Here is a 54,163-nt window from a genome sequence, read left to right as displayed (position 1 = left end):
AGGTTATCTTCAGAGAGTCAGTTGCTATGGTTACTTACATAACCCGAAAGTTACCTCCGTTTTTGGAACCGAAAGCAGAGGTTATCCGCTTACTTACTCCTAAACTTACCCGGGTAAGCCACATAACCAGCTTTCTGGAATACACCCCTGGTGTGTTCATTGTGTTCAAATATTGCTGACTGTGGCAAGCATTTTGCATCACATGAGCTTTCATTTGAGAATATGAGGAGAGTTCTTTTGCAACTTGTGTTTTAGCAAAGAAAAGCGTGTTAAGATTTATGAGAACGGAGGATTGTGTTTTGTGAATTGTGTCTTCATGTGAAATGTGTTTATGATATTGGAAAATGATGGCTAGATTTAGTAAATGTGTTTAGACAACTGGTCATTTGGTTTAGAGGATTGGCTTTTGTGTTTTAGCATTTGAGAAAAACTGTATTCATCTGACATTGAATTCATTTTTGAATCTTAAAAACAAAATATATCATAATTGTATTATTCTAAATACAACAGAGGTCAAAGTGATTCATCAAAAATCTTTAGGCAAAATGTGGCATTCTCCAGCTTTAAAAATACTTAGAAATAATTAGCCTATAAAAATGCACAAATCATGTTTACAACATTTTGATGTATCAAGTTATAATATGAACTGGTTTTTCAACATGCAGCTCAACAAAAGGATATGATCAAAAAGTGTCATTCCATCATCTTGTATGCCTGTGTCTGTAGTGAGTGTACCTCAGAGTTGTGTTGTTTTCACATTAAAAACTGTCACAGGGTAAAGCTCTAGTTTGTGTATTTATTGATGGCTTCAGGCAGATTTGCAGAGAAACATAGACACTATCATATACATATGACTGCAAAAAACATATTGCCTGAACAAATATGTAGATCTACATATTAACCAATTAAAACCCTGTAAAATAATGAAAATAATACAATAAATAAAATATATTATTGAACTTGCAATTTCTTGAATATATATCATTTTCCAGTGGCTGCATCACCCGAAGGCCAAATATGATTGAGCCATCATATTGCTGGATATTTTAAAATAGACATCAATTACCTTAGTTAAATTAAAGTGTGTATTTTGCAAATTGTTTGCTAGTTTAATCTATGGTCCTGAAGTCATTGCTGTTTTTAAATGGGATTTTGGTTAAACGTAAACGTAGGACCTTAACACAAGCACAAAATATTTTCACGTTTTATTCTGACAGAGTAATACTACACTATTGAAATTTTTTTACATGTCTTAAAATGGGCGGTTAGCATGTCTGCTAAAATAATCTGGAGATCTTTACATCTGCTGTTTAAAAACATCTGACAAGCATCAGAAAAATTAATTGCTGCATTTCCACTTTCGTTATCGTTCTTTTACAATCGACTTTGAGAAGAACCAGGGGGGCATGTTCAAGCAACCGATGCCGTTTTGCTACGGTTTCCGGGTTAAACGACATGTTTCCTGGAAACGGTGTGCAACGGAATGCAACAGGTTTTAAACATAGATATGTATATAAAGGCTAGATGGCTCGTCCGCGCTGATGGCCAATTGAGTGGAACGTCCGCATTTTGGCGGCCATCTTAGGACAGGGCGCTCGCTCACTCGTAGCATTGAGTTTTAATGATGCAGGTACTTTTAAATGACCATAACTTGCTTAATTTTTACCGATTTTCAAACGGATTGGTTTGTTATAAACGTCAAAGATGTACCTATGACACTGAATACGTATACTAAAAATAAATAAAAAATTCATGAAACATGTTAAAGCATCCAGAAGTATAGCCACGTTAATAACGTTTGTAAAAAACCAAACCGTTTGTAAATCCGTCAAGAATTCAGCAAGTTACGAGCATTTTAGTTGGCGTATGTCACTCACCTTCCGTCCACAGCAGCAGGGAGCAGCACTATGGCAGCACTGACCTAAGATGGCCGCCAAGTGACGACACAGCTGACTCCGCCTTGAGCCATCTAGCCTTTATATACATATCTATGGTTTTAAAAGCGTTTTCTCTTGTTTGGTGGGTGTGTCAGAAATGTCAGCCCAATCAGCGGCAAGATGTATAAAACCACGCGGTAGTAAAGAGACAGCTCGCTCAATGGGTTCAAGTTGGAATGTTGTCTTTCATTCTGGACGGCAAGGTCAGTGACTGTAACATCGAGGGTATTTTACAGTATTAAACACACATTTATAACGATTTCATCAGGCTTTAGAAACAATTAAAAAAGAACACAAAGAATGGCCTCTCAGCTACCGTAGTTGCAACTCTTGCGTCATCACAACAGGGTGTTCAATGCATCACCGTTTCTGTTTAATAAACGTTGTGTAACGTTTTGTCGGGGCTGAACGCAGCCCTGGTAACAGGTTTAGAGAGAGATACGTTTTCTTTTGTTTGGTGGGTGTGTAAAAATGCCAGCCCAGCAACATTGTTTTTAAATATACATTTTTGTAACAAATTGAAACAAAACAAAACAAAACAAAAAAGAAACAAAACTGTAACTACAGTAAAATACCGCTAGATGGAGGTGTTCACACTAAACACTGTCATCACGGTGTGCACACCGGATTCGCTTGACAGCTGTTTCATGTTTTGAGTTTCACACCCTGAAATCTAACAGACAACACATCATTGTCAACTCAGTTACATCCTTAAATCCACTTCACAGTAATTACTATGAGATTAGGGGTGGCTTTAGTATTTGTTTGTTCTGATTGGATCGATTACCAGATTACCAGAAATGTCAAAGAATGTGAGAGAAGTGGAAGAAGAATCCAAAGAGACGCCATCACGAGACTTTAAAACAAACGTTGGATTTAAAATTCCGGTTTATTGTGTGGTAAGTTCTGAACTTCGTCATGATGTACTGTAAAAGTATAATAAGGAATTGCTGTCATTTGTGTGTCTGAACTTCTTTATATCAAACCAGTTTTACTCATTTATTTAAAAACAAAAGTCATTATTTATGTTTACTGAAACTATTAATTACATTTTACAAAGTGAAAGTCATCATAGAGAGTATAATCAGGGTATCTTCCGTCCATTCCATATCCGTTTTAAAATCAAAAACGGAAAACGAAATAAACAAATCGTATTTACATTTATCGTTTCCTTTAATAAAATGAAAAATATTGAAAGATGCTTTAAAAAGAATGATTTGATACATTTTTCTATATTTAGTTTTTCAGTCTTACTTTTTAAAACTAAATTGTAAAAAAATGAAATAAAGAAAATATTAAAATGCTTTATTTTCCAATTTTCAACTAAAGAGCTACCTTTTGTCCCCAGCATTTACAAACGTTACCGCTGGGGGGGCAAATACACGGAAATTGCACCTTTAGCAGGGCACGCAGATGTAATCATTAAGATTTTTAATGATCATATGACTTATAATTGTTTGCACACCTTTTAATGGGCGTACAAAAATGCTCTGTAATGAATGTTTGCAGGTTTTGCAGAGCATGAAAAGTCACTGCCACATAGATTATGACATGCAATCTGCCAGTGGCTTGGAATTCATGATCACTATAAAAGAACCCACCTCATCACCCCCCAATATCCAGCCATGGACACAATCATCATCATCAGTAATAACAATTTGCTTTTGCCGGTTGAATGTGTTTTATGTAATGTACTGCACTCATAAGAAATCTCCCCTTACATAACATGAACAAACAATAATGAGCTTAAAAATAGTCCACAAACTTATCTAATTTATAGATATCTATGATTGGAGTGGCAGTAACTTTACACGTTTCAACTTTTCACAAAATCTGCAAAACATTGCAGAGCATTTTTGTATGCCCATGTTGGAAAGGTGTGCAGAAAAAAACATTCCCAGTTGGTCCCAAATTGCTTAGTGGTAAAGCTGAGGTCATGAACACAGGGAACACAAATATTGATAAAATGCCTTATAATGCACTCTGAAGCCTCTACTAAATGCATAATTGTAAAAGTTTATTAGTCATAGGATAATTAATCATGTTAATGATTAAATCTGCGTGCCCTGCTAAATGTTATTAGAAGTCTTCGCTTTCCTCGTCTCAATAAAGAACCATTCACATTATAGCTATAATATATTGTTTTAAAAATCTTTTATATTAAAGAGAATAGCAAAGTTACCACAACTATAACGATAAATTTACAATGAACGGTATCGTTTGGATCAATTTCTGAGCGATTTTCCCAACTGATAAACCATAAACCATTGACAGCCAATTAAATCTATTTGAACTTCAAGTGCACGCGCATTTGAATGACAGATGCCACTAAGAAGCTGAGGTCCATTACATGAAATTATATCAGGTATCCAGCACTGATGGAGTTACTGCATGTGAAATTGACTACGTAATGCTTTTTACTTTACATTAACAACGCCAAAAATGTAAGATATTAGATTAAACAAACTACTAGATTCACTGTTTAGAGTTACGTAAAACGCAGCGTGTTGAGGACATCTGCTCGCTGTGTAAATGCAACAAGAACAATATATTTACACATTCTATAAACAACTGCAAAAGTTTTTATTACAGAAAATATGCAATATCATGCCTATGAAGGTTAATGATTTGCATAAAGTTGCAGTTATCGTCCGGTGATGTGGACGCTAATATATTTATTGTTATAATTAACGTCTGTTACAATGTAAATATGATTAACGTTATAGTTAATGTGAACGGCCCTTAAGAATTTTTCAGTAGACTAAGAAGCTAACTAGAAAAATGTATCAATATTTCGTTTTCTTTTTTTCATTTTGTAAATGGAAACGATAAATGAAAAATCGATTTGTTTTTTCATTTTCCATTTTTTATTTTAAAACGGATATGGAATGGACGGAAGATACCCTGATTGAGGGTCCGTGTACCTTTTGATAGTTTGTTTTTCAACTTCAAATGAAGTAAGCAGAAACGAGAAAACGGCTCCTTTGTTCGTTTTTTTCGTTTTTTTACCGAAAGACGAAAAACGAGATTTCGGGTTGATTGTTCGTTTTTTTTTGTTTTTTGGTAAAAAACGAATAAACCACTCTAAAATTCGTTGTGACGTGTGGGCGGTCGCTAGACGCACCTCTCCGCCAATTGGTCAACCAAAATGTGAATATGTGACATCATCCGTTGTTCCTCAAGTCTGTTCAACAAAATAAAAGTCCTCCGCTGATGTAGCAATAGGCTAATCTTTAAACTTTACAAGTCAGGTCTTAAATTGTGCTTTCTTCTCTGTAACTTAACGGGTTTCGGACCATTTTTTTTTTCATAAATATTAATCTGCACCTGCATGGTTTTATTTTATTATTTTATTTTTTTATATTTGGTGAAGCCGCGCTACCCTTTATAAACAGCGCAGATAGGATAGGGTTTCCCAAAAGCATAGATCGTAAAAACCCTTACGAAAATTAAGCATGGTTTTATTGTGGTAAAACTGTAGTAACCATGTTTTTGGTGAATGGATTACTATCAGCAAAACTATGGTTTTACTACACTAACCATGGTTTAACTATGGTTTTTAAAAACCATAGTTGTCAAAACCATGCTATTTTGTGGTTACCATGGTTTTACTACAGTAACCATGGTTTTTTTAGTTTTAACTGTAGTAAAACCATGGAGTATTTTCGTAAGGGAACGATCGTACGAATCATCTTAGAATTTCCCAAAAGCTTCGTAACAAGCACTTGAAAATCATCGAAGATCTACGAGTGGTCTGGAGTAATCGTTAATTCTTAAGTGCATCGTAAGACAACAGTTACAAGGACACCTGCAGGACAACCAGCAAATTGCACTCCTGCAATGACGATAATGTAATGTTTTAAATAGGCTATATTTATTTATTGGGTTCTTATTTGTTTATTTTATATTAAATATTTAATATATTTTATATTAAATATATAATATAATCTTATAAAAATTAAAAATTAAAATGAGAAATCAAATTTAAACGACAAAACATAAATTAATAAAGAAGTAAAACGTATTTGGTACAAGTTGGTAAAAGTTTTTTTTTTTTTGTATTTTGGAAAAGTTGGTATTTTATATTAAATATTTATTATATTTAATATATTAAATAAAGATGCGAGCGATCGTTACGTGCATCTTTGGGAAACGCAAATGAACCACAAATGTTCGTTAAGTAGCTCGTAGAAAGGGCTCTTAGGTGCAATGTTCAACCAAGTGTAAAAACGTACCTTTCTTCAGTTTTGGACAAGAGATAAAGTTTGATTTATATGACAGATATGAAAAGTTATTAAAAATACAATGTCATGTGGTAATTTTGTTGAAGTGATGATTTCGGTTTGTCTTCGGTTGATTTCTGTGTGCGCGCTTTTGTTTTTTAATAATGAACCACAAATCGCGTTCTTGTGAAGAGGAAATTATCTTATTTTTAATCTGTTTATTACAACTAAAATAATATTTTTTTGTTAAATTTTTACTTCATGAATGTAAAAGCAAGTAATTTGGTGGATGCTTCAACACAGTGCAACAGAAAGCTTTGGCACATTTTTGCCGGATTTATTTGTTTTATGAAGAATTGATGTTGAATCAAATCAATATTGGATTGATTCAATCTCTTACAGTACACGTGATTTAATAAACACACGATGATATTTGCTGTGTGGTGAATAACAAGATCTAACAGTAAATAATAATCAATATCTAAAAAATAGAGAAACTCAAAATAAGAGGACAGAATACGACAAGCAAGTTCTGCATAATGCATAAATGCTGATTGAGCTTCATGTTTCTTTATTGAGATAACGCGCATTGGCTTGGCTTATAATGATCGAGCTAAGCTCATTGCTGGTAAGAATGATGATAATTATTAAGACATTATTAATTAAATAGATTTGTAATAATTGTTCATTTATATTTATATTAATATTGAATGTTAGACCTATATATAAAAAATATATATAATAATAATTAATTATTAATAAATAAATATAATAATTTTAGATATATTTATTTTTATGTCTCTAATTTTAGTGTTAGCACCAACAAAAAAAAACATGAATGAAAGATACATTTGCAAATTACATGGTACATTAACCCTAAGAGCCCTAAGGTCATTTTTACAATGTATTGTCCGTCTGGTTTTATTTTCTTAAAAAGCTTGTAAAACATCAACCCTGTAGTGCACAGACAATCTACAAACATCTTTTTTTTCAGGACAAGTTGGACTGTCAGAATATGTGTGTTGTATTGATGTCACATGAATGTAAAATAAGTTATGGGACCATAAAGACAAATAAAAAAATAAAACAGAAATTGAATCAATTATATATTTATTGTAATCACACACAAAATAATAAAAGCTAAGCATTTTTCCTCTGTAAAACAGTTGTCTCATGTCTTTGGAGTCCTTGAGCACAGAAATGAACATTATAAATTATACAGATCAAAAATTATTTAAATTTTTACAAAAAAAGTCCAGGCGCTTTCATTACATTTATTGATGCAAAGCCTCAAGCCACATGCGTGATGACGCACACATGCGTCATGACGCACACATGCGTGATGACGTACACAAACAAAAAGCATCAGTGGACATTGTAGCATTTAGCTAGCGGTAAACCCGATAGAAAAATCGATAAATTATGGACATCAAGTGGATACATCTAGGATGTAAGAGTTTGGATGCATTGCTGAACAACTCCGAAAAGAGGGACAAGTTTCAGGCTGGATAAAAAACTTTCTGTAAAAGCTAGAAAGACACCAAATATATCCCCGTGATGGCTAACTCCTCAGCTATTAGCAGAAAAAAACGGTAAGAAGCTACGTTTTACGGTTATTAAGTTATTTAAATATGAATCAGAGGTGCCGTTTTCAATCGTCGACGATTGATTAGGTTTCTGAGGGTTAACAAGCGGAATTCACGCGGTACAATATTTGCCATGGCTATACTCATGAGTACTTTTTAAATGGCTTCTTTTTAGTCAAAGATTTGTATTTAGTACAGTCACACTGCATGTTTGGGAAGTTTGACAGTACTTTTCAGTCGTTAGATTTTTTTAGTATTCCCACTCATGCAAATATGACTATTGCACAAGTAGCCTATCTTTTTATATTTCTCCATAAACCTTCGAATACTAACAAACAAATCTGCTATGATTTTCATAGTTTTGCAATACCAATACATAAAATTACATCCTAACCCAAACCCCAAATCTAACCCCAACACCAAGCAATAATTTAAAAATAAAATAAACAGGAAAAACAATACTCAAAATAACATTAAAAATAAAGTCGTGCGAGCCGGGCGGGACACGAAAAACTATTTATAGAAATAAATGTGGTCACACGAAAAAAGCAGAAAAGCGTGTCCATGAATACGAATAAATATAAAATATTTCGTAATTATACCACATAATGCCTTGAGGTAGGGTTGCAACACCAACTGATAAGGAATATAATGAATAGTTTGACATTACTTATAAAATGTATTACAATAAATCTTTATAATCTTTTCTCGGGAAATTATGTTTTGAATGTTTTAGGTAGCCTAATTGGCTTCGTTTATTGACTATTTATTTATATATTTATTAAGGCATTCTAACATCTCTGAGTATATTCATGGCAAGAACCGGTTAATCTATACACAAGTTACAAGGTGATCTACACACAGTCGAGAACAATTTTGCAAAAATGGTTCTTATTTAGGCCTGTGTTTTATTGCTCTGAGTTTGGGAAATAGAATTTGTGGAATTATATGAAAAATATTAAAATATATTTCAATAATAAATATATAATATAGCTGCAAGCAGCGATACGGGGTCAAGCACCTTCAGCGCAATGAGCACCCAAAGCACAGCAAAAACCACACGACGCAGCAAATGCGCAAAGCGCAGAAAGCGCGCAATACAGAGCCCGAACCCGAAGCAAAGCAAATGCAGAGCAGAACCACTGCAGTGCGGAGCAACAACAGTAAAGATGGCAAAAATATAACACGTGTGGAAAACCAGACAGGTTGAGAAGAACGTGTTAAAGGGAACACAAAAGGAAATCTCAATAAGTGAAAGTAAGAGCTGGGATTCAAACCCATGACCTCAGGTTCCCAAAGCAAGGCACTAACCGCATGCGCCACTGAGTAAACGATTAAACCACTGAGTTGGTGTGTCCAAGCTATAGAATAGAGATTTAGAGCTGTAAACATTGATATCAAGCAATTACCAAACGTGCAGAAATGACAACAGAGAGCACAAATAACTGAAATACAATGTATTGTATGAAAATCACAAAACTTAAGTGAGAAAAAAAGTTAAGACAAAAAACACTGCACATGGGATTCGAACCCATGAACTCAGGTTCCCAAAACACAGCAGTTACCGCATGCGCCACTGAGTAAACGATTAAACCACTGAGTTGGTGTGTCCAAGCTATAGAATAGAGATTTAGAGTTGTAAACATTGATATCCAGCAATTACCAAACGTGCAGAAATGACAACAGAGAGCACAAATAACTGAAATACAATGTATAGTATGAAAATCATAAAACTTAACTGAGAAAAAAGTTAAGGCAAAATATCACAGCCCATGGGATTCAAACCCATGACCTCAGAATCTCATGGCATGTGGTTAACCAGAAGCGCAACTCAGTTAACACAGCTCAAAGGGCAGCAAAAAACAGCTTAGGTGCTGCAAGGATTGACATATGCCAATCAACACAGATGCAGAACTGACAGTGCAGCGCAGAACTAACAGAAATACAATATATATGAGAATCAAAAAGCTCAAGTGAGATTGAAGACAAGAAGATCATTCTGTATAGTAATAGTAATATACAGTCACATTAATTTACTATGACAAATAGACAACGTCACAGGCACGGTCAACTTTGGAGTGGTATTTCTAAGAAAGAGAACAGAATATCAAAAATCTGTTCAGTCATTTCTGTGCGGATTGCTCCAAACATTATACGAGCAGTACCTGGCATAAAATAAACAAAATTTGTAAAAAGAGTAGCGAAAAAATCATCTACCATATGCTTTACAATAACACATGAACAGAATGTTGGAAAATGACAAACGAGGTATCGTTGCAATCGGCATAAACCAGTGAATACAATTTCACAAAGAAATTAATATCAGACAAAGTATTCAGAAGTTATAAGCAGTTCCATAAGAACTGTTATAGTTTATAACCCCTAGGTGGCGCTATACTCTGACTTCCAAGGTACCTTCAAGACATCATGCTGAATCTCCCAACTGATTTTTGCACGGATATGTCCAATAGTTCAAAAGATATAACAATTTATGACAAATTTCAAAATGTCGGACAGATGTGTGTGGTCAAACCCGGCATAATACACATCGACAGATGCGGCATGAGGTAAGCAATCCATAGACATCAAGATCATAATTTTCTGACAAACAGTTCAGAAGTTATGGGCAAAAATAGCCTATTTTATTATCTCATGACCCATAGGTGGCGCTGTCACCAAATTTGGCATGGACCCCAAGTTCATGGTCCACATGAAGTGTACCAAATTTCATTTCAATTGATCAAAGAATGACTGAGCTACAGCTTCAGAACCATTTTTGCGTCAACCTCGTTAAGTTTGCGCATTTATTACTTTTGAACAAAGATAAATATCAAAATTCTGTTCAGTCATTTCTATGCGGCTTACTCCAAAGATCATCTGTGCCAAATCTCATAAGAATTGAACAACATTTGAAGGAGGAGTAGCGAAAAAATGGAATACTGTACATTTCAAAATGGCCGCTACTGTAATGGGTGGAGTTTTACTGTAAGGTATTAAAAGCAACAAGCATGAGGAGAGCAATCACGTGTACTAAGTAGAATTTTCATAGATCAAGCGGATCAGAAGTTATAACCCTTTGAACATTGAATTTTTGCACTGCTGGTGGCGCTATAGAGTTAGTACTAGAGACCCCATTTTTGGTCACATGACTTTTTAAGACCACCACTACAACTGTGCCAAATTTCATCATTTTCCTATGTACGGTTCATAGGGCTGCCATAGACACCTATGGCTAAGAAGAAGAAGAAGCAGAATAATAATAATAATACTAACAAATATAGCTGCAAGCAGCGATTCGGGGCCAAGCACCTTTAGCGCAATGAGCACCCAAAGCACAGCAAGCAACATAGAAGGTATCAATAACCCAATGCTCACTGACCACCCAAGGTGCATCAAGAACACAAAGCGCAGCAAGTACCCAAAGCGTTGCAATGACAGAGCAGAACCACCGCAGTGCAGAGCAGCAACAGAAAACATGGCAAAAATAGAACATATGTGAACTACAGACAGGTCAAGAAGAATAGGTGGGAAAGAACAAAACTTTAATAGAAGAAATTAACACCTGCCTCAGGTGGGATTCGAACCCATGAACTCAGGATCTCTATGCATACGACTTAGTGGATGCGCCACTCAGCAGACACAGCTCAAGGGGCAGCAGGAAAGAGATTACAGAAATGCAAGCATTGACATATGCCAATCACCAAAGATGTAGAAATGACACCGCAGAGCAGAAATCACAGAAATACAATGTATATGAGAATCAAAAAGCTCAAGTGAGATTGAAGACAAGAAGAACATTCCGTAGAGTAACGCTATAAAATGTAATATAAAGTAATTAACTATGACAAATAGACAACATCACAGGGACGATCAACTTTACAGAGGTTTTTCTCAAAAAAATTCCTAGGTGCAAGAAAAATCTGTTCAGTCATTTCTGTGCGGATTGCTCCAAACATTATACGAGCAGAACCTGGCATAAAATAAACAAAATTTGTAAAAGGAGTAGCGAAAAAATCATTTACCATATGCCTTACAATAACACATGAACAGAATGATGGAAAATGACAAACGAGGTATCGTTGCAATCGGCATAAACCAGTGAATACAATTTCACAAAGAAAATTAATATCCGACAAAGTATTCAGAAGTTATGAGCAGTTCTATAAGAACTGTTATAGTTTATAACCCCTAGGTGGCGCTGTATTCTGACTTCCCAGATACAATCAGGACATCATGCCGAAGCTTCCTACCGATTTTTGCGCCAATATATCCAATACTTCAAAAGTTATAACAATTTATGACAAATTTCAAAATGGCGGACAGGCGGTTCGGTCAAACCCGGCATAATACACATCGACAGATGCGGCATGAGGTAAGGAATCCGTAGACACCAAGATCATAATTTTTTGACAAACGATTCAGAAGTTATGCGCAAAAATAGCCTTTTTTCCTATCTCATGACCCATAGGTGGCGCTGTCACCAAATTTGGCATGGACCCCCAGTTCATGGTCGACATGAAGCGTACCAAATTTCATCTCGATTGATCAAAGAATGACCGAGATACAGCTTCAGAACCAATTTTGCGTCAATCTCGTTAAGTTCACGCATGAATTACTTTTAAATAAAGAAAAATATCAAAATTCTGTTCAGTCATTTCTATGCGGCTCACTCCAAAGATCACATGTGCCAAATCTCATAAGAATTGAACCAAATTTGAAGGAGGAGTAGCGAAAAAACGAAATACTGTACATTTCAAAATGGCCGCTACTGTAATGGGTGGAGTCTTACTGTAAGGTATTTAAAACAATAAGCATGAGGAGAGCAATCACGTGTACTAAGTAGAATTTTCATAGAGCAAATGGATCATGAGTTATAACCATTTGAACATTGAATTTTTGCACTGCTGGTGGCGCTATAGAGTTAATGCTAGAGACCCCATTTTTGGTCACTTGACTTTTCAGGACCACGTCTATAACTGTGCCAAATTTCATCATTTTCCTATGTACGGTTCATAGGGCTGCCATAGGCACCAATGGCTAAGAAGAAGAAAAAAGTACAATTCCAATAGGTGTCTCAGCACCTTCGGTGCTTGACCCCTAATAATACTAACAATTCCAATAGGTGTCTCAGCACCTTCGGTGCTTGACCCCTAAATATAGCTGCAAGCAGCGATTTGGGGCCAAGCAGCTTTAGCGAAATGAGCACCCAAAGCATAGCAAACAACATAGAAGGTATCAATCACCCAATGTGCATTGAGCACCCAATCAAAAACACAAGGCGCAGCAAGTACCCAAAACGTAGCAATCACAGATCAGAACCACTGCAGTGCAGATCAGCAACAGAAAACATGACGAAAATAGAACATATGTGAACTACAGACAGATCAGGAAGAATAGGTGGGAAAGAACAAAACTTTAATAGAAGAAATTAACACCTGCCGCAGGCTGGATTCGAACCCATGAACTCAGGATCTCTATGCATACGACTTAACAGATGCGCCACTCAGCAGACACAGCTCAAGAGGCAGCAGGAAAGAGATTACAGAAATGCAAGCATTGACATATGCCAATCACCAAAGATGTAGAAATGACACCGCAGAGCAGAAATCACAGAAATACAATGTATATGAGAATCAAAAAGCTCAAGTGAGATTGAAGACAAGAAGAACATTCCGTAGAGTAACGCTATAAAATGTAAAATAAAGTAATTAACTATGACAAATAGACAACATCACAGGGACGATCAACTTTACAGAGGTTTTTCTCAAAAAAATTCCTGGGTGCAAGAAAAATCTGTTCAGTCATTTCTGTGCGGATAGCTCCAAACATTATACGAGAAGAACCTGGCATAAAATAAACAAAATTTGTAAAAGGAGTAGCGAAAAAATCATTTACCATATGCCTTACAATAACACATGAACAGAATGATGGAAAATGACAAACGAGGTATCGTTGCAATCGGCATAAACCAGTGAATACAATTTCACAAAGAAAATTAATATCGGACAAAGTATTCAGAAGTTATGAGCAGTTCTATAAGAACTGTTATAGTTTATAACCCCTAGGTGGCGCTGTATTCTGACTTCCCAGATACAATCAGGACATCATGCCGAAGCTTCCCACCGATTTTTGCGCCAATATATCCAATACTTCAAAAGTTATAACAATTTATGACAAATTTCAAAATGGCGGACAGGCGGTTCGGTCAAACCCGGCATAATACACATCGACAGATGCGGCATGAGGTAAGGAATCCGTAGACACCAAGATCATAATTTTCTGACAAACGATTCAGAAGTTATGCGCAAAAATAGCCTTTTTTCCTATCTCATGACCCATAGGTGGCGCTGTCACCAAATTTGGCATGGACCCCCATTTCATGGTCGACATGAAGCGTACCAAATTTCATCTCGATTGATCAAAGAATGACCGAGATACAGCTTCAGAACCAATTTTGCGTCAATCTCGTTAAGTTCACGCATTAATTACTTTTAAATAAAGAAAAATATCAAAATTCTGTTCAGTCATTTCTATGCGGCTCACTCCAAAGATCACATGTGCCAAATCTCATAAGAATTGAACCAAATTTGAAGGAGGAGTAGGGAAAAAACGAAATACTGTACATTTCAAAATGGCCGCTACTGTAATGGGTGGAGTCTTACTGTAAGGTATTAAAAACAATAAGCATGAGGAGAGCAATCACGTGTACTAAGTAGAATTTTCATAGAGCAAATGGATCATGAGTTATAACCATTTGAACATTGAATTTTTGAGATGATGGTGGCGCTATAGAGTTACTGCTAGAGACCCCATTTTTGGCCAAATGACTATTTATGACCACCACTACAAACAGTGCCAAATTTCATCATTTTCCTATATACGGTTCATAGGGCTGCCATAGACTCCCATTGGGGAAGAAGAAAAATTTACTAACAGAAACAATGACCAATATAGCTGCAAGCAGCAATTGCGGGGTCAAGCACCTTCAGCGCAATGAGCACCCAAAGCACAGCAAAAACCACACGACGCAGCAAATGCGCAAAGCGCAGAAAGCGCGCAATACAGAGCCCGAACCCGAAGCAAAGCAAATGCAGAGCAGAACCACTGCAGTGCGGAGCAACAACAGTAAAGATGGCAAAAATATAACACGTGTGGAAAACCAGACAGGTCGAGAAGAACGTGTTAAAGGGAACACAAAAGGAAATCTCAATAAGTGAAAGTAAGAGCTGGGATTCGAACCCATGACCTCAGGTTCCCAAAGCAACGCACTAACCGCATGCGCCACTGAGTAAACGATTAAACCACTGAGTTGGTGTGTCCAAGCTATAGAATAGAGATTTAGAGCTGTAAACATTGATATCCAGCAATTACCAAACGTGCAGAAATGACAACAGAGAGCACAAATAACTGAAATACAATGTATTGTATAAAAATCACAAAACTTAAGTGAGAAAAAAGTTAAGACAAAAACCACTGCACATGGGATTCAAACCCATGAACTCAGGTTCCCAAAGCACAACAGTTACCCCATGCGCCACTGAGTAAACGATTAAACCACTGAGTTGGTGTGTCCAAGCTATAGAATAGAGATTTAGAGCTGTAAACATTGATATCCAGCAATTACCAAACGTGCAGAAATGACAACAGAGAGCACAAATAACTGAAATACAATGTATTGTATAAAAATCACAAAACTTAAGTGAGAAAAAAGTTAAGACAAAATATCACTGCACATGGGATTTGAACCCATGACCTCAGAATCTCATGGCATGTGGTTAACCAGATGCGCAACTCAGCTAACACAGCTCAAAGGGCAGCAAAAAACAGCTTAGGTGCTTCAAGGATTGACATGTGCCAATCAACACAGATGCAGAACTGACAGTGCAGAGCAGAACTATCAGAAATACAATGTATATGGGAATCAAAAAGCTCAAATGAGATTGAAGACAAGAACATCATTCTGTATAGTAATGCTATACAATGTAATATACAGTCACATTAATTTACTATGACAAATAGACAACGTCACAGGCACGGTCAACTTTGGAGTGGTATTTCTAAGAAAGAGAACAGAATATCAAAAATCTGTTCAGTCATTTCTGTGCGGATTGCTCCAAACATTATACGAGCAGTACCTGGCATAAAATAAACAACATTTGTAAAAGGAGTAGCGAAAAAATAATCTACCATATGTTTACAATAACACATGAACAGAATGTTGGAAAATGACAAACGAGGCATCGTTGCAATCGGCATAAACCAGTGAATACAAATTCACAAAGAAATTAATATCAGACAAAGTATTCAGAAGTTATAAGCAGTTCCATGAGAACTGTTATAGTTTATAACCCCTAGGTGGCGCTGTACTCTGACTTCCCAGGTACCTTCAGGACATCATGTCGAAGCTCCTTACTAATTTTTGCGCGGATATGTCCAATAGTTAAAAAAATATTACAAATTATGTGAAATTTCAAAATGGCGGACAGGCGGTTCGGTCAAACCCGGCATAATACACATCGACAGATGCGGCATGAGGTAAGCAATCCATAGACATCAAGATCATAATTTTCTGACAAACAGTTCAGAAGTTATGGGCAAAAATAGCCTATTTTATTATCTCATGACCCATAGGTGGCGCTGTCACCAAATTTGGCATGGACCCCAAGTTCATGGTCCACATGAAGTGTACCAAATTTCATTTCAATTGATCAAAGAATGACTGAGCTACAGCTTCAGAACCATTTTTGCGTCAACCTCGTTAAGTTTGCGCATTTATTACTTTTGAACAAAGATAAATATCAAAATTCTGTTCAGTCATTTCTATGCGGCTTACTCCAAAGATCATCTGTGCCAAATCTCATAAGAATTGAACAACATTTGAAGGAGGAGTAGCGAAAAAATGGAATACTGTACATTTCAAAATGGCCGCTACTGTAATGGGTGGAGTTTTACTGTAAGGTATTAAAATCAACAAGCATGAGGAGAGCAATCACGTGCACTAAGTAGAATTTTCATAGATCAAGCGGATCAAAAGTTATAACCCTTTGAACATTGAATTTTTGAACTGCTGGTGGCGCTATAGAGTTAGTACTAGAGACCCCATTTTTGGTCACATGACTTTTTAAGACCACCACTACAACTGTGCCAAATTTCATCATTTTCCTATGTACGGTTCATAGGGCTGCCATAGACGCCTATGGCTAAGAAGAAGAAGAAGAAGCAGAATAATAATAATAATAATAATAATAATACTAACAAATATAGCTGCAAGCAGCAACACGGGGTCAAGCACCTTCGGCGCAATGCACACACAGCACAGCAAGCACACAAAGCACAGCAAATTCACAATGCACAGCAAGCACACAAAGCACAGCAATTACACAAATCACAGCAGGCACACAAAGCACAGCAAGCTCACAAAGCACAGCAAGCACAAAAAGCACAGCAAGCACACAAAGCACAGAAAGCACACAAAGCACAGCAAGCTCACAATGCACAGCAAGCACACAAAGCACAGCAAGCTCACAATGCACAGCAAGCACACAAAGCACAGCAATTACACAAAGCACAGCAAGCACACAAAGCACAGCAAGCACACAAAGCACAGCAAGCACGCAAAGCACAGCAAGCACACAAAGCACAGTAATCTCACAAAGCACAGCAAACTCACAAAGCACAGCAAGCACACAAAGCACAGCAAGCTCACAAAGCACAGCAAGCTCACAAAGCACAGCAAACTCACAAAGCGCAGCAAGCACACAAAGCACAGCAAGCTCACAAAGCACAGCAAGCTCACAAAGCACAGCAAGCTCACAAAGCACAGCAAACTCACAAAGCACAGCAAGCTCACAAAGCACAGCAAGCACACAAAGCACAGTAAGCACACAAAGCACAGCAAGCACACAAAGCATAGCAACAAAAAAAGCACTGCAAGCACACAAAGCACAGCAAGCACAGCAAGCTCACAAAGCACAGCAAGCTCACAAAGCACAACCAGCACACAAAGCACAGCAAACTCCCAAAGCACAGCAAGCACACAAAGCACACAAAGCACAGAAAGCACAGCAAGAACCACCACAATGCAGAGCAACAACAGCAAACATGGAAAAATAGAACACATTTGAACTACAGACAGGTTGAGAAGAACTGATGAGGAAGAACAAAATACCTGACTCAGGTGGGATTCAAACCCAGGAACTCAGAATCTCAATACATATGATTAACTTGATGCGCCACTCAGATGACACAGCTCATGAGGCAGCAGAAAAGAGATTAGAAAGCTACAAGGATTAACATATGTCAAATTAGTTTATAAACCCTAGGTGGCGCTGTACTCTGACTTCTCAGGTACCTTCAGGATATCATGTCAAAGCTCCTTATCAATTTTTGCACAGATATGTCCAATAGTTCAAAAAATATAACAATTTATGTCAAATTTCAAAATGGCGGACAGGCGGTTCAGTCAAACCTGGCATAATTCACATCGACAGATGCGGCATGAGGTAAGCAATCCATAGACATCAAGATCATAATTTTCTGACAAACAGTTCAGAAGTTATGGGCAAAAATAGCCTATTTTATTATCTCATAACCCATAGGTGGCGCTGTCACCAAATTTGGCATGGACCCCAAGTTCATGGTCGACATGAAGTGTACCAAATTTCATTTCAATTGATCAAAGAATGACCGAGCTACAGCTTCAGAACCATTTTTGCGTCAACCTTGTTAAGTTTGCGCATTTATTACTTTTGAACAAAGATAAATATCAAAATTCTGTTCGGTCATTTCTATGCGGCTCACTCCAAAGATCATCTGTGCCAAATCTCATAAGAATTGAACCGCATTTGAAGGAGGAGTAGCGAAAAAACGAAATACTGTACATTTCAAAATGGCTGCTACTGTAATGGGTGGAGTCTTACTGTAAAGTATCAAATTCAATAAGCGGGATGAGAGCAATCACGTGTACTAAGTAGAATTTTCATAGATCAAATGGTTCACCAGTTATAACAGTTTGAACATTGAATTTTTGGACTACTGGTGGCGCTATAGAGTTACTGCTAAAGACCCCATTTTTGGTCACATGACTATTTATGACCACCTCTACAACTGTGCCAAATTTCATCATTTTCCTATGTACGGTTCATAGGGCTGCCATAGACTCCCATTGGGGAATAATAATAATAATAATAATAATAATACTAACAAATATAGCTGCAAGCAGCGATACCGGGGTCAAGCCAAACATGGCAAAAAATGATTCATACGTGATGACTGCCATGATTTAACATCTAAGTTTGCATTAGTTTTATGAAAAAAAGCAATTTATTCGTATCTTGAGACCACTAGGTGGCACTGTGCCGAAAGAATAGATGGTGCCTCAGGTCATGACTGTGATGACACATACCAAATTTAGTGTAAATACAATAAAGCGATACGGGGATATAGCCTTAAATGACTTGACCACTAGGGGGCACTGACCAAAAAATAAATTGTGACTCAAGTCTTGATTGTGATGACACCCACCAAATTTAGTGTGAATACGATAAAGAGATGCAGAGATATAGCCTTAAATGACTTGACCACTAGGGGGCACTGACCAAAAAATAAATTGTGACTCAGGTCTTGATTGTGATGACACCCACCAAATTTGGTGTAAATACGATAAAGAGATGCAGAGATATAGCTTCAAATCTCTTGACCACTAGGGGGCACCGAAAAGTTTACAAGTCCTCCCAGAACATGTTGCTGATGAACCACACCAAGTTTCATAACAATACGCAATTGCATTTCTGAAATACTTGAACTTAAAGAAAAATTCAAAATGGCCGACACACAAAATGGCCGACCAAAAACCATTTGGTATCGTTTGACTCGGCATGCCTCATGAAATCTAACAAGACCAGTCTCATAATTTTAAATTCAAATTTGCAGTAGTTATAAGCAAAAATAGACATTTTTTATATCTCGTGACCAGTAGGGGGCAGTGTGACGAAATGGTGCATGCACCCTCAGGTCATCACTGTTATGACATATACCAAGTCTCATATTAATACGCAAAAGTTTTGCGAAGATACAGGCTCAAACACATTTTGGCGTGCTACCTCTCGCATTCTTTGATGCGTTATACAACAACGGATAGGTCTACCGAAAATCTTTTGATAACTTTTTGTCTAGAGTGTCTCTAGATGATGCATACCAAAAATCAAGCCAATCACACGAGCGCTCTAGGAGGAGTTCGAAAAAGTAGCTGTTCAATATAATTCAAAATGGTCGACAGGTAGTAGGTTTGACTCAGACATATTTGGTACAGTCGGACTCAGCATGAGCCAAGGAATCAATAGAGTGAAGTCTTATGTCATAGTGGCAATTTAATCAAATGATATAAAGATTTTAAAAAAAATTTTTACATATCCTGACCACTAGGTGGCGCCGTTCTAAAGATTTATAGGTGTGCTCAGAACATGTCACTGATGAACCATGCCAAATTTCGTAGCGATACGTCACTCTGTTTGTGAAATACTGAACTTAATGAGAAAATTCAAAATGGCCGACACCCAAAATGGCCGACCGAAAACCATTTGGTATCGTTTGACTCGGCATGCCTCAAGGAATCTAACAAGACCAACTTCATGATTTTAGACTCAAGTTTGAAGTAGTTATAAGCGAAAATAGGCATTTTTCGAATCTCGTGACCACTAGGTGGCGCTGTGACGAACTGTTGCAGGCACCCTCAGGTCATGACTGTTATGACATATACCAAGTTTCGTGTCGATACAATAAAGTTTTGTGAAGATAAGGCCTCACGTCCGTTTTGGCATGCTCGCCGCCATATATGTTGTCAATTTATATGAGAACGCATTGGTCTATCAAAAAGCTTTTGATAACTTTTTGTCTTGGGCGTCTCTAGATGCTACATACCAAAGGACATGCAAATCGGACAAACGGTCTAGGAGGAGTTCGAAAAAGTAGGTTTTACGAAAAATTCAAAATGGCGGAAAGATGTGCATGACACAAATTACATCAATGTGTGCATTTGAATCATCATGAGCCAGGGATTTAGAGGAAACAAGAATTTAGTTTCTAGGACTCATGGGTCAGAAGTTATGAGCATGAACATAAGTGGATTTTTGGACTGTTGGTGGCGCTAGAGGGTTTGAGTCAGACACACCAATGTTGCTATAGTAACTTCTGAGACTGTCCTCTACATGTGTGCCAAAATTCATAACTTTCCTATGTACGGTTCTATGGGCTGCCATTGACTTTCGGCGGAAGAACGAGGAAGAAAAATAATAATAATAATAATAAGAAAACTAACAATAACAATAGGGTTCTACGCCCCTTCGGGGCTTGACCCCTAATTACAATAGGTGTCTCAGCACCTTCGGTGCTTGACCCCTAATAATACTAACAATTACAATAGGTGTCTCAGCACCTTCGGTGCTTGACCCCTAATAATAATAATAATAAGAAAACCATCAATTGCAATAGTGGCCTGCCGCCCTGCGGGCTTGGCCCCTAAATATAGCTGCAAGCAGCGATTCGGGGCCAAGCACCTTTAGCGCAATGAGCACCCAAAGCACAGCAAGCAACATAGAAGGTATCAATCACCCAATGCTCACTGACCACCCAAGGTGCATCAAGAACACAAAGCGCAGCAAGTACCCAAAGCGTTGCAATGACAGAGCAGAACCACCGCAGTGCAGAGCAGCAACAGAAAACATGGCAAAAATAGAACATATGTGAACTACAGACAGGTCAAGAAGAATAGGTGGGAAAGAACAAAACTTTAATAGAAGAAATTAACACCTGCCTCAGGTGGGATTCGAACCCATGAACTCAGGATCTCTATGCATACGACTTAGTGGATGCGCCACTCAGCAGACACAGCTCAAGGGGCAGCAGGAAAGAGATTACAGAAATTCAAGCATTGACATATGCCAATCACCAAAGATGTAGAAATGACACCGCAGAGCAGAAATCACAGAAATACAATGTATATGAGAATCAAAAAGCTCAAGTGAGATTGAAGACAAGAAGAACATTCCGTAGAGTAACGCTATAAAATGTAATATAAAGTAATTAACTATGACAAATAGACAACATCACAGGGACGATCAACTTTACAGAGGTTTTTCTCAAAAAAATTCCTAGGTGCAAGAAAAATCTGTTCAGTCATTTCTGTGCGGATTGCTCCAAACATTATACGAGCAGAACCTGGCATAAAATAAACAAAATTTGTAAAAGGAGTAGCGAAAAAATCATTTACCATATGCCTTACAATAACACATGAACAGAATGATGGAAAATGACAAATGAGGTATCGTTGCAATCGGCATAAACCAGTGAATACAATTTCACAAAGAAAATTAATATCCGACAAAGTATTCAGAAGTTATGAGCAGTTCTATAAGTACTGTTATAGTTTATAACCCCTAGGTGGCGCTGTATTCTGACTTCCCAGATACAATCAGGACATCATTCCAAAGCTTCCTACCGATTTTTGCGCCAATATATCCAATACTTCAAAAGTTATAACAATTTATGACAAATTTCAAAATAGCGGACAGGCGGTTCGGTCAAACCCGGCGTAATACACATCGACAGATGCGGCATGAGGTAAGGAATCCGTAGACACCAATATCATAATTTTCTGACAAACGATTCAGAAGTTATGCGCAAAAATAGCCTTTTTTACTATCTCATGACCCATAGGTGGCGCTGTCACCAAATTTGGCATGGACCCCCAGTTCATGGTCGACATGAAGCGTACTAAATTTCATCTCGATTGATCAAAGAATGACCGAGATACAGCTTCAGAACCAATTTTGCGTCAATCTCGTTAAGTTCACGCATTAATTACTTTTAAATAAAGAAAAATATCAAAATTCTGTTCAGTCATTTCTATGCGGCTCACTCCAAAGATCACATGTGCCAAATCTCATAAGAATTGAACCAAATTTGAAGGAGGAGTAGCGAAAAAACGAAATACTGTACATTTCAAAATGGCCGCTACTGTAATGGGTGGAGTCTTACTGTAAGGTATTAAAAACAATAAGCATGAGGAGAGCAATCACGTGTACTAAGTAAAATTTTCCTAGAGCAAATGGATCATGAGTTATAACCATTTGAACATTGAATTTTTGAGATGATGGTGGCGCTATAGAGTTACTGCTAGAGACCCCATTTTTGGCCACATGACTATTTATGACCACCACTACAACTGTGCCAAATTTCATCATTTTCCTACATACGGTTCATAGGGCTGCCATAGACACCAATGGCTAAGAAGAAGAAAAAAGTACAATTCCAAAAGGTGTCTCAGCACCTTCGGTGCTTGACCCCTAATTACAATAGGTGTCTCAGCACCTTCGGTGCTTGACCCCTAATAATAATACTAACAATTCCAATAAGTGTCTCAGCACCTTCGGTGCTTGACCCCTAATAATAATACTAACAATTCCAATAGGTGTCTCAGCACCTTCGGTGCTTGACCCCTAAATAGCTGCAAGCAGCGATTCGGGGCCAAGCACCTTTAGCGCAATGAGCACCCAAAGCACAGCAAGCAACATAGAAGGTATCAATAACCCAATGCTCACTGACCACCCAAGGTGCATCAAGAACACAAAGCGCAGCAAGTACCCCAAGCGTTGCAATGACAGAGCAGAACCACCGCAGTGCAGAGCAGCAACAGAAAACATGGCAAAAATAGAACATATGTGAACTACAGACAGGTCAAGAAGAATAGGTGGGAAAGAACAAAACTTTAATAGAAGAAACTAACACCTGCCTCAGGCTGGATTCAAACCCATGAACTCAGAATCTCTATGCATACAACTTAGACAGATGTGCCACTCAGTAGACACAGCTCAATGAGCAGCAGAAAAGAGCTTACATGCCATACAAAGAATTCAGAAGTTATAAGCAATTCTAAAAGAACTGTTATAGTTTATAACCCCTAGGTGGCGCTATTCTCTGATTTCCTCAGGACATCATGCTGAAGCTCCCTACCGATTTTTGCCCCGATATATCTGATACTTCAAAAGTTATAGCAAATTATCACAAATTTCAAAATGGCAGACAGGCGATTCGGTCAAAGCCGGCATAATACATATCGACAGATGCGGCATGAGCCAAGGAATCCGTAGACACCACGATCATAATTTTCTGACAAACGATTCAGTAGATATGGGCAAAAATAGCCTTTTTTCATATCTCATGACCCATAGGTGGCGCTGTCACCAAATTTGGCATGGACCCACAGTTCATGGTCGACATGAAGTGTACCAAATTTCATCTCGACTGATCAAAGAATGACCGAGCTACAGCTTCAGAACCATTTTTCCGTCAATCTCGTTATGTTCACGCATTAATAACTTTTGAATAAAAAATAAAATCAAAATTCTGTTCAGTCATTTCTATGCGGCTGACTCCAAAGATCACCTGTGCCAAATCTCATAAGAATTGAACCACATTTGAAGGAGGAGTAGCGAAAAAACGAAATACTGTACATTTCAAAATGGCCGCTACTGTAATGGGTGGAGTCTTAATGTAAAGTATCAAATTCAATAAGCGGGATGAGAGCAATCACATGCACTAAGTAGAATTTTCATAGATCTAATGGATCATGAGTTATAACCATTTGAATATTGAATTTTTGAGATAATGGTGGCGCTATAGAGTTACTGCTAGAGACCCCATTTTTGGCCACATGACTATTTATGACCACCACTACAACTATGCCAAATTTCATCATTTTCCTACATACGCTTCATAGGGCTGCCATAGACTCCCATTGGGGAAGAAGAAAAATTTACTAACAGAAACAATGACCAATATAGCTGCAAGCAGCGATTCGGGGCCAAGCACCTTTAGCGCAATGAGCACCCAAAGCACAGCAAGCAACATAGAAGGTATCAATCACCCAATGCTCACTGACCACCCAAGGTGCATCAAGAACACAAAGCGCAGCAAGTACCCAAAGCGTTGCAATGACAGAGCAGAACCACCGCAGTGCAGAGCAGCAACAGAAAACATGGCAAAAATAGAACATATGTGAACTACAGACAGGTCAAGAAGAATAGGTGGGAAAGAACAAAACTTTAATAGAAGAAATTAACACCTGCCTCAGGTGGGATTCGAACCCATGAGGTCAGGATCTCTATGCATACGACTTAATGGATGCGCCACTCAGCAGACACAGCTCAAGGGGCAGCAGGAAAGAGATTACAGAAATGCAAGCATTGACATATGCCAATCACCAAAGATGTAGAAATGACACCGCAGAGCAGAAATCACAGAAATACAATGTATATGAGAATCAAAAAGCTCAAGTGAGATTGAAGACAAGAAGAACATTCCGTAGAGTAACGCTATAAAATGTAATATAAAGTAATTAACTATGACAAATAGACAACATCACAGGGACGATCAACTTTACAGAGGTTTTTCTCAAAAAATTCCTAGGTGCAAGAAAAATCTGTTCAGTCATTTCTGTGCGGATTGCTCCAAACATTATACGAGCAGAACCTGGCATAAAATAAACAAAATTTGTAAAAGGAGTAGCGAAAAAATCATTTACCATATGCCTTACAATAACACATGAACAGAATGATGGAAAATGACAAACGAGGTATCGTTGCAATCGGCATAAACCAGTGAATACAATTTCACAAAGAAAATTAATATCCGACAAAGTATTCAGAAGTTATGAGCAGTTCTATAAGAACTGTTATAGTTTATAACCCCTAGGTGGCGCTGTATTCTGACTTCCCAGATACAATCAGGACATCATGCCAAAGCTTACTACCGATTTTTGCGCCAATATATCCAATACTTCAAAAGTTATAACAATTTATGACAAATTTCAAAATGGCGGACAGGCGGTTCGGTCAAACCCGGCATAATACACATCGACAGATGCGGCATGAGGTAAGGAATCCGTAGACACCAAGATCATAATTTTCTGACAAACGATTCAGAAGTTATGCGCAAAAATAGCCTTTTTTACTATCTCATGACCCATAGGTGGCGCTGTCACCAAATTTGGCATGGACCCCCATTTCATGGTCGACATGAAGCGTACCAAATTTCATCTCGATTGATCAAAGAATGACCGAGATACAGCTTCAGAACCAATTTTGCGTCAATCTCGTTAAGTTCACGCATGAATTACTTTTAAATAAAGAAAAATATCAAAATTCTGTTCAGTCATTTCTATGCGGCTCACTCCAAAGATCACATGTGCCAAATCTCATAAGAATTGAACCAAATTTGAAGGAGGAGTAGCGAAAAAACGAAATACTGTACATTTCAAAATGGCCGCTACTGTAATGGGTGGAGTCTTACTGTAAAGTATCAAATTCAATAAGTGGGATGAGAGCAATCACGTGTACTAAGTAGAATTTTCATAGATCAAATGGTTCACCAATTATAACAGTTTGAACATTGAATTTTTGCACTGCTGGTGGCGCTATAGAGTTACTGCTAGAGACCCCATTTTTGGTCACATGACTTTTTAGGACCACCACTACAACTGTGCCAAATTTCATCACTCTACTACTTACGGTTCATAGGGCTGCCATAGACTCCCATTGGACAAGAGTAAGAATAATAATAATAATACTAACAATTGCAATAGGTGTCTCAGCACCTTCGGTGCTTGACCCCTAAATATAGCTGCAAGCAGCGATTCGGGGCCAAGCACCTTTAGCGCAATGAGCACCCAAAGCACAGCAAGCAACATAGAAGGTATCAATCACCCAATGCTCACTGACCACCCAAGGTGCATCAAGAACACAAAGCGCAGCAAGTACCCAAAGCGTTGCAATGACAGAGCAGAACCACCGCAGTGCAGAGCAGCAACAGAAAACATGGCAAAAATAGAACATATGTGAACTACAGACAGGTCAAGAAGAATAGGTGGGAAAGAACAAAACTTTAATAGAAGAAATTAACACCTGCCTCAGGTGGGATTCGAACCCATGAACTCAGGATCTCTATGCATACGACTTAATGGATGCGCCACTCAGCAGACACAGCTCAAGGGGCAGCAGGAAAGAGATTACAGAAATGCAAGCATTGACATATGCCAATCACCAAAGATGTAGAAATGACACCGCAGAGCAGAAATCACAGAAATACAATGTATATGAGAATCAAAAAGCTCAAGTGAGATTGAAGACAAGAAGAACATTCCGTAGAGTAACGCTATAAAATGTAATATAAAGTAATTAACTATGACAAATAGACAACATCACAGGGACGATCAACTTTACAGAGGTTTTTCTCAAAAAATTCCTAGGTGCAAGAAAAATCTGTTCAGTCATTTCTGTGCGGATTGCTCCAAACATTATACGAGCAGAACCTGGCATAAAATAAACAAAATTTGTAAAAGGAGTAGCGAAAAAATCATTTACCATATGCCTTACAATAACACATGAACAGAATGATGGAAAATGACAAACGAGGTATCGTTGCAATCGGCATAAACCAGTGAATACAATTTCACAAAGAAAATTAATATCCGACAAAGTATTCAGAAGTTATGAGCAGTTCTATAAGAACTGTTATAGTTTATAACCCCTAGGTGGCGCTGTATTCTGACTTCCCAGATACAATCAGGACATCATGCCAAAGCTTACTACCGATTTTTGCGCCAATATATCCAATACTTCAAAAGTTATAACAATTTATGACAAATTTCAAAATGGCGGACAGGCGGTTCGGTCAAACCCGGCATAATACACATCGACAGATGCGGCATGAGGTAAGGAATCCGTAGACACCAAGATCATAATTTTCTGACAAACGATTCAGAAGTTATGCGCAAAAATAGCCTTTTTTACTATCTCATGACCCATAGGTGGCGCTGTCACCAAATTTGGCATGGACCCCCATTTCATGGTCGACATGAAGCGTACCAAATTTCATCTCGATTGATCAAAGAATGACCGAGATACAGCTTCAGAACCAATTTTGCGTCAATCTCGTTAAGTTCACGCATGAATTACTTTTAAATAAAGAAAAATATCAAAATTCTGTTCAGTCATTTCTATGCGGCTCACTCCAAAGATCACATGTGCCAAATCTCATAAGAATTGAACCAAATTTGAAGGAGGAGTAGCGAAAAAACGAAATACTGTACATTTCAAAATGGCCGCTACTGTAATGGGTGGAGTCTTACTGTAAAGTATCAAATTCAATAAGTGGGATGAGAGCAATCACGTGTACTAAGTAGAATTTTCATAGATCAAATGGTTCACCAATTATAACAGTTTGAACATTGAATTTTTGCACTGCTGGTGGCGCTATAGAGTTACTGCTAGAGACCCCATTTTTGGTCACATGACTTTTTAGGACCACCACTACAACTGTGCCAAATTTCATCACTCTACTACTTACGGTTCATAGGGCTGCCATAGACTCCCATTGGACAAGAGTAAGAATAATAATAATAATACTAACAATTGCAATAGGTGTCTCAGCACCTTCGGTGCTTGACCCCTAAATATAGCTGCAAGCAGCAATTGCGGGGTCAAGCACCTTCAGCGCAATGAGCACCCAAAGCACAGCAAAAACCACACGACGCAGCAAATGCGCAAAGCGCAGAAAGCGCGCAATACAGAGCCCGAACCCGAAGCAAAGCAAATGCAGAGCAGAACCACTGCAGTGCGGAGCAACAACAGTAAAGATGGCAAAAATATAACACGTGTGGAAAACCAGACAGGTCGAGAAGAACGTGTTAAAGGGAACACAAAAGGAAATCTCAATAAGTGAAAGTAAGAGCTGGGATTCGAACCCATGACCTCAGGTTCCCAAAGCAACGCACTAACCGCATGCGCCACTGAGTAAACGATTAAACCACTGAGTTGGTGTGTCCAAGCTATAGAATAGAGATTTAGAGCTGTAAACATTGATATCCAGCAATTACCAAACGTGCAGAAATAACAACAGAGAGCACAAATAACTGAAATACAATGTATTGTATGAAAATCACAAAACTTAAGTGAGAAAAAAGTTAAGACAAAATATCACTGCACATGGGGTTTGAACCCATGACCTCAGAATCTCATGGCATGTGGTTAACCAGATGCGCAACTCAGCTAACACAGCTCAAAGGGCAGCAAAAAACAGCTTAGGTGCTTCAAGGATTGACGTGTGCCAATCAACACAGATGCAGAACTGACAGTGCAGAGCACAACTATCAGAAATACAATGTATATGGGAATCAAAAAGCTCAAATGAGATTGAAGACAAGAACATCATTCTGTATAGTAATGCTATACAATGTAATATACAGTCACATTAATTTACTATGACAAATAGACAACGTCACAGGCACGGTCAACTTTGGAGTGGTATTTCTAAGAAAGAGAACAGAATATCAAAAATCTGTTCGGTCATTTCTGTGCGGATTGCTCCAAACATTATACGAGCAGTACCTGGCATAAAATAAACAACATTTGTAAAAGGAGTAGCGAAAAAATAATCTACCATATGCTTTACAATAACACATGAACAGAATGTTGGAAAATGACAAACGAGGCATCGTTGCAATCGGCATAAACCAGTGAATACAATTTCACAAAGAAATTAATATCAGACAAAGTATTCAGAAGTTATAAGCAGTTCCATGAGAACTGTTATAGTTTATAACCCCTAGGTGGCGCTGTACTCTGACTTCCCAGGTACCTTCAGGACATCATGTCGAAGCTCCTTACTAATTTTTGCGCGGATATGTCCAATAGTTCAAAAAATATAACAAATTATGTGAAATTTCAAAATGGCGGACAGGCGGTTCGGTCAAACCCGGCATTATACACATCGACAGATGCGGCATGAGGTAAGCAATCCATAGACATCAAGATCATAATTTTCTGACAAACAGTTCAGAAGTTATGGGCAAAAATAGCCTATTTTATTATCTCATGACCCATAGGTGGCGCTGTCACCAAATTTGGCATGGACCCCAAGTTCATGGTCCACATGAAGTGTACCAAATTTCATTTCAATTGATCAAAGAATGACTGAGCTACAGCTTCAGAACCATTTTTGCGTCAACCTCGTTAAGTTTGCGCATTTATTACTTTTGAACAAAGATAAATATCAAAATTCTGTTCAGTCATTTCTATGCGGCTTACTCCAAAGATCATCTGTGCCAAATCTCATAAGAATTGAACAACATTTGAAGGAGGAGTAGCGAAAAAATGGAATACTGTACATTTCAAAATGGCCGCTACTGTAATGGGTGGAGTTTTACTGTAAGGTATTAAAATCAACAAGCATGAGGAGAGCAATCACGTGTACTAAGTAGAATTTTCATAGATCAAGCGGATCAGAAGTTATAACCCTTTGAACATTGAATTTTTGAACTGCTGGTGGCGCTATAGAGTTAGTACTAGAGACCCCATTTTTGGTCACATGACTTTTTAAGACCACCACTACAACTGTGCCAAATTTCATCATTTTCCTATGTACGGTTCATAGGGCTGCCATAGACGCCTATGGCTAAGAAGAAGAAGAAGAAGCAGAATAATAATAATAATAATAATAATACTAACAATTACAATAGGTGTCTCAGCACCTTCGGTGCTTGACCCCTAATTACAATAGGTGTCTCAGCACCTTCGGTGCTTGACCCCTAAATATAGCTGCAAGCAGCAATTGCGGGGTCAAGCACCTTCAGCGCAATGAGCACCCAAAGCACAGCAAAAACCACACGACGCAGCAAATGCGCAAAGCGCAGAAAGCGCGCAATACAGAGCCCGAACCCGAAGCAAAGCAAATGCAGAGCAGAACCACTGCAGTGCGGAGCAACAACAGTAAAGATGGCAAAAATATAACACGTGTGGAAAACCAGACAGGTCGAGAAGAACGTGTTAAAGGGAACACAAAAGGAAATCTCAATAAGTGAAAGTAAGAGCTGGGATTCGAACCCATGACCTCAGGTTCCCAAAGCAACGCACTAACCGCATGCGCCACTGAGTAAACGATTAAACCACTGAGTTGGTGTGTCCAAGCTATAGAATAGAGATTTAGAGCTGTAAACATTGATATCCAGCAATTACCAAACGTGCAGAAATGACAACAGAGAGCACAAATAACTGAAATACAATGTATTGTATGAAAATCACAAAACTTAAGTGAGAAAAAAGTTAAGACAAAATATCACTGCACATGGGGTTTGAACCCATGACCTCAGAATCTCATGGCATGTGGTTAACCAGATGCGCAACTCAGCTAACACAGCTCAAAGGGCAGCAAAAAACAGCTTAGGTGCTTCAAGGATTGACGTGTGCCAATCAACACAGATGCAGAACTGACAGTGCAGAGCAGAACTATCAGAAATACAATGTATATGGGAATCAAAAAGCTCAAATGAGATTGAAGACAAGAACATCATTCTGTATAGTAATGCTATACAATGTAATATACAGTCACATTAATTTACTATGACAAATAGACAACGTCACAGGCACGGTCAACTTTGGAGTGGTATTTCTAAGAAAGAGAACAGAATATCAAAAATCTGTTCGGTCATTTCTGTGCGGATTGCTCCAAACATTATACGAGCAGTACCTGGCATAAAATAAACAACATTTGTAAAAGGAGTAGCGAAAAAATAATCTACCATATGCTTTACAATAACACATGAACAGAATGTTGGAAAATGACAAACGAGGCATCGTTGCAATCGGCATAAACCAGTGAATACAATTTCACAAAGAAATTAATATCAGACAAAGTATTCAGAAGTTATAAGCAGTTCCATGAGAACTGTTATAGTTTATAACCCCTAGGTGGCGCTGTACTCTGACTTCCCAGGTACCTTCAGGACATCATGTCGAAGCTCCTTACTAATTTTTGCGCGGATATGTCCAATAGTTCAAAAAATATAACAAATTATGTGAAATTTCAAAATGGCGGACAGGCGGTTCGGTCAAACCCGGCATAATACACATCGACAGATGCGGCATGAGGTAAGCAATCCATAGACATCAAGATCATAATTTTCTGACAAACAGTTCAGAAGTTATGGGCAAAAATAGCCTATTTTATTATCTCATGACCCATAGGTGGCGCTGTCACCAAATTTGGCATGGACCCCAAGTTCATGGTCCACATGAAGTGTACCAAATTTCATTTCAATTGATCAAAGAATGACTGAGCTACAGCTTCAGAACCATTTTTGCGTCAACCTCGTTAAGTTTGCGCATTTATTACTTTTGAACAAAGATAAATATCAAAATTCTGTTCAGTCATTTCTATGCGGCTTACTCCAAAGATCATCTGTGCCAAATCTCATAAGAATTGAACAACATTTGAAGGAGGAGTAGCGAAAAAATGGAATACTGTACATTTCAAAATGGCCGCTACTGTAATGGGTGGAGTTTTACTGTAAGGTATTAAAATCAACAAGCATGAGGAGAGCAATCACGTGTACTAAGTAGAATTTTCATAGATCAAGCGGATCAGAAGTTATAACCCTTTGAACATTGAATTTTTGAACTGCTGGTGGCGCTATAGAGTTAGTACTAGAGACCCCATTTTTGGTCACATGACTTTTTAAGACCACCACTACAACTGTGCCAAATTTCATCATTTTCCTATGTACGGTTCATAGGGCTGCCATAGACGCCTATGGCTAAGAAGAAGAAGAAGAAGCAGAATAATAATAATAATAATACTAACAATTACAATAGGTGTCTCAGCACCTTCGGTGCTTGACCCCTAATTACAATAGGTGTCTCAGCACCTTCGGTGCTTGACCCCTAAATATATACGTGTATTTAACATTTTTTGTTATTATTTGAAGGTTTATGGAGAAATATAAAAATGTTGGCCTACTCTCTATTATATCTGCAAGAGACATGTTTGCAGGGGTGGAAATACTGAAAAATCTACTTACGTAAAAGCATTGTTACTTCCCAAACATGCGTGACTGGCCTCAATACAAACATGTGACTAAAAACAAGCCATTTTAGTCATGTACTCATACAGCCAGTAGCAAATATTGCACTGTGAATATTATTCTGCCTTGCTAAAAACTTGAGATCTGCCCGAAGCCGAATACGTTATATAGGCCTATATAATATAAAATAGATAAAGAGCTTAAATAGATTAAAAAATATTGAAATTTACAATTTTATGAGCAAAAATGTAAACTGTAGGCAGTTACTATAGACCTATTTCGACGAAATTGTTTTCATGAGGATGTCTTTAGAAATATGTATGCCTCCTTCGTGATAAATTTTAGCCAAGCCAATGCGGGTGATCTCCGACAATAAAGAAACGTGAAGCTCAATCAGGAGAAGTTCCCCCGCAGAACTGTTTCTGTCTGGATATTTTGAGTTTCTCTGTTTTTAGAAATTGATTATTTACTATGAGGTCCTAATTATTTTCTTTGTGTGTTTATTAAATTTGTGTACTGTATAAGAGACGGTAAGATTCTGTACACATCAATTATTTATCTAATAAATAATTCCGGACAATCCTGTATTTTATGTGATATGTGGCAACGCTAGCTGTTGCTGCAGCATCCAAAAAACTTTTCACTTTTACCTCCATGATTTTAAGAAGTTTAAGAAAAGTTATGACTGTATTACACTTGGCTGAACATTTATCTACCTCCTATAGGCGCCGCTGTATATGGGAAGCGTGCTTTACCAAACATCTAAAATAAAATAACATAATAACATTAAACAGTCCAGAAATAAATATTTATTCAAAACTTAGGGCGATTTATAGTCGTGCGTAGGTCCTACGGCGTAGCAGCGGCGGCGTAGGTTCCGCGTCGATTTTCATTTATACTAGTGGGTCGCCGTCCGTGTCGACGTGCAAACACACGCGAAACCGCTGGTTGGCAGTAATCACGCGTGTAACCACAGTAACAGCAGAAGTCGCCACAGAAGAAGAAGCTAAGCAAGTTAACCCACAAACGAAGAAGAAATAGCAACTTGTTGTGTATAATTTGAGAAGACCAGCAATGATGGAAGTAAATAAACAGCGACTTATGTTGCAGTTTGAGTTAAATCACTCCTCAACTTGGCTCATCTTTGTTTTCACCGTCTCAACCGGAAATACCTATGACGCAGTTTTTTTACCTGACGGGAGGGGTTCTGGTGGACCAATCACAGACCTTGCGGTCCGCGTAGAGCCGACGCGCTGTTAGGAATTTTGTGAGGTGCGCGTCAGGCTACGCAGAGCTACGCACAGGCTACGGATAGCCTACGCCGTAGCTACGGCGTAGCACCTACGCACGACTATAAATCGCCCTTTAGGTTACACAGAAGATAGCTCAATCTAGGACCTGTACATTTAACAGATCAGTAGGCTACAGCAGCGGAGGACTTTTATTTTGTTGAACAGACTTGAGGAACAACGGATGATGTCACATATTCACATTTTGGTTGACCAATTGGCGGAGAGGTGCGTCTAGCGACCGCCCACACGTCACAACGAATTTTAGAGTGGTTTATTCGTTTTTTACCAAAAAACAAAAAAACGAAAAATCAACCCGAAATCTCGTTTTTCGTCTTTCGGTAAAAAATCGAAAAAACGAACAAAGGGGCCGTTTTCTCGTTTCTGCTTACTTCATTTGAAGTTGAAAAACAAACTATCAAAAGGTACACGGACCATTGAAATCCGTGTATCGTTCGTTCAATCGATTTTTCAAATTAAAAACAAAAATGATAAAACGAATAACGACTTGTTTTTCGATTTTTTGATTGTGCATTCAGATCAAAATACAAAATATGAATAACGGGATTAGGACAAATTTTAATTTTGATTTTTAATTTTATACCTTAGCAGACATATGCCAATGAAATCATTTTAAACAGATCAAGTAGGCCTACTATTGCGGTAACAGATTACAGCCATTTTAATAAGGTTGTGCATATGACAGAGCAATCATGCTCTCCTGTAAGACTTATTCTATACAAAAAGTATAAAAGTTTAGCCTAATGATCTTCTCCCAATGTGCACGTAATATTGTTAATAATATTGTTTAATATTGTTCAATGACTAATTGCACGTTTTAATAATTTATGCCATGTGAAATCATCTTTTCCATATTTAGTTAGTACTCATTGTGCATTGCCTTTTGAAGTTTATATTATTACTTTTTATTGGTATCATTGCTATATTAATATCTAATAAACAATTTTAAACAGAACAAGTACTATTTTGGTAACAGTCCGAGTTTTTAATGTTATTTCTTTTTTATTATTATTTATTCAGGACACACACATACACACCTAAGGTTTAAAATAGAGGTCTGCGCGACATTGTTTTTTTTCGTCCCGCACCCACTTAAAATTAACTCACCGCTTAAATGCTTTTTTCCAACCTTTTTTTTCCCTACGACGTCTGTCATTAGTTTTTAGCAAAATATGAATAAAGGGAAAACGTATGTTTGTGTCTAGTGCTGTGTAAAAAAAGAACTTTTAACTGAACTAACTATTTAACCGACATTTAGCCTATAAACAATGTTCCTATAAAGACACGTTTTAGCGTATCGCATTAAAAAACCGACAACGATGACTGAATGCGCTCTCTTTTAAGGTGCACTAGTGGCATCATCGGGATGCAAAGACATTGCCAGGTTTACAGGGCATATTTTAAAAAAAACATTCAAGGTAAATGCAAAATGTAACAGAGAAACATAGCCTACATTAAATAGGGCAAAGCATATCACTCAAAATTTTAAGCAACGAAAACCATATTAGCCTATTTTCTGCCAAACTATTTCAAACATTCTTGCAGGTGTACATGTGATCAGAAGTGCGGATACGCCAACGCTGTCAAAAGATGTCGGGCTGCATTTCCCAAAAGCATCGTAACTTAAGAAGCACTTAAAAATCGTTGTCTACAGCTCTACTGTGATGATGTTGTGCCTTTCATCTATTATTTTAAATGTAGAAGGCAATACTTAAGGAGACTAAAGACATTGTATTGTTAAGCTCTTATAATTCATTCTTTGATTGTGAAGTTAATAATGACCAAAGGTTGTGCTTAATATAATGTGTACAGTATTCATAGAACAGTGTGTACATCCGTTCTGGTAAAATAAATGTAAAATAAACATTACATAGAAAGGAATAAGATATTAATATAGCAATGATAGCAAAAATAAGTAATATTATAAACTTAAAAAGGCAATTCACAATGGAATGAGTGCTAACTAAATATGGAAAAGATGATTTCACATGGCATAAATTATGTAAACGTGCAATTCATAATTGAACAATATTAAACAATATTATTAACAATATTATTACTTGCACATTGGGTGAAGATCATTAGGCTAAACTTTTAACAAGCGCGTGCTACAATTAAGAGTCATTCTATAGGCTAAAGGCGACATTTCAGCTCTTGACAAACAGATAGCCAGCCACTGTGTGTGATCTAATTTAAGTGCATTTTTGTGAAATGCACGTGAAAGAATAACTAACGTTCATTACGTAGCTCGTAGAAATTGCTCTTAAGTGCAAAGTTCAATTTTATCGGGAAACCCAGCCCAGACCGCCCGTTCCGTCACGGAAGACCAGAGTTCCGACCTCTGCCGTATTTATACACTTAAATTTAATCCCGCACCACAAGAATCCTTATAGGCATTTTACACGATATGCTGCAAACAGTGAAATCGCAATGCAACCACATCTTCTTTCATGTAGTGGAAGAGTTTTGTGCAGCATTTATTTTTTAAGGCAATAGCCTACATATTTTTTATCACCGTGCCATATCCGAATAAATAATAATAGCAGACAAAATTTTAAAAGTCGGCCTTAATAAGCAAATAAGAGCATGATTGCTCTGTTATATGCACAACCTTATTAAAATGGCTGTAATCTGTTACCACAATAGTAGGCTACTTGATCTGTTTAAAATGATTTCATTGGCATATGTCTGCTAAGGTATAAAATTAAAAATCAAAATTAAAATGTGTCTTAATCCCGTTATTCATATTTTGTATTTTGATCTGATTGCACAATCAAAAAATCGAAAAACAGGTCGTTATTTGTTTTATCATTTTTGTTTTTAATTTGAAAAATCGATTGAACGAACGATACACGGATTATTTTCGTAAGGGGTCTGTTTAAGTTAGTTTATATAGCCAACTAAAGTTTTGCAGTGTAAAACAGGGTATTAAAGGGATGTTAACCAAAAAATGAAAATTCTGTCATCATTTACTCACCATCATGTTGTTACAAACTGGTATAAAAAAATTTGTTTTGGTGAACACGGAGGAAGAAATGTTTGTAACCAAACCGATCATGAGCCCCATTTGCTTCCGCAGTATTATTTTTTCTACTATGTAAGGGAATGGGGCTCATAATTGGTTTGGTTACAAACATTCCTCAAAATATCCTCCTTAAAAAAAATTCATACACGTTTGTAACAACATGAGAGTTAGTAAATTATTACACAGTTTACATTTTGAAGTGAACTATCCCTTTAAGGACAATTTGAAAGATTTTGTTACTTAAGATGTTATGGACAATGGCTTATTGGGTCTCACACCAAAAAGGTCACTGGTTTGGGCCTTGGCTGGGTCAGGAGGTCTTTCTGTGTATACACACACACACACACACACACACACACACAAATACAGACAACACTGACATGAAGAGTCATTCTACCAGACTAAAGTATTGCTTGATCATATTGTACATTACATCCCTTTGTGAAATTTTCTTGATGTTCTCCAGACGTTGTTCTCCAAACATTGTTCTCATGACTGTCATAGTAATTTTTTGCTGCTCCTTTTCCAGCAGTGAGGGGATGCGGTCCAGTCTGAACTACACTGATTCCTCCTGTCAAACTCACAAGAATGAATCAGACCTTCAGACACAAACGCTGCTTGAGGAGACTGAAGATCTTCATCAGGTTTCACGTGAAGTTCTGCAAAGAGTCAAAGACCAACACAAAACCATCATGAAGAACCAGTTTGAGAGTTTATTTGAGGGAATTAAACTCCAGGAGAATCAAACCCTCCTGAAGAGGATTTACACACAACTGTACCTCATAGAAGGAGAGAGTGAAGGAGTGAATGAAGAACATGAGGTTTTACACATGGAGAAAAACACCAGAACACAACACTTACAAGACACAACAATCTACTGCAATGACATCTTTAAACGCTTACCTGAACCAGAATATAAAACTGAGAAAAGAAGAGAGAGGAAAGACAAAATAAAGAACGTTCTTACTAAAGGCATAGCTGGAATTGGAAAAACCGTCTCCGTACAGAAGTTCATTCTGGATTGGGCAGAGGGAACGGCCAATCAGGATGTAGATTTCATGTTTGTGTTTCCGTTTCGAGAGCTGAACTTGATTCAAGATGATCAGTACAGTCTTCACAAACTTCTGCTTGACTTTCATCCTGAACTTCAAGATCTGGACTCAAAGATTTATGATGAGTGTAAAGTTGTGTTCATCTTTGATGGTCTGGATGAAAACAGAATGACACTGATGTTTTCAGACGCTGAGAAAGTTTCTGAGGTGACTGAGACTTCATCAGTGCCTGTGTTGATATTAAACCTCATGAAAGGAGATCTGCTTCCATCTGCTCTCATCTGGATCACCTCCAGACCAGCAGCAGCCAATCAGATCCCATCTAAATACATCAATCGTCTGACAGAAATCCAGGGATTCAATGACGATCAGAAGGAAGAATATTTCAGGAAGAGAATCAGTGATGAACATCAAGCCAGCAGAATCATCTCACACGTCAGAAGATCAAGAAGTCTTCACATCATGTGTCACATACCAGTCTTCTGTTGGATCTCATCCACTGTGCTTCAAAACATCCTGAAACAAGACAATGAGAGAGCAGAAATCCCTAAAACTCTGACTGAAATGTACATCCACTTCCTGCTGATTCAGATGAATATGAAGAATGAGAAGTATGATGAGAGAGATCCAGAGAAACTCCTGCAGTCCAACAGAGAAGTGATTGTCAAACTCTCTGAACTGGCTTTCAAACAGCTGATGAAGGGTAATGTGATGTTTTATGAGGAGGAGCTGAGAGAGTCTGGCATAGACATCACTGACGCCTCAGTGTATTCTGGGATTTGTACTGAGATCTTTAAGGAGGAATCTGTGATGCATCAGAAGAAAATCTACTGCTTCATACATCTCAGCTTTCAGGAGTTTCTGGCTGCTCTTTATGCATTTTACTGGTATGTAAGCAAAAAAGTTGACACCTTAAAGTTTCTGAATTTAGTTTATAGCTTTCTAAAAAATGCAGTAGATAAAGCTCTTGAAAATGAAACTGGACATCTGGATCTTTTCCTGCGATTCCTGCTGGGCATCTCACTGGAGTCAAATCAGAGACTCTTACAAGATCTTCTGACACACACGGTGGACACCTCAGAAACCATCAGTGAAATCACACAGTACATTAAAGATAAAGTCAAGCATAATGAAGATCTCTCTGCAGAAAGATCCATCAATCTGTTTCTGTGTCTACTTGAAGTGAATGATCAGACTCTGTACAGAGAGATTGAGGAGTTTGTAAGATCAGACAAACACTCAGAGAAGAAACTCTCTGCTGCTCACTGTTCAGCAATAGCCTACATGCTTCAGATGTCAGAGGAGGTGCTGGATGAGCTGAATCTGAAGAAATACAACACAACACAGGAGGGGAGAAGAAGACTTATACCAGCTGTCAACAACTGCACAACGGCTATGTAAGAGTTTTATCATTTATTTAAGTATCATGTAAAGCAGTGTTTCCTAACCCTGGTCCTCGGGGACCCCCTCCCAGAAAGTTTTAGATGTCTCCTTATTTAACACACCTGATTCGACTCATCAGCCTCCTTCCAAAATGGTTAACATGTGTCCCTAACAAGCTGATGAGTTAAATAAGGCGTGTTAAATTAGGAGACATCTAAAACTTTCTGGGAGGGGGTGCCCAAGGACCAGGGTTGGGAAACACTGATGTAAGGGATAATCAATGAGGGTTATAGTAGAAAAATCAAGATTACATTTTTAAAGGTTAAAGGGACAGCCCATCGAAAAATAAAAATACTGTTATAATTTACTTACACTTCAGTTGTCCCAAACTCACTTACTGTTGGAAACCTTTTTTAGTGAAGACCAGGGGCCCTATTTTAACGATCTGAAACGCAAGTACGAAGCGCAAAGCGCAAGTGAGTTTGTGGGCGGATCTTGGGCACTGTTGCTATTTTCCCGGCGTGAGATATAACTCTTGCGCCGGGCGCAAATCAATAAGAGGTTGGTCTGAAGTAGGTTCATTATTCATAGGTGTGGTTTGGGCGTAACGTCAAATAAACCAATCAGAACGCTATCCAACATTCCCTTTAAACGCAAGGACGCAAGTTCCATGGCAGGTTGCTATTATTATGACGGATTTACCAGGCGCACGCCAGGAGCGGTTCACAGCCGAGGAGACCCACGTTCTTGTAAGAGCAGTCAAAGACAGAGAAGCCAAGCGCTACAAATGATGTCAGGAGACGGGGGAATCCCAAGCTTGCCAGCATAAATCGGGCACGCCGTGTAACGGGAGGTGGATCTGCCTCATGACCTGACGCCAGCAGAGGACATCGCTGCATCCACCCTCACCGCTGAAAGGGTTTGGGGGCTTTGAAATCGGACCCAAGAAACGCAAGCAAGGTCCAACCCCAAAGTACTCTTACAAATCAAGTTCATATACATTAAGGTTTCTTATGAAAACATTTAAATTATTATTTACATAAAATAAACGTAATACAGCCACACAACAAACTTATGAAAATATTTTAATCGTTATTTGCATGAGAATTTTTTAACGCAGCCACATAATAAATAAAAACTATCACCACAATGCTCACCACTATGATTTCCCTTATCTCGTGTATTAATATTTTTTAGTGTAACAATTTATGATTTGCAAAAATAACTGTTGCATCTGTGTAGATTAGATAAGCAAAGTGTATGCGCGTTGTGCACGCTATACATTATGGTCAAGCATGCGCCCTTAAAATAGCATATTGAACCACGCGCAACGCGCCACTGACTTTAAACTTTTTTTTTCTGGTCAGTGGCGCAATTGTTTTTTGAAACTGCAAAATAGCACCAGGGATGGTTTGAGCCGGAACACGCCTCCTTTTTTGCGCTGAACCGCCCAGGGAGCGCAAGTTCATTCCCTAGTTTGCCGACGTGCGTCTGTGGAAGGAAAACCCCGCTGTGCGCCGGTGCAAAATACGAATGATACATGCGTCACTGACAAAGTTAAGTCAAGATAGGGCCCTTTATGTAAAAAATCATTTTAGATTGTAAGTTTGTTGATCTGAACACTTAATTCTGTGCTGTGTTAACACATCATCGAATTGGACTAATACTGTAACATCTATGACTAACAGTTTAGTTTTGAACATTAGATGAAACCTTACATAATGAAATAAAACCATGTCATCACACGCAACATTTATAAGACTTGATTACTTTACCTCATCACGTAACATGATTTCTCATTCCGTCTGATTGATGGCCATCAGTGGCTGAGTTAAAGACAACAAATCCCATCATCCCACGCTGCTTCAGAGCGTCATTAATCTATTGGCGCTTTTCCATTGCATAGTACCCCACGGTTTAGTTTAGTTTGGGTCGGGTCAGTTTACTTTTGGGAGCTTTTCCATTGGGTGCAGTACGTAGTACCCGATACTTTTTTTCGTACCACCTCGGTTGGGGTTCCAAGCGACCCGAGCTGATACCAAACGTGACGCGAAAACACTGTAGATCACTGATTGGTCTAAGAGAATCGTCACGTCATCGCTATAATGTAAATATTAGCTTTAGCTTACTGCTAGCTTGCGCTGTCTCAAGCAAATCTGCGTTATCTGTGTTCTGCTATAAGTTTCCAAACACCCTTTTAGCGATGAAAAACATCCGCAGGTTGAGAATCCGGGACACCATAACAGTTTTTTCCAGACTTACAGTTTGTGGCGGCACATTCGCGACGTGCACGTCTGCATTATATATGCTTTTATGCAACTTGAATGAGGCTCAGCGGAGCGCCGTCGACTGACGCCACGGGTCGGGTGTTTGAACAGAAACTGTCATGCGAGACAGAGGTAGTTATAAACGCGATGTGCAAACATCTATTTGTGGTGGCCAATTTTAATTTTGTGGCAGACTGAGAAATAAATGAATGTATGGGAATGTACAACAACGCTCTCACGTGTATGATGTCACAGCAGTAGGCAGCGTAAATATAACGACACGCCTATAATCCCTCCCACTCCGAAGTGATACTAAACTCGATGGAAAAGCTAACCACGCCAAAGTGAGGTGAGCTGACCCGACCCAAACTAAACTAAACCGTGGGGTACTATGCAATGGAAAAGCGCCATATGTCATTGTTATTGTTTTGATCGTTCGCCCTCTAGCGGTACGGATTATAGAATTGCACCTTTAACACTTAAATTATTCTTGCAGGTGAGTGAAAATAATAAAAAAATTATAAAAAAAATTATAATTTGTGCTTTACCCTTGTAGTCTTACAGACTGTAATCTCACAGTTGAGTCCTGTAAAATTGTGGCTTCAGCTCTTCAATCCTCAAACTCACCTGTGAGAGATCTGGATGTGAGTAACAATGACCTGCAGGATTCAGGAGTGAAGCTCATCTCTGATGCTCTCAAGAGTCCAGACTGTAAACTACACACACTGAGGTATTTATCTCTAGATACTGATTTACTGATTTATAACTAAAGAGGATGAACTGACTGATGTTGATGTGTGATCTCTCTGTAGATTATCAGGTTGTATGGTGACAGATGAAGGTTGTTGTTATTTGGCTTCATCTCTGAGTTCAAACCCATCATCACACCTGAGAGAGCTGGATCTGAGCTACAATCACCCACAACACTCAGGACACCAGATGCTCTCTCAGATACTCAATGATACGAACTGCGCACTCAAGAAATTCATGTATGTACAATGTCATCTTATTATGTAGTACAGTATTGTGTCTTTATCTCCATCCTCTTATATTTTTGTGTTTATTTTGTGTCTTTAGGTTGGATTATGGAGGAGAGAGCAGACTTTTACCAGGACTGAAAAAATGTAAGGTTTAATAAACATAAATGTGAGCCTGTCTGTGAAATGCAGGCTAAAGTCTCATAATCTAATTAAATAAAGAGCAACAAAGTTTATTTTTACTTAATCTTTGACAGAATGTTTTTGATTTTATAGAAAACCATGAATCACAAAAAAAAACTTTAACTGGATTTTGACGGACAGTCACAAATATCAACGTAAAACACTATTACTAAAGATGTCTAAGTAATTGATTTCTTTCTTTTCTCATCCGCAGACTCCTGTTATCTCACTCTGGATTCAAACACAGCAGACTGTCGTCTCGCTCTGTCTCAGGGAAACCGAATGGTGATGCGTGTGAAAGAGAGACAGTCGTATCCGGATCATCCAGACAGATTTGATTACTATGGTAACGTTCTGTGTAAAGAGGCTCTGAATGAACGCTGTTACTGGGAAGTTGAATGGACCGGGGTGAATGATTTATGTGTGGTATATAAAGGGTTAAAGAGGAAGGGTGACAGTAGTGAGTGTTATTTTGGATTCAATGAAAATTCCTGGACTCTTTACTGCACAAATCGCAATTACTCTGCAATACATAATAAAAAAAGCACAGACATACCTGCACCTTTCCCATCTAACAGAGTAGGAGTTTATCTGGACTGGTCAGCCGGTACTCTCTCCTACTACAGCATCTCTGATACACAAACACTCACACACTTACACACATTTAACACAACATTTACTGAACCTCTGTATGCTGGATTTGGGGTTTATCCCGGCTCCTCTGTGTGTTTATGTTAAACAGGGCCTACATCTTAAAACTGATTCAAAAATCAATACAGAAAGGAATTTTAAAGATTTCCAGTGGAAGTGTTTACCAAGGAATATTGATTTTGTTAAAAAGGAACATAACTATTTGAATGCTCGAAACCTGGGACCTTATGTTTACAATGTGTACCTTTTTTCGCACAATAATCTACAAGAGTGTGGCAGTGGGGTAAAATACACATATTTTTAATAGGTGTAAAAGTGTTATTTGTTTGATAAAAAATAATTTGAAACGATACAGTACCTGATAATAAAACGAAAACTGCAATTTTTCTCCCTCTAGCTAATCCTGGGAAAGATATAACAAAACCTAGTAGCTATAGACCCATCACTCTTATTTCTGCAATATGTAAAGTAATGGAAAAAATGATTGTAAGGTGATTTGAATTACCTTTTACATTTGGTTTCAGGAAAAGTAGGTCTACAGTATATGCATTGGTACTGTTTGAAAATGAAATTAAAAAAGCTTTTGTAATGAAACAACATGTGATTGCAGTCTTCTTTGACATAGAAAAGGCCGAAGACACTTCTGGGGGGAAGGATTACTATTATTAAACTAAACAAAATTGGAATAGGTGGGACATTTTTAGGACTTTTTATATGAATGTCCTTTTCAGGTTAAAGTTGGAGAAGAACTTTCAGCTCTTTATAAGTTCTGAATGGAAGTCCGCAGGGAAGTGCAATTAGCCCAATGATTAATGATGTTTTTGATCAAATTAAAAAAACAGGAATAGGACTAGCACTGTATGCAGATGACGGATCATTATGGAAGAGAAGCCGTAATATTAAAAAATGTAGTAAAATGTATACAGAAGTCTATCAAAGAAGTGGAGGAGTAACACAGTATATGTTATTTACAAGGAAAACTGAACATATGGGGCTGAAGCTATATGATCAAACATTAGAAATAGTACAGTTTTTTTAATATGTGGGAATCTGGTTTGATGAAAAATGAACATGGAAACATCACATTAGTAAAATTAAAGTGTAAAAAGGTTTTAAATTGCATGCATATGGTTGCTGGTCAGGATTAGGGAGCTAGTCGTAATGCTTTATTGTGCATGTGTCAAGCACTGATTCATTCCATGTCTTGATTATGGGTGTATTGTATATGGGTCGGCAACCAAGACTTTTGGAAAAGCTAGATATCATTCAATCCAGAGCTTTAAGAATATGTTGTGGAGCAGTTAAAATATCCCCCACATATGTGTACATATTCCAAAATTGAAAATACAAATTGGTCTGAAGTTGCCTGACGAATTATCTGTGTGTTCCATCTTGGCACATCAGATCAGCTCCGTTTTCCTACCATTAACAGTATTACTTTCTCTGTAGTATAAACTATTAGCATCACCCTTTCCACATCTGTCACCAATTTGGGCATTAAAATGGACTCTCAACTCACCTTAGAAACCCACATCAAACATCTCTGTAAGACATCATTCTACCACCTCAAGAACATCGCCAAACTCTGTACAACACTCAACCTGGCAGATGCAGAGAAGCTTGTCCACGCATTTGTCTCCTCCAGGCTGGACTATTGTAATGGACTCTTCTTCGGGATCTCTGGCAAAAGCATCCAGAGACTACAGTACATCCAGAACAGTGCTGTCAGGATCCTGATGAGGGTGCGCAAGCATGATCACATCCCCCATCCTGAAATCTCTTCACTCTTCGCTCCCTGTCCCACTCAGAACTGAATATAAGGTTTCCCTCCTCACCCACGAGTGCATTCACGGACAAACCCCCCCTTGTTTTTCTTTTTAACTATTTATTTTATACAAATTTTTTATTAAACTACTGTATGCTTTGCAGCACTTTGAGACCAGAAAGTAATTAACAGTTTCTATACCTTGCATCATGATTTACATTGATCCATGTACCAAAAGGAGAAGTTTAACCCTCAGCCGCAGATCCCTCAGGTCTGTATCTCTCCAGTAGCTGTTGCTTTAATTTCTTTTTAAATTTAAAAAATGATACAGATTGTTTAAATTAGTATCCAGTTCATTCCATAGTTTAGGACCACTATAATATACACTAAACCTAGCATTATATTATACAGACAGTAGCTATGGAGGATAAATTGGCAAGGAGAAAATAGAAAAGAAAAAGTATTGTTGTCTAGGTTAAGACTTGGACACACGTGATTGAAATCAACATTGGCGCTTATGGGTTTACATGAAAATGGATTATGTGATGTGTGCGGTTTATCTAAACATTTAAGTCATGTAGCCTACTTTTAATTTGAAGGTAAACATAATTTATACCGTGATACATTATTTAGTCAAGCTAAGAATGGGGAAGACAAAATTAAAAATTAAGATAATGTAGAAAAACCCTAATCGTACAGGAAGCTACACAGAACACTAATAAAAATGTTATATGACTCAGGTATAGGGACTACTCTAGTCTAGAGTAATGTATGATATGTATGGATAGGATTGGGAAATTCTGATAATTTATCCCATAGACATCATATAGGTAGACGCCCTATCGACCGCTACTGCCTACTGGCGCGGCGAGATATGGGGCCGCCATCTTAGATCGGTCACCCGCTCACTCAGTGTAATCTGTATGACTGGTGGAATGAGCTATCAGCGCATTTAATTAATCATATCTCAGTGAATACCGAACAGATTTTCACGCGGGTTTTTTTGCTGCAAAGGTCATTCATGGGGCTATGATACAGGACACATGGATCGGCGTATTTTAACCCCTTATGTGCCGCAAATCCCGTTTGAGTGGAGGGTGACAATGTGATGTACATCTTTAAATTAATATTTCTCTGGGATTCTTTGGACTAGAAACCTAATCTTGGTCTTGTTTTAAAGAAGACAATTTAGGGTTTTTCACAAATGAGTTAGAAAGTAAAAATATTAAATATAAATATTTTTATAGCCGTTTACCTTTATTTTAATATAAAAAATAATGCAGTAACATATTAATTTATAAATAAAATGACATAAAAGTTAATGTTTCACACAATAAATAATGTTAACATGAAGCAATATGTCTCAAGTAGTTGTGATCCAAATTTCAAGTTAAAATCACAAAAAATTATGTTTGTGTCACAATTTTAATGGTTTAACCAACAACTGCCACTAGATTTTGCCACATACTCTTGTACTCTTGTATACTCACAAACTTATAGATTATCACCGCATTATTATTCATGCAAAAAGGTTTTGAAATATGAAAACTACATTCTGAGAGCTTTCCGATGATATATAGCTCATGATTTTTTAGGTTTAGAGTAGGGTTTTAGTGTTATATGCAAAAACAAATTTGGACTTTTAGACATTTTAGAAACTGACTCTCACTATGTCATAATTTTCCCCAAATGGTAATGAAATATGAAAATTATACTCTTTGAGCTTTCCAACAATATATAGTTTGTCAAGATTTAGGTTTAGAATGTTAGTGTTACAAACACTAATGTGGACAGCGCCACTTAATGTTCATAGTAGGAATAAATGAATATTCACTAAACAGTAATAAAATATTCTGATATTATAAGATATAAAGTGAGTCCAAAATCAAAATATGTGGTGTAGGATATAAGATATTTTATAAATCACACACTGTAAATATGACAAAGATGCAGAAACAGATAGTTGCAGTAAAATAAGACTTTTTAATAAGGTGAAGAAACAATTTAAAATGATTTAACCCCCCCTCTCCCCCCCCACACACGCGCGCGCACTGAAAGAGGACTGTTTTGCAGAGCTTCTTTCCCGTGCTCCCTTTCTGTAGTTCAAGAGAGGTTAGTTTGGCAACATGGTGGAGCCTTATCTTTAAAAACACAGACACAACCAATGACAACGAGTCAGACTGATGGTTGTCGATTCCAAACCGAGTCTCCTCAATGTCCTCCCTACGAAGGAAAACATCCTCTGTTCCTGATCCTCCCGCACAACGTGCATGACTGTTGACAGCTTTTTAAAGTTCGGCGGATCACGCAGCTCACAGCACCTTATAATAATAATAATAATAATAATACACATTTATATAGCGCCTTACACAATACTCACAACAGAGAAACTCTTGTAATTATTACTTTACTTTACCCCACCTCTCATTGCAGGGTGAACAGCGGCTGGTGCAGTAAACATAGCCTAGCGAACGTTAGCTGGCTACGATTTCAGTACAGTAAAATCAATAATCCTGGCTCTTTCTCAATTTTCTGGCAATATTCTATTCACAAAATACAACCAATAATACCGCAATGTTAAAAAGTACTTGTGAAAATAATCCTCCGGAGTCTATTTGCGATGGTCTGCCGATTAGAACAGGAAAATGCTCCACAGTGCTCTGGCATCTTATCTGCTGCCATGCAACGAAACTAGGAGTACGACCGGTTTAAGATGGCCGCCGTATTTCTCAGTCCCCAGCGGCCAATAGGGCATCTAGTCTTCTATATGATATCTATGATTTATCCCACCAGAAGGGCTGAGTGTGGACGGAGCCGAACACGCAGCCTCTCTAGTGGGATAAGAGGTGGGTCGGTAGAGTGAGGTTCGGAGATAAGAAAGTAAGGTAAAACACCTATTTAGATCACAAGAAAACAGAATCCTCGTGTAAACTCAGTCCTCCATTCAGAACAGTAGGTGGCGATAATGGTTTTAAGGAGTCGGTCGCCATTAAACAAGAAGAAGTAGAAGAAGTAAGAGCTCGCGTGTGGTGTGTTTGTGTATCCTCATTGTTTTTTTTCTCGTGAGTGTTTTATTGAGTGTAAACAGAGTCTTGTCTCTGTGTATTTTAGTGTTGATGATGAGATGGATGTGATGTGCTGTAAATCAGGAACTGATCAGGGCTTACAGGATGAGGAATCTACTGATCAAACCTCCACAGAGTCTCTGGATTCTGTCTGGAACGCTGGAGAACAGCAGCAGATCCTGCAGACCAAACTCAAGATGTGTTCAGTCAAACTCATCGACTTCAGGAACCTCATGATGAAGATCAAAACTGAACCCACAGAAATAAAAACTGAACCCACACCTGAGGAATATGAAGACAATCCTATTGATGGTCATGATTTTATTCTGGCAGGTATATCGTCTCAATCATTATTGTATTTTTACGATTTTTTATCATCAACTGTTGCAGCCACACACAAAACGCATTGTTGTAAAGCTCTAAGGTTCTGAAGATATATCGTTAGCGATAATACCGTGGTTGATGTTCTAACGATAGGCAAAATCAGGGATGCACGATCATGATTTTTAATGGGCGATTCCAACACAGGGGTTTTTTATATTCTTATCAGGCAACAAGCAGGAAAGAATGAAAGTATACAAGATGTTTATTATTTTTTTTTTTGTATTTAACAGGCTAAACTGGGTTTTGGCTATTGAAACAATAACTGTAACCATCTAAAAACATTCGGCCTCACCAAATTTTTGGTAGCAGTTCAATTTTTCCTATTGTTCATAACTGACCAACACAAATATAAATTATAACAATTGGTAATGCTGATAAAAGACAAATTTATCTAAATTAAATAAATTGTTCTATATATATATATATATATATATATATATATATATATATATATATATATATATATAAAAATTAAAATAAAATCTGTATTGTATACACAGTAGGATTGCCAAACTTGCCATCAGCGTGTATTTTAAGCTTTGTGTGTGAGAGAGTACATGTTCAGTACTTCATGGCTATAATAATGAAATACATCCCAAGTTCTAACATTAATTTCGGGAAGAATCTAGTACTTTCCTTACTTTAAGATAAGCTTATTTTTTTTGTCCATAGTTTCTAAAAATCCCACACAAAATGACCAATTAAAAAAGTGATTGTAAACTGGATTTTTTTTTACCTTTTACACATTAGGCATGTCAAAGATTGGTAAAAAAAACATTGGCTTTGAAGCATTTTTAGTTTTTGTGTAGCATCAGTTTTTATTTTTTTCTCCCTCATTATTGTTAGTGGCTATTTTTGCCTCATTGACTTCCATTATAACCACATTTTTTGATTGCAGAGCTATGACACCTTTTTATCATGCATTTTTGAATGTTGGTGTTTTTTCCTTTTGCCAAGAGGTCAAATTTGTACGTTTTGTTTAATGAAGTAAATTGTGTGAAAAATACTGTTTTTACACACGAAACGTGAGCACGTTATATTGCGTACCATAAACAAAATCATAGCTTCAAAAACAGAAAGAACGAGATCTATAACTGGAATGACGTTAAACTAGCACAATTTAACCAAAAGGGACAGCTGTTTAATTGATGTATTTGCATTTGAATAGTATTTGGACATACTACTTGCCTCGCCTACTGCTTTTTGCCTACTATATAGTATGGAAGTAGGCGGTTTCGGACGCAGCCCAAGTTTAGGGCTGCAGTAAAAACATGACGGCGACTTCCATGTAAGTTGACCCCCGGCTCATTCTATGGTAATATAAACAATACAGTTCATTATGTAAGGTCTTTACACCACTGATATTGTAGTTATGTATATTATATTGCATTTATGTCAAGAGATTCTTCTAGAGGTTACACAATGCACCTTTAAATATAGTTTAGGATGTATTTAAGTTGTTCAGGCTTATTTGGAGATATTCAAATGTATTTCTTTCTTTTTAATTAGGCATGAACAAAAAAGTATTATCAACACAAAGATTAAAACACCAAATCGGAATAGCCACAGAATCTCAATATACACCGAATTGTCACAAAAGTATTGGGATAGTATTGAATCTCTAGATTAGTGAATCGTTCCAGTTCTACCCCTTCATCTGCACTATCCAACCATGGCACTGGCATTTAGTGCAGAGAGAGAAAGAGAAAATAATTCACAGCAAAATTGAGTTTCAATTGCAACAAACCACCATCATTGTGATCAGTGTTTGCACTTCAGCAGCTCATTTGCATTTTGAAGGACACACCCAAAACAGCACTTTTTGCTCACACCTACAAAGTGTTCATTTTAACATGCTATAATAATGAGCTAAAACTTCACATATGCACTCTGGGAACACCAAAGATTTATTTGACAACTTAAAAAAGTCTTGTGACATGGCACCTTTAACAAATATTTACATAAGGTTTTTAGTAGGGTGACCATAAGTGCAATTCTTCCCGGACACGTCCTGACCAGGATTTCGAGTGCGTCTTCCGGAAGTCGTATTTGTCGACCGCATACGTCAGGATTATTATTATTATTACAGAAAAGCAACCGTTACATTTTAAAGTAAGAATGAAACTACGATTGTATGTCTTATGTTTTTATTTAAATGGTGTGTGCAGTCAACAAATACGACTTCTGGAAGGCACACCGAAATCCTGGCCAGGACGCGTCCAGGAAGAATGGCACGTGTGGTCACCATAGCTTTTAGTGAAGTTGTTTGATCACCATTATGGTGATCTGTGTTTCCTTTATTTATTTGGGTGTGTTTTACAGTTTGAGGTATTTGCAACAATGTTTTTCAAAAACATGTTATTTGTTGAAAAGATGTTAAAGCAAAGATTAGTTAAAAAATATTGCTTACACTGTAAAAGAAAAATGCTTGACTTGATAGTTGAATAGTTGAAACATGTTGTTTCTTGAATCAGCATATTAAAGTTGATATAGACAAATTCAATAGACATATTATAAATTAAGCATGCTCATCAAGTCATCTTATCAACCCTGAATAGAAACACAATAAGCTAAGTTTCATTTTAAGTCTTTTCCATAGTAAACTATTATAAGGAAACATGGTTTTAAGCATAAATCCAGTAAAAGACCAAACAAATTGATTTATTTGTTTCATGTTTCTTTCAGATGTGAAGAGTGAATTATGTTTGGATGGAGAAATAACATCCTCAAGTCTTTCCTGCATCACTGGTGGAGAGACATTGAGCTCACAGAGACATTTAAAGAGAAAAAAACACAAAGAACAGAAGCATCATCTGAAGAGACACACCAATAAGAAACCGTATCAGTGCAGTGAAAGTGGAAAAACCTTTAGGCATTTAAGGTTATTAAAATCGCACCAGACTATTCACTCTGAGAAACCCTTTCAATGTTCACACTGTGATAAACGTTTCTGTTATAAATCTCATCTGATAGCCCATGAGAGAATTCACACTGGAGAGAAACCTTACGTCTGTAGTGTTTGTGGGAAGAGTTTTAATCAACATCAACATTTAGTGTCACACCAGAGAACTCATACAGGTGAAAAACCTTACAAATGCTCTCACTGTGGGAAGACGTTTGCTTATTTAGCTTCCTTAAAAGTCCATGAGAGAATTCATACAGGAGAGAAACCTTACGTCTGCTCGATCTGTGGAAAGAGCTTCTCAGATCACAATGCCTTTAGAATCCATCAGAGAGTTCACACTAAAGAGAAACCTCATCACTGTGATGTTTGTGGGATGAGTTTTTATCAACGTGTCAATTTAGTGAATCACCAGAGAATTCATACAGGTGAAAAACCTTACAAATGCTCTCAGTGTGAGAAGTCGTTTTCTCAGTCAGGTAACTTAAAAGTCCATGAGAGACTTCATACTGGAGAGAAACCTTACAAATGCTCTCAGTGTGGAAAGATGTTTGCTTATTCAGCTTCCTTAAAAGTCCATGAGAGAATTCATACTGGAGAGAAACCTCATCACTGTAATGATTGTGGGAGGACTTTTAATCTACGTCAATATTTAGTGTCACACCAGAAAGTTCATACAGGTGTAAAACCTTACAAATGCTCTCACTGTGGAAATACGTTTGCTCATTCAGCTTCCTTAAAAGTCCATGAGAGAATTCACACTGGAGAGAAACCTTACGTCTGCTCGATCTGTGGAAAGAGTTTCTCTGATCACAATGCCTTTAGAGTCCATCAGAGAGTTCACACTAAAGAGAAACCTCATCACTGTGATGTTTGTGGGACGAGTTTTAATCAAAGTGTCAATTTAGTGAGACATCAGAGAACTCATACAGGTGAAAAACCTTACAAATGCTCTCAGTGTGAGAAGACCTTTGCTCAGTCAAGTAACTTAAAAGTCCATGAGAGACTTCATACTAGAGAAACCTTACGTCTGAGAGAGATTCAGTAGTTTAACCTTCTAAGTGTGTTAGTATAATTCTGAAAATAACAGATCTGACACTGCTTCCAACTAACTTATTATTAAGGTATATCTACAAGAATTAAACTACTTGATCACATTAGATCTTAGTTGAAATTTCAATATTAATGGGTATATTTAAGCGTACAAGACTTATATTGATCAATGGGATTAACATTGACAAACATTTTTTTTTATATTCTTTCAATCGTGGCTTGCCATCTGGGAATGTATCTTCACACAGAAATCAAAGACAACGCAAACTTACAACCTCCAAAGATGTAATGATAAATAAATAAACAAACACCACTCTGTAAAACTATGGGTATTTAAAGAAAGCTGGCAGAGAATTCTGTGAATCTGTAAACAGATTTCCCGAACAAACGCTGTGTAGTTCTCATGGCCAGGTAACATTTCTAAACTCTCTCATTTTATACTATTAAGGGTTTCTGTGTGATTGATCAATGTATTATATTGCTTTAATTGGATTTTGAATTGAATGTTTAAATAATTGGATTATTGGCATTTCTTATGATTGGTTGTTTTATATTAGTTGAATTAAGTTTTGAATTATCATGTTTCATTACATGGCTAATAAAATGTTACATTTGGATTTATTCTGCATTAGTCTGAATTACTGACTAAAAGTAAATTTGATGAATGCTTTGTTACCACAAATCCACGACCAGGATTAAGTAGGCATATTGTCTGCCCTTTTCATTTTATTTATTTGGTCTGATGAACCACTTAATTTCAACTACAGGGTTAAGGGGGCCATAGCATGAAAATCTGACTTTTTCCATGGGTGTCCCCAGTGCTTCTATCAACCTGGAAATTGTGAAAAAGATAAACCCAGTAACTTAGTTTTGGTAAACCATTCTCCTCAAGCACATGAAAAATTAGGTCATTGAAATTTTGCTCCAGTAATGTAAAAAAACCTTTTCATGCTACCTTTGTTCTCTTTTTACTACCTCTCAAATATGGTTAGGTTTCTTCAAAAATACTATTTTGAGCAAACGCTGAGGTAATTCAATTTTTGTAAAGGACTTTTGATAGAGCTCAGATTCAAAACATACACGGAGTTTGAACTTTTTGTCTTAAGGGGATACTTCCGGGTTTTGTAAGTTGGGTAAGAGTATTTTGAGCTAAAATCTGGGGACACCAAAGATTTATTTTACATTTTTAAGTAAAGATTTCAAATATTCTAAAAAGAGCCTCATGATGAGTGTGATCATGTATTTTATATGAGATATCGCAAATTTTCTGGAGAGGTGAGAATTGGAATTAAAGGGGTCCTATCATGAAATTTTTAAAGAAAAAAGTATTCGGTGTCCCCAAGTGCGTATGTGAATTTTTAGTATTTTAGTGTTTATTTGGTGTAATACAATGTGTTTGCGTGGTTTATGGTTTAAAAACATTATTTTCCACATACTGTACATTATTGTAGCTTCTCTAAGTCCCACCCTTCTATAACAGGTCGATTTGT

General features: G+C 37.6%; 2 protein-coding genes across 2 annotated transcripts; both read left to right on the top strand.

Annotated features, from left to right (window-relative positions):
- Positions 1-2,624: 2,624 nt before the first annotated feature.
- LOC135760505 (NLR family CARD domain-containing protein 3-like) lies at positions 2,625-44,076 on the top strand. The gene is made up of 6 exons (XM_065274513.2): positions 2,625-2,836; positions 37,521-39,440; positions 42,250-42,423; positions 42,506-42,682; positions 42,771-42,817; positions 43,068-44,076. Exons 2-6 carry the CDS (start codon positions 37,531-37,533, stop codon positions 43,589-43,591), a joined length of 2,832 nt encoding a protein of 943 aa, XP_065130585.1. The 5' UTR covers positions 2,625-2,836; positions 37,521-37,530; the 3' UTR covers positions 43,592-44,076.
- A 4,190-nt stretch (positions 44,077-48,266) lies between these two features.
- Positions 48,267-53,290, top strand: LOC135760518 (uncharacterized). Its single transcript, XM_065274528.2, has 2 exons — positions 48,267-48,667; positions 51,404-53,290. The coding sequence occupies exons 1-2, from the start codon at positions 48,394-48,396 to the stop codon at positions 52,666-52,668; spliced, it is 1,539 nt and encodes a 512-aa protein (XP_065130600.1). The 5' UTR covers positions 48,267-48,393; the 3' UTR covers positions 52,669-53,290.
- The last annotated feature ends 873 nt before the right edge of the window (positions 53,291-54,163 follow it).

The sequence above is a fragment of the Paramisgurnus dabryanus genome, chromosome 4 (assembly GCF_030506205.2).
Source record: "Paramisgurnus dabryanus chromosome 4, PD_genome_1.1, whole genome shotgun sequence".
Lineage (NCBI taxonomy): Eukaryota > Metazoa > Chordata > Actinopteri > Cypriniformes > Cobitidae > Paramisgurnus > Paramisgurnus dabryanus.
This window is presented reverse-complemented; position numbering and strand designations above follow the sequence as displayed.

Coding starts and splice junctions, on each gene's coding strand:
- LOC135760518 (XM_065274528.2), top strand. CDS start 48,394: ATGGATGTGATGTGCTGTAAATCAGGAACTGATCAGGGCTTACAGGAT. Junction 48,668..51,403: donor TCATGATTTTATTCTGGCAG/GTATATCGTCTC, acceptor TGTTTCTTTCAG/ATGTGAAGAGTGAATTATGT.
- LOC135760505 (XM_065274513.2), top strand. CDS start 37,531: ATGCGGTCCAGTCTGAACTACACTGATTCCTCCTGTCAAACTCACAAG. Junction 39,441..42,249: donor AACAACTGCACAACGGCTAT/GTAAGAGTTTTA, acceptor TTACCCTTGTAG/TCTTACAGACTGTAATCTCA. Junction 42,683..42,770: donor TGCGCACTCAAGAAATTCAT/GTATGTACAATG, acceptor TTGTGTCTTTAG/GTTGGATTATGGAGGAGAGA.